The sequence below is a fragment of the Myodes glareolus genome, chromosome X (genome assembly GCF_982192425.1).
Source record: "Myodes glareolus chromosome X, mMyoGla1.1, whole genome shotgun sequence".
Lineage (NCBI taxonomy): Eukaryota > Metazoa > Chordata > Mammalia > Rodentia > Cricetidae > Myodes > Myodes glareolus.
The window spans coordinates 147121796-147193884 of record NC_142053.1 but is presented as its reverse complement, the minus strand read 5'-3'; the positions used below and the strand labels follow the sequence as shown (position 1 = coordinate 147193884).

General features: G+C 40.9%; 2 protein-coding genes across 6 annotated transcripts; one reads left to right on the top strand and one right to left on the bottom strand.

Moving 5' to 3' along the window:
• The first annotated feature begins 29802 nt into the window (after positions 1 to 29802).
• LOC148117536 (uncharacterized) lies at positions 29803 to 45431 on the top strand. Of its 5 annotated transcripts, XM_087902861.1 has the most exons (9): positions 29803 to 36678; positions 37054 to 37127; positions 39018 to 39088; positions 39522 to 39622; positions 40686 to 40895; positions 42127 to 42231; positions 43552 to 43688; positions 44214 to 44407; positions 45253 to 45431. In XM_087902861.1, exon 1 carries the CDS (start codon positions 29817 to 29819, stop codon positions 34383 to 34385), a length of 4569 nt encoding a protein of 1522 aa, XP_087758987.1. In that variant the 5' UTR covers positions 29803 to 29816; the 3' UTR covers positions 34386 to 36678; positions 37054 to 37127; positions 39018 to 39088; positions 39522 to 39622; positions 40686 to 40895; positions 42127 to 42231; positions 43552 to 43688; positions 44214 to 44407; positions 45253 to 45431. The 5 variants fall into 5 exon arrangements, with proteins under 5 accessions (XP_087758987.1, XP_087758986.1, XP_087758984.1 ...); XM_087902860.1 differs by lacking the exon at positions 37054 to 37127; XM_087902858.1 differs by lacking the exon at positions 37054 to 37127 and having other exon boundaries at positions 39018 to 39622.
• A 6899-nt stretch (positions 45432 to 52330) lies between these two features.
• On the bottom strand, positions 52331 to 52830 carry LOC148117535 (ubiquitin-like FUBI-ribosomal protein eS30 fusion protein). The gene has a single exon (XM_087902835.1). The coding sequence runs from the start codon at positions 52787 to 52789 to the stop codon at positions 52388 to 52390; it is 402 nt and encodes a 133-aa protein (XP_087758961.1). The 5' UTR covers positions 52790 to 52830; the 3' UTR covers positions 52331 to 52387.
• Between the last annotated feature and the right edge of the window lie 19259 nt (positions 52831 to 72089).

The following is a 72089-nucleotide window of genomic DNA, read 5'->3' as shown; positions in this document are numbered from 1 at the left end:
GTGAGAATGGGGTGCTAAGGTCTCCCACTATTAATGTTTAAGGTTTGATGTGTGATTTAACATTTAGTTTGTTTCTTTTACAAAAGTAGATGTTCTTGTATTAGGGGAATAGATGTTCAGAATTGAGACTTCATCTTGATTGATGTTTCCTATTATGAATATAAAATGTCCTTATCCATTTCTTTTAATTAATTTTAGGTTGAAGTCTATTTTGTTAGGTTTTGGAATAGCTACGCCAGCATGCCTGTTACTTCCATTTGATTGGAAAATCTTTTTCCATCCCTTTACTCTGAGGCAAGGTTTGTCTTTGAAGTGTGTTTCTTATATGCTGCAGAAGGATGGATCCTGTTTTTGTATCTATTATTTTAGCCTGTGTCTTTTTATAGGTAATTGAGTCTATTGATATTAGGGATATTAATGCACAGTAAGTGCTAACTCATGTTATATTTGGTTTACTGTTGGTAGTGGTAGTGTGTGTGTTTCCCTTCTTTGGGTTTGCTGGTGTGAGATTTTCTATTGCCTGTTTTTGTGGATGCAGCTAATTTCCTTGGGTTGTAGTTTTCCTTCTAATACTTTTTGTAGGGCTGGTTTTGTGGATAGGTATTGTTCAAATCTGGTTTTGTCATAGAATATCTTGCTTTCTTCAGCTATGGCAGTTGAAAACTTTGCTGGGTATAGTAGCCTGGGTTGTCATCCATGATCTCTTAGTATCTACAGCACATTTGTCCAGCAACTTTTGGTTTTAAGAATTTCCATTGAGAAGTTGGGTGTAGATAGATCTGCCTTTATATGTTGTTTGGCCTTTTTCCTTTGCAGCTCTTAATTCTCTTTCTTTATTTTACATGTTTAGTGCTTTGATTATTACGTGGTGAGGAACTTTTTTAGTTTTGGTCCAGTCTATTTGATGTTCTGTAACCTCTTATACCTTCATATGCACATCAATCTTTAGGTTTGAAAAGTTTTCACGTATGACTTTATTGAATATATTTTCTCTGCTCTTAAATTGGAAATGCTTTCCTTCTTCTATCCCTATTATTCTTGGTTTAGTCTTTTCATGGTGTACCAGATTTCCTAGATGTTTTGTGTTAAGAATGTTTAGGATTTACCATTTTTTTTGACCAGTGAATCTATTTCTTCATTGTTTCTTCAACACCTGAGATTCTCTCTTCCATCTCTTGTGTTCTACTAGAGATATTTGCATCTACAGTTTCTGTTGATTTACTCAGATTTTCATTTTCCACACTTCCTTTGGTTTGTGTTTTTTAAATTACCTATATTTTAGTTTTCAAGTCTTGAACTGCTTTCTTCACCTGTTTGATTATTTTTCCTTCTTGACTTTCTTGGTGATCTTTAAAGGATTTATTTATTTCTTCCAACATTTTGTTTGTCTTTTCCTCAATTTCTTAAAGAGAATTTTTTATTTTCTTTGTAAGGGCCTCTATCATCTTTATAAAGTTATTTTTAATGTCATTTTCTTCTGCTTCATCTGCATCGGGGTGTTCAGGTCTTGCTGTTGTAGGAATACTGGGTTCCAGTTGGTGCCATTTTGCCGTTTATGTTGTTGCATGTACTCTTAAACTGGTGTTTATCCATTTACCCATCTGTTCTTCCAACTAGTGTAGTTGGCATTTGTGCCTATAGGGGCTGCTGCTGATACAGGAGATGGTTGACCAAGGGGAGGATGATGGGGTGGGTGGGGGTGGGCAGTGGAGTGGGTTCTGTGGAAACAGAGTCCAGTGAGTGGCAGTGGTGGTGGTGTGGCCTGCCTGCATGTCTATCCATAATTTTTAGAGAAATGTAAATGTTCTATCAAAGTAGAGAAATACTTTCCTTTTTGCTATTAGGAAGATTCCATGATGTTAAAATGCATAATTTTACATAATTAGTGAATTGATTTAATGCAATAGCAACTGAGATTTCAGAAGGATGTTTGTGCACAGGTAGGCATTGGACAGTTATATCTGAAGTTAATACAGAAGGGCAGAAAGCAAACAACAGATGTGGTGATGTGGAGGGAAAGAACACAGTCATGTGCTTTGCTCACAGTATAAGAAGTTCTGAGACAGAACTATTCATTGAATAATATAGTAGTGGGATGATGAACAAAGAGTTCACAGTCTAGAGGTCTCACAACTTTGTTTTCAGCTAACTAACACCATGGTACTAGCATTTTTTATTGTATGGAATTTTATGCACAAATATATTTTTAAAGACTTGTTTTAAAAATGTGGTTATTGAACCAGACCCAGGACCTCTGCAGGAACAGTAAATGCTATTAGCCACTGATTCATTTCTCTTTCTTTATATAGAATATGTTTTAATCAAATCTGTACCCATTCCATCCTCTCTGATTCCTTACATCACCCCTGTCACTACCCCCCAAACCTCTCTCATGCTCTCTTTCTTTTTAAACACACAAAGTTCATTTAGTGCTGCCTGCATTTGTATGGGATTAGGGCCATCTCTCAGAGCATGAGTAGCCTTTCAAGGTATCACTGGTCAAGTGGAAACCATGGGGAATAAGAGCTAGGTGTTAACTCACCATGAGAGCACATCAGCTAAGTATGGAGTCAACAATAAACAATACAAGAGACATGACATGTCACAGGAAGCACAGGAGGGGATGCACTCGGCCTCAGAGTACTTTGGCTTCTAAACTTCGGAGGTAGAAACAAGAGGATAAGGAGTTCAAGATCTGTAAGGAGCTTAAATCCAGTGTGAGCTATCATAAAACACTGTCCTAACTAAAGAAAACAAAATCAAAATGAAGGGAGAGTAAAATGAGTTATTAAAAGGAGGAAACAGACTCTTTATTGGGAGCATTGTCTGTAATCTATCAATCATATTTTAAATAAATGCTGATTGGCCAGGCAGGAAGTATAGGCGGGAAAACAAGACAGGAAGTAGAGGTGATGCAATGAGAACAGGAGAATTCTGGGAAGCAGGAAGCTCCCTCTGCCACTCCTGCCCAGACCACCAAAGAGGCAACATGTGAGCTGCCCAGGTAGAAAACGTACTGAGCCATGTGGCTAACATAGATAAGGATAGTGAGGTAATATGTGTTATAAGAGCTAATAAGTAGCCAGAGCTAAAGGCCAATCAGTTTATAATGTTATGGAACCTGTGTGTGATTTTCTTTGGGGCTTGCCGGTTGTGGGGTACCGGGCGGGACAGAAACCCCAACAAGCTGGCCCCTAATGCTACATATTTTTCTCCCATTTTATTTATGATTTTATTATGAGTGTTTGAGGGCTAAAAATAGAGTAAATGAACAGATAAAAAATTTCAAAGATTCTTACATGCTCTATGTAAGAATTCACTTTATGGGGCTGGAGAGATGGCTCAGAAGTTAAGAGCACTGGGTGTTCTTCCATAGGACCCTGGTTCAATTTCCAGCAATAACATGGCAGCTCACAACCATCTGGAACTTCAGTTCCAGGGGATGCGGCATTCTCACACAGACATACATGTAGCCAAAACACCAATGCACATAAAATGCAAACAAATTATTTGAAAAAGAATTCACTTTATGTTGGACACGATGGCACCTGCTGTAATTCCAGCACAGAGGAAGCAGAGAAAGTAGAGAAAGTATCACTGAAAGTTGGTTTTAAAAGCAGATAAATAAAGCTTAGCAGTGGTGGCTCATGCTTCTTAATCCCAACATTTTGGAGGGAGACGCAGGCAGATCTCTGTGAGTTCAAGGCCAACCTGGTCTTCAGAGTGAGTTCTAGGACAACTAGGAGGGTTACACAGAGAAAACTTGTCTCAAAAACCCAAAACAGCAGCAAGAAAAAAACCAAACAAACAAAAATTTAAATCATGGGGGACGATTTTGTGAGAGGGGAATGAATGAATAAGGAAAACTTGTGACATGTCTAAATAGAATATGATAATAAAGTAAATTACATTGTATGTTAACATAAAATAAATTTTTAAAAAAATCGTAAATCAATTTAGCTAATCAAACCATTAAAAGGAATACTCAATTACTCCTTTAAGGAAATAAGTAAGAATAATGGGTCCTGTGAGATGACTCAGCAGGTAGAGAGATTTCCTCAAGATCCTGGCTAATTTGAGTTCAATTTCTGGAAGCCATGTAAAAGTGAAAAGAGACGACTCATGCAGCAAATATGACTCTGACCTTCAAATGAGACTTGCATGTATCCCATTCCACATCAGCTCACACACACACACACACACACACACACACACACACACACACAGAGAGAGAGAGAGAGAGACAGAGACAGAGACAGAGACAGAGACAGAGACAGAGACAGAGACAGAGACAGAGAATAAGATGGAAAAGGAGAAATTATAGTATGTGTGTTAGTAATAAAAAAGGAACATAAAGACCTATCATTAAGAAATTGGAAAAGTGAAAAGAAACCAATACATCCTAGAAACATACAATTTACTGGGGCAAATGGACCAGTGATTCAACTCTATTAATGAATTCTATTGCATGCTCAAATAAAATTTAAGGGCTGAGAGAGATGGTTCAGTAAGTAGGAGCACTTGTTGCTCAAACATGAGGACCTGAGTTTAGATCACAGAAATCTGACATTTCTGACTGCAGTGTGGCTGCAGTCAGACCTGCAACCCTACTGCTGTATGGGTGGAGATGAGAGGACCACTGTGGCTTTCTAGCCATAATTTCAACCTGCAGGTTCAGTGAGAGAGCTTGCCTCAGTGGAATAAAGCTAAGGAACAAAGAGATAGAGACATCAACCTCTGGCCTTCAGGACTATACACACATGTAGATATACCAAACATACATGCACCACACTTACATATGCACAATTGCACATGCACTAGCATACCCACATAAAAAATTAAAAGAGAATCAGGTCCAGTTCTTAAACTCTGTCTCTAAATGTCAGTAGAGGGAATCTATGTAAACTCATTTTATGATGTTGGCATAATGCTGGTACCAAAGAAAATGCTCTGATTAGCTTGACACAAACCATAAGAAAAATACCTAGAACTGGTGAGATGGCTCAACAGGTGGAGAAGGCTGCCACCAAGTCCTAGGACCTTGCTTAGATTTCTGGAGTATACATAGTAGAAGAGAATTGACTCCTGTAGCTGCCCTTTGATCTTCATGTGTGTGTGTGTGTATCACTCCACCACAAAATAAGTAACTAAGTGAACAGGATTTAAAAAGAACACTAGAGTCCAATAACACTAATGATGTAGATGCAAAAGTCCTCAATAAAATACTAATAGACGGAATTCCACAGCCCATCCTAAAGATTACACACTATGGTGGGGTGCGATTTATTTTAGGGATGAAATGTTACATGTTCATCAGTCAATTTGACACACCAAATGAACAGAATGAAAGAAAAAATGACACAGTCATCTCAAGATGCTTGACAACTTTCAGTTCCCATTCATGATAAAAATTCTCAACAAAGGAAAGTTGCTCATCATAAATACCGTTTGTAGAAAGGGCACCACTAACATCATATTCAGTAACAAAAGGAAGTTTGACCTCTAAGGTCTGGTATATAGCAAGAATGTCAACTTTAAGCACCTTTATTTTGAATTTAAAGTTGTCTGCTCATTTGAGGTTATGGTTACTGATAGTTTTTCAGTGCTTCAGTGGATAGTCACACACCCTGTAAGGGTTATCACATGTACACAAATGATATGAAGTAAGTGGGAACCATGTTGTGTGAGACATGGAGAGAGTTAGAGGAAGAAAATGGGGGACAGATAACAATAATATTTTATTTTATACATGTATGAAATTCTCAATAATGAAGAAAACTTAAAAAAATTTTTACCTTTTTCAAATCAGTTCTAAAAATGTTAGCACAAGCAATGAGATAAGAGAAATACATAAAATGCATTCATTTTTTGAAAGAAGCAGATGAGCTGTCTATGTTGTCAGATAATATACTGCAATATGTAGAAAATATGAAAAGACTCCATCGAAAAATTTATAACCAAAAAATATTTTGTAGCATTTTAGGACACAAAATTAACAGATATCATTCAGTTGCATTTCATTTTCGTCTACTGTGTGCTACCATCCACAGTGCTGAAAAGCAGACTCAAAGTTTCATGCATGGTAGGCAAGCAAAGAACCAGGTGAGCTACAGCCCCAGCAGACATGATGAAAATGTCAAAATCCTGTTTTCTAGCATTATAAAATGCACAGAATCTTATTTTTACACTTAATCGTTCACTGAACACTGTGATGTCTTACTCCTACCATAAGATACTAACCACTAGATGAGTAAAACATTTCAACATTCACTCAAAAATATAGACTGCTTTAAAAGACATTAAAAAGATACAAATAAAAAGTATAATTTTAGGACCATTTTCACTTTGAATTATTATTTAAACTCAAAATTGTGTATGCATGTCACAAGTATACTTTTCATTATCTTAGAGATTCATTATTTTCACGTGTTTGGGTATTTTGCCTGTATGTATTGTTTGGTTGGAAGTGTCACCCCAGCCACTGGCATCCATATATCCAAAGAGTCTGGAATGTTTGAGTGGAAGTTTCATCCCAAGCTCCCTCCCCTGGGACTTGCCTCAAGTCCAGACTCCACCTCTGAGAAAGCCCACCAAATGATGACCCAGAGATGCTGAAGACCACTCCCACAGGGTATTTAAAGTGTACACCAGAGACCAAACGTGGTTTTCTTCCTGTCCTGTCAGCTCACTGGGTGGCTAGAAGGCTACCCAGGAGCATTGGTATTCATTAAACCTGTTCCTTTTCTAATTAAGATTGATTTGGATTATTGCATCAGTGCAAAGGTTTATCGGGGTGCAGAAACTTCATGTATGTCTGTACACAGTGCCTTCAGAGGCCAGAAGACAATGTTGGAACCCTGGGAAATGAAGTTATGGATGGTTAGGAATCAACATTTATGTTCTGAGATTCAAACCTGGGTCTTCTGGAACAGCAGTCGGTGCCCTTTATTCCTGAACCATCTCTCCAACCCCTCTTTTCATTTTTTTATTTGCACATATTAATATTGCTCAAAGTTAATTCATAATAGCACTTCCATACCGTGGGGGCCAGCTAAGTATGGGCAGGTCACCAAAAGGAAGTTCTTTACTTCCAGCTATTATCACCTGCCAGAGCAGAACTCAGCCATCCATAAACTTAGTAAGAGGCCTGAGTCTCAGTAGTTTACCCTGAGGCAATACCTGGTTGCAGGAGGAATCACAAACTGAGATTACCTGACCACTGCCCAAAAACAGACCACTCATAGGAAATGCCTAACATTCCAATCACTGTAGATAGGATCACCTATGGGTACACATTCACCAGGACAGCCCTTAGGCAAATGTCAGCCAATCAGAGGTCTTGAACTTCAGAAGCCCCTCACCCCCACCTTTACTACTATAAAAACCCAATTCTAATTGAGGTCTGAGCTCTTTAGTTATTCAAATACGTTGGACAGGCAGAGATACCAAGTTTGCAAACTTGAAAAAAATAACGGCTTTTTTAAAAAACAAACAAACAACAAAAATCATACAGGACACAGGACTCAGTCTCCTTGTTTGCTAGAGTCCCCCATTACTTTTTTATTTCGTCCAATCTTCCCTTCCTGCAATGGTCCCCCTTTTAATTTCATATGCTTTTGTTAGACTCAGATTCCAGAGAAGACAGAAAAGGGATGCTATCTGTTTTTATGGAAATGGCTTATTTTACTTAGCATCTATTTTCCTGAAAATGATATAATTTCATTCTTTATGGCACACATTAATTGAATACTTGTTAATTAAAAGCTCTTGTTAATTACCCAGACTTAAACAGGGGGATGCAGGAGAATGCAGATGCCTTGCAAATCCGCAGGGAGTCTAACTTCTAGACAAGTTCTAACTTCACAGACCAAGCCTTCCAGGGAAGTAGGTGGACTCTCTCTGTTCTTCCAGATCCAATCCCCAGTCTTATCCCTAGCTCTGCTACAGAAAACCTGCTGAAGCCTTCCCTGCCCCAATGCCCTCATTCCTTGGGGCTCCCACAGACCTTTCCTTTCTAACAACCCTCCCAGCCCCCAACTCCAGCAAGTACACCCTGATAATCCACAGGCTAGGACTGCCAGGAAAGCAGGTTGGCTGACTGCAGCTATTCACCTCTCCTGTTCTTCCATGTCTGTCAGTCTCATTCCCTGCTCTGTAGACCACCTGTTGGGCTCTCCCTTTCTTCTCTGACCCCATCTCCAAAGAACCACAAAGTTCCTTCAACCTTCCATTCACCAATTTATCCCATTATCCCAGTCTCCAAAACCAGCAGGGATTCCTTGTGAACACACCAGCTAAGAAGATCACGGAAACAGGTAAACTGACTACAGATCCTTACCTTTCTCTCAATCCCCAGTCTCATTCCCAGTTTTGCAGGAGAACACATTCCTCCATGTTCAATCCTCTAGTCTCAGCCTTGTCTCTATAGGAGACCTTCCAGCATGACCTCTCTCCACTCTCTGCTCCAATTCCAAGGAGCCTAGATAAGCAGATCCTTTTGGAACACTCTGATTTCCTCAACCCCTAGCCTATCCCCTTTCCTAAATGTCAGTTGCTAATGTCCAAAAACTCATTTTACCTGGGACACCCAGAGACTATGAGATGAAGAAAAAAGTTCCTACGAAGCAAGACACAGGTACCACACTCTGAAACAAGAGAGGAAAAGGAATACAAGGGGGGAAAAACACTCACCCATCAAAATCAACCAGATTATATCAGCATCTACAATTATATTCTTACCAATCTCTGATGTCTAGATGCCAGTATACAAACACAATAATCCCTAGGAAAATATGTTTCCACTAGAGTCCAGCAATGCTACCAGAGCAGGCCTTTAATATCTTAATACAGCTGAAGCACAACAAAGACCTTAAAACAACCTGTGTGAAAATGATAGAGATCACTGAAGAAGAAACTGTTATCATTCATAACACAGGTGACCCAAGGCCAGTCCCATAAGGAGTGGTGTTAGGTGACCCGAGGCCTCAGGACCCCTAGTAGGAGGGAGACCATGGCAGGTGACAGACAGATGAGAGCTTGGATATTGAGGTTATAGTGGGTTATGGAGGGAGAGGAGAAAACACAGAAGTTGCCTCTCCAGAAGACAGAGTAAGAAGAGAGAGAGAGAGAGAGAGATGGAGATAAGGCCTGAGATCCACTTTTTTGGAGGCAGGAAGGAGGAGATTGGAGTGGACAGGGTTTGTCTTTTAAAAGGACAGGGTACCCAGGTGATAGGCCAGGCCAGCATATTTACTTTTATGACAGAAATGAATAAACACCTTAAGTAATGCAGGAAAACACGAACAACAGAAATGAATAAATAAATCCCATTTTAAAAATATAGGAAAATACAAACAGTGGAAAGAAATGAATAAAACTATCCAAGTTCTGAAAATAAAAATAAAAACAATAAAGAAAACCTAAACTGAAGCAATTCTGGCAATGAAGAAAATCAGGAATTCAAACAGGAACTACAGAGACAGGCTACACAAATAGATTACAAGAGATAGAAATAAAGTATTAGAAATTGAAGATACATAGAGGAAATAAATACATTTGTTAAAGAAAATGTTAAATCTAAAAAACTCCCAACACAAACATCCAGAAAATCTGGGACACTGAAAAAATTAAATGTAACAATAATAGGAACAGAGAAAAGAGAAGAAACGCATGACCTAGCACAGAAAATATTTTCAGCAAAATCATAGAATAAAATTTTCCTAACCTAAAGAAGGACATCCCGTTCAAGGTACAAGAAATTAATGTACAGAACACCAAATAGATTGGATCAGAAAAGGAAGTCCCCTCACCACACAATAATCAAAACACTAAATATACAGAACAAAGAAAGAATATTAGGAGTTACAAGGGAAAAAGATCAAGTAATATATATATATATATGGAGACCTATTAGAATTGCGCCTGACTTCTCTAAAATCTAGAAGGGCCTGGAAAGAAGTGCTTCAGACTCTAAGAGACCACAGATGCCAGCTCAGACCTAGGAATACTTTCAATCACCATTGAAGAAAATAACACATTCCATGGTAAAATATTTTTAAGCAGTATCTATCTGCAAATCCATCCATAAAGAAGATACTAGAAAAAAACTCCTACCTAAAGAAGTTAACTAAAATCATGAAAATACAGGGAATAAATAATCTCAGACCAGCAAAATCAGAATGGAAGCAAGAACACACATGCACACACACACACACACACACACACACACGAAAGCCACGACCACCACCCAAAACAACAATATCACCAACAAAATAATGAGAATCAACCATCATTGGTGATTGATACCTCTCAAAATCAATGGTCTCAATTTCCCAAAATTAAAAATAATAAAAATCATGAACTAACAGAATGGATGTGAAAACAGGATCTAACTTTCTGCTGCATTCAAGAAAAAAAAATATCAACATAAGGATAGACATTACCTCAGGGTAAAAGTTTGAAAAAAGATACTCCAAGTGAATGAACTGAAGAAACAAGCTAGTATAGCCATTTTATTATCTAACAAAATGGACTTCAAAACAAAACTAATTAGAAGAGATTGGGAAGGATACCTCATACTTATCAAAAAAAAATTCATCAAGATTATATTTTAGTTCTTAGCATCACATACCCCAAACATAAAGGAACTCAAGTTCATAAAAAAAAACATGAATTCAGCTTTAATCACATATTGCCTCTCACATATGTAGACTGGGAGACATCAATATCTCACTCTCATTAATGGACAGGTAATCTGGACAAAAGCTAAATAGTGAAATACTAGAGCCAATAGATACTTAAATCTATTAGTGGACCCAATATATATTCACAGAACATTTTACCTAAATACAAAAGAATTTATCTCCTTCTCAGCACCTCATAGAACGTTCTCCAAAATTGACCACATACTAGGACACAAATAAAATCTTGACAGATATAAGATTTTTGAGAGAATACCCTGTATCTTATCAAATCACCACAGATTAAAGTTGGATATCAACAACAACAGAAACAATAGAAACTCATGAAAACTGAACAACACTCTACTGAATGAAAATTCGATCAAGACAGAAATAAAGAAATTAAGGAATTTATAGGATTCAGCTTCTGAGTGGCTTTAGACAGGAACCTTGACTTGTTTGTCTGTTCATTTTTGCTGACTATACTATCCCAACCCAATCCTTGTTAAATGAGTATGAAATAAAGAAAAAAATGAGCTACTCAATGAGTAATGTGCAAAGTTTCTTTTTCTCACTGTTAAATCCAAATGGTTTCCTATAAGACACAGAAGGCAGCCTTAAATAGAGAAGCTTAATACAACTTAGGGGGTAAAAGAATTGTTTTCAATAACTACCTGTCCTCTAAAAACATATTCAAGAAATGAATTTGTGTCCTATGGAGTGTCATGACTACTGTCAAGTACCCACAGGTACACTTTTGTGAAGATTTGATGATGTAGACTTTCCACATTTTCTACCTTAAACTTTAAGTAGGTAATGTGAAATATTATCAGGAACAATAGTCAAGAGACACACAAACCCTCTGAAAGTTCTCCATCTTTTTTTTAAGTTATTCTTTATAGAAATCAGTTACATAGTGGTAGTTTCTAACTGTATTTGGTTACAACATAAGAACCTTATGCATTCAGTCTATGGGATCAAGAAAAACATTTACAGAAAGCATGAGGAAGTGGAATCCACAGGAGCAGGACTGAGACAGCAACCTGGGCTTGAGCAGGCCTGGGACGGTAAAACTTCACAGGGGCAGGACTGAGTCAGTAACCTAGGTCAGAGTTGGCCTGGGACAGTGAATTCCACAGGAGAAGGAACGGATCGATACTAGGAACATCTCTAGAAGCAGGACTGGGCCAGCGACCTAGGCTGGAACAGACCTGAGGCAGTGACCTAGGCCAGAGCAGGCTTGAGACATCAAACTCCATAGGAACAACCACTGAGGGAGAAGACCAGAGCCAGAGACCTCTGTGGGTTCAGTCATGAGTCTGGGACCTATTAGGGTTTAGGCAAGAACCAGAGACTTCTGAGGGTCCAGATGTGAGTCTGGGAACTTCGAGAGCATAGACCTGAGCCAGTACCCCTGCAGGACCAGGCATGAGCCTGGAATCTCCAGGAGTGGGCAGGATCCAGAGACCTCTGCAGGTATAGGCATCAGTATGGGACCTCTGAGAAAGTAGGCCTGAGCCAGGATCTCTGCAGGACCAATCCCAAGACAGGGCCCTTCACAGGGACATTTAAAGAAACAATTCTGAGCCAGCAATCTAGGTCATGGCAGGCCTGAGACAGTAAACTTTATGGTAGCATAGCTAACCATGGGAGCGCTGAACAACCCCCAGGAACATAGAGTGACCAACGGGGTAACTGAAATCATGTCACTGACTGAAACACAAGGAGCAACCATCTGAGCCTTGAATCCTCTGACACCTGGAAGATTGATCACCAGAGTCACAGACAGTCCCAACTGCACCAATTAGAGAAAAAGATGAGTAGACAAGGTAAGATCATATGTAACTCCCCAAGGAATACCACAACACTGGTAAAATTTACTGACCCTATAACATCAAGACTTGAACAACCAAACAAAGATGAAGCAGAGGAAAATGACCTAAAAAATAACTTTAGGAGAATGTTTGAGGCCCTTAAAGAGGAAATGCAAAAATTCCTCAAAGAAATGGCTTAAAGGACAAACTAAAATTCAGACGACATCAGAAAAGCCAATAAGAAGTTAGAGCTAATGGGCCAAACAGTGATTTAATTAATACAATTTCTGTGTGATTATTTTGGGTGTAATCTAACTGGGCTGCTGGGAAAAAGAAGCGGCTCATACCGGAGCTGTGGAAATGCCACCAAGTCCTTCTGAGGAATATTAATCTTTGTAAAGGAGGAGGAAGGATGTGTGGAGAACATTAAAGAAGGATTAGGGAATAGCTAGTCACATAATTGAAGCTAGAATCACCTCGGGAGAAGACACTACCGCTGGAGAAACCAGCACCTCAAAAGACAAAGAAACATGCCAAAGTGCCTGTAGACAAATTATATTTTGGGAAGCTGAACAAGATATCTTTTTGTTTAAGAAAAAACTGAGGAGCAAGGCAGACAACACTTCCAAAATTAAAACTATGAAGAACAACAGCAGACAGTAGATGAACTGAGTTCTGGACAAGGTTATAATAAAAGGTGGCCAAATAGTGGTGAGGTGCACCTTTAATCCCAGTGGGAGGTAGGCAGATCTCTGTGAGATCGAGGACAGCCTGTTTTACAGAGCAAGTTTCATGACAGGATGCAAAGCTACAGAGAAACCCTATATCAAAAAACAAACAAACAAACAAACAAAAAACAAACACAAACAAAAAACAGAAAGAAAAATAAAAAATAAAAAAGGGTAAAAGCAAACTTAAAATGGTATTCTGATCTCTCTGTAGAGAAATTCTATTATTTATTCTTAAAATTCAAGAAGGATAGAATAATCACTCATCTTAGAATATTCCTGTCAATAGAGACGATAGCTCCTGTGGTGATTTGAGTAGAAATTGTCCCCAAAGATTCAGGTGTATGAATGTTCGGCCCCTAGAGTATGGCCCAATTTATAGGTGTGGTGTGACCTTATTGGAGGAAGTGTGTCATTATGGAGGCAAGCTTTGAGGTCTCTTCTGCTCAAACTAAGTCTAGTAACACAATCTGCTGCCTGCAGATCAAGATGTAGAACTCTCAGCTCTTTCTCCAGCACCATGTCTGCCTGAGCACTGCTATGCTTCCTACCATGATTATAATGAACAAAACCTCAGAAACTATAAGCCAGCCCCAATAAAATATCTTCCTTTCTTTGTAAGTGTCTTAATTAGGGTTTCTATTGCTGTGAAAAGGCACAATGACCACAGAGGCTCTATAAAGAAAAATACTTAATTGAGATGTTTGCTTCCAATTTCAGAGGTTCAATCCATTATCACCATGGCAGGGAGCATAGCAGTGCTCAGGTAGACATGGTGCTGGAGAAGAAGCTGCTTCATATTATTATGTAGGCAACAGGAAGTAGAATGTCTCACTGGTACAGTAGCTTTAGCTTAGGAGACCTAAAAGCCCACTCCCACAGTGACATGTTTCCTACTTTCTCCAGCATAGCCACACCTCCTCAAACAAAACCACACCTCCTAATAATGTCACTCCCTTTGAGACCATTAAGGAGGGTTGATGGAAGGGGAGAGGGTTAGAGAGAAGGGAGTAGGGGAGGAATGGGGAAAGCTTGGTGGCCTGGGATGGGGGGGGAGGGAGGAAGGATGAATATGGGATCAGGGAAGAATATATTTCAACTAAGGGAGTCATTTTAGGGTTTACAGGAGACTTGATTATATATGGGATCCCTTTGAGATCATTTACTTTTTTTAGTTTAATTTTATTTTACTCACATTTTTATTTATTTTAAATACTTATTGTAATTTCCCTTCCTCCTCTCCTACTATATCCTCCCCCAACTCACATTTACCCCCCTCCCAATTCACTCTTCCTCCCTCTCCACTTAGAAAGAGGCAGCTCTCCTTTGGGCTTGAACAAAGCATGGCATATTAAGTTGTGTTAGGACTGAGCTCCTCCACCTGCAGTAACATACCACTGTACCACGCTGGGCAAGGTAATCCATTATGGGAAATAGGTTTACAGAAGCCAGTTCAGTACCAGTATCAGGTCTGATCTCACTGCTAGGAGTCTTACACTAAGCCACACAATTTTTACATGTATGCAGACTCCCTAATTGTTGGTCCAGAGTTCATGTGCTCCCAGGAGCTCAGGTTAATGGTTTCTTTGGGTTTCCCCCATTAGGATCTAGACCCCCTGGCTCATACAATCCTCCTTGCTTTCTTCAGGAAAACTTCCAGAGCTAGGTCCTGTGCTTGGTTATGAATCTCTGCATCTGCCTCCATCAGTTACTGGATAAAAACATTCTGATGATAATTAGTTGAGTCTCCAATCTGATAACAGCAGTAATTCTCAGGATATTACTAAGAGGTATTATGTGGGGAGGGATGTGAAAAGCTCCGATAGATAAGAGCTAGTTCAGAGTTTATTTATTCAGGTTTATTGCCGGCCCAATTACCAGTTATCTGGTGAGCCAAGGCTATTTTCTGGCCTTGGTAAGTGAAGGCCATCCCTCCCAAAAGAATCTTTATGGCATTCTGCATGTTAGAAATCACGAATTGCCACATAGTTTTTCCTGAACTTGTGCTTCCTTGAGTGATTCTGTTTGAAAGAAACAACATACTGATTTGACATATCATGAGACACATCATGCTCTTAATTCCTTCATTACCCATATTCTCCCCTTTCCTATAAAATGGCTGGAATAAGACATAGCAGTGCCAATAGCCAGCAGAACTGAGTACATCACATCACACCTCACACTTAGACAGCCAGGTTCTCGATACCAAGACTCAATAGGATACCAAATTTATAAATCCCAAAATGAAAGATAAATCTCTGTCAAACTTGAGTCCTCACCACTGCTGATACATGGATAAAATGGAATGTCAGCATGGCAAACAATTTGTCATCTCGACAAAGCATTAAACAGAAAATTACCAGATGACCTAGCAATTCCATTCATAGATATGCACCCAAAAGAACTGAAGGCACTTTTTTTGTTTTTTGTTTTTTGTTTTTCCAAGATAGGATCCCTCTCTGTAACCCTGGCTGTCCTGGAACTCACTCTGTAGATCAGACTGGCCTCAAACTCACAGAGATCCTCCTGCCTCTGCCTCCCAAGTGCTGGTATTAGAGGTGTGCACAGCCACCGCCTGGCCTGAAAACACATTTGCATGCAAAAATGTGCATAGCAAGGTTCATAGCAATAGCTAGCATATTACTGAAAAGCACAAAATAATTCAAATTTTCATTAGCTAATGAAAAGATAAATGAAAAATATACCATATTCCCAAAATGGAATTGTTATTAGACCATAAAAAGTCATGATATTCTGGGACTCGGGGCTTAGCTCAGTGACAGAGTATTTGCTTAGAAAGAGAGGAGGGAAGGAAGGAGAGGGAAGGAGAGTGTGCATATCTACTCCCTGAAGATTAACATAATACAATTCCACTTGGATGAAATATGTGAAGTAAGCAATGCTATATGGATGAAAAGAACTGTAGCGGCTCTATGGAGTTCTGAGGATTGACGCTGACGGGAATGCTATTAAATGGTAGGGAGTTTATTTCTGGTAGTGAAATTTTCTCAACTTAGACAATAGTGATGGTGGCATAAATCTATGTAATCACTTGATAGAACCATATATGTTAAAAATAAAAATTTTTAGAATATGTGAATTTCCCTAAGAAAGCAGTTAGGAGAAAATACAACCATAAAGGAAAAGTCACTGAAGAGGGCAGAGTTCGGTAGTAAGGCAGCAAGTCATTTCCTTCCTTTGGACTCCCAAAATAAGAAGTTGGGGCAACAGTAGGGAGCCTGTATGATGAGGACAGAAAGAGAACATGAGGAATCAAGAAAGAGGTGAAAAGACATCCAGAAAGAGGCAGAAATACAGAGACGTGAGGCAAAGAGACCTAAGGAACAGTTTACAGATGCAGCCCCAACAAGAGGGTGGGAAATTGACAAGCAGCAGCAACCAAGCATAAGCAGTAGAGTCCAGGCAGCCCAAGTAGCAGCTAAGTAACAGTCCTGTGAGCCTTAAATCAAACATGGAGATCTGGTGTGGCACTAAGTGTTCCTGGATTGCAGGCTAACATGGGAGAAGCAGTTCACTGCATCACTCCCTGAATGTTGGGGTGTAATAATCAGGTACCATCTTGAGAGGGGGCTCGTTGTTTGGCTGAGCTATTCTACAGAACTGAAAAAAATGGAAAATCACAAGTTCAGGAGTAGGGATCCCTAAGACACCTAGAGATAGCCTGGCACAGTGTCTGGATGGAAGATGCCCATCAGAAGAAGCCACATAGAGAGAGCAAATTAGACACAGTCCTACTGAATTTTAGTGGAAGGAAGTGTGAGGCATGGAGGATGAGGACGGAATTTGCTCCCATCCTCCACAGTGAGCAGCGATTCCTGTTACCCATGGATTACATCAGAGTCTGAGAACTCTAAGCTCTTACAGAGGACCTGAGTTCAGTTCCTAGTACCTACATCAGGTAGATCACAACTGCCTGTCTTCCAATTCCAGAGGGATCCCCTACCTCTCTTTGATGTGGAGAGTCCCCTCTGTGTGCTGTGATTGCCATTGATGAATAAAGAGGCTGCCTTGACCTGTTGATAGGGCAGAACTTAGGTAGGCATGGAAGACAGAACTGAATGCTGGGAGAGAGAAGGGCAGAATCAGGGAGATGCCATGGATCTGCCACCGGAGATAGATGAGCTTTGCCAGTAAGCCACTACCACATGGCGATACACAGATTAATAGAAATGGGTTAAATTAAGATGTAAGAGTTAGCTAATAAGAAGCTAGACCTATTGTGCCAAGCAGTGATTTAATTAATATAGTTTCTGTGTGGTTATTTTGGGGGTAAGCTAGGCAGGCGGCCGGGACGAACAAGCGGGCCCTCCTCCTACACTACTTTAACTTCCAAAGGCATCTGCACTCAGGAACACATACCCATACATAAATATATACAAGTATACATAATTAAAATAATAGAAATTTTTTAAAAATAATCATGAATCCTTAAGAAAGAATAAATTTTGATAGAGCAGGTAAATAAGAATTAGGAAGAAGAATCAAACACTATTAACTTTTTAAATGAGGCAATAACTAAGATTAAGAAGGTACAGAATAGTATGTATCTTTGCAATAACAACATTTTTTTTTCTTTTTGAGACAAGGCTTCTCTGTGGCTTTGCTGCCTGTTCTGGAACTAGCTCACCTCACAGAGATCCACCTGTCTCTGCCTCCCGAGTGCTGGGATTAAAAGCATGTGCCACCACCACCCGGCTGCAATAACAATCTTAAATGCAAATTGTATTAAGTCACTACTTTAAATGCCACAGATTGGCTATAAGAAATTAAAAGAATAAAAACACTCAATGCCTAATTACTTGTATCTGTAAATGACTTGCCTCATTAACAAAGACATACTGAGACTAAATGGAAAGTAACAAAAACTGATAGTCAAAGTAAAGAGAATCTGAAAGCGAAAAGAATTAGGTACTCCCATAGGTGACAAAGCTCATTACAAAACAAAATTATTAAGAAAAACTAAAGATGGTCCCTTGATGCAAGGAGAGCAGGAGAATTCTGGGGAGGAGGAAGTTGATTCCTCCCACTCCTGCCCAGATCACCGAAGCAGCAGGATGTGATCTGCCCCACTGAAAAAGGTACTGAGCCACATGGATCAGAAAAATGGGTTAATCAAGATGTGAGAGTTAGCTAATAAGTAGCTTGACCTAATGGGCCAATCAGCTTTATAACTTATTGAGATCTCTGAGTGATTTTCTTGGGGCTTGCCGGCTGTGGGTAACTGGACAGGACAGAAAACCCCAACAAGCGGCCCCCTCATATTATAGTCCTTGAATGGGGTTATGACTTAATAGTACACTACTTGTCTGGCATATACAAGGACCAGAGTTCAATCTCTAACAAACAAAAGAAAAAAAAAACGGTTATCACATATCAATAAATAGAATTTATTTATTTCTATTCTATTATTTCCAAGAAAGTATAACAATTGTAGATATACATGCACCAAATATTGGTACAGACGCTTTCATAAAGCAAACATGGCCAACATAAAGTTACAAGTAGGTACAGATACAATCATAGTGAGCGACTTCAGTAACCCATTGCTACCACCAGATTTCATCTGTGCAAAAATATTAACAAACCAGTTAAACAACAATAAATACAGATAAATTTGACAAGATAGACATACACATCTATAGAATATTCTTCCCAATGGCTGTATAATACTAACTCTTCTCAGTAGACCAGAGAACTTTCTACGAAATACATCATATTTTAGGGCATATAAAATGTTTAAGGGGGCCAGACATGATAACATCACCTTTAAATTGCAGCACTCAGGAGGCAGAGGGAGGCAGATCTCTTAAATTTAAAGACCAACCTAGTCTACATAGCAGGTTGCAAACCAGCCAGGGTTATATAGTCAGACCCCCATCAAGATTACAAACAAACAAACATACAAACAAACAAAATATCCTGTGGAGCTAAACATGGCTCAGCAGTTCAGAATACTAGCTGCTCTCAACAGGATTAGGTTCAATTCTATCACCTATGTGGCAATTCACAAGAATGTGTAACTCCAATTCCAAGTATCCAATACCCTTGCCTAGTGTCTGCAGGCACCAGGCACTATGTGGCAAATAGACATACATGCAGGGAAAATATCCATACAAATAAATATAGTTTTTTTTTTATTTGAGTAGGGAGCTGGAGAGATGGTTCAGTGGCTAAGAGCGTGCACTGTTGTTGAAGAGGACCTGAGTTCGATTCCCAGCACCAATGTCAGGTGGGTCAAAACAGCTTGTAGCTCTAGTTCCAGGGCATCCACTGGCACAGCTTCAAAGAGCATCTGCAAACACACACAGATACAAACAATACAAAATTAATAAAAATAATTTTTAAGTCTTAGGAGGCTGGGTAAATGGCTCAATCAGTGAATTGTTTGCTATACAAGCATGAGGACCTGAATTCAACTCTCAAAATCCACATTTTTTTAATAGGGGAGTGATGATGCATACTTGTATTCTCAGTATTGAAGAGGAAGAGAGAAGACTCCCTCCAGTCAGGGGCTTTTGTCAAAATAATGAAGTAGACAGCAAAGTGATTATTCTCGGTCACCCACACAAATGCCTACACACACACACACACAAACACACACACACACAGAGAATATTAAAGCAGAAAGGGGATAATCCATGACAATCAAAGGAATTAGAGCACAAGTACATATAGTAAGGGTGAAAATAATCAAAGTATGCCATATGCATGTATGAAAATGTCAGCAAAAAACACCTTTTCAATAATATTCACTGACAGTTTTTTAAATGATAGGCCTGGTGATGTAGTCTTGGCAATTAATCCCAGCTGTTCATGATGCTGAGGCAGAAGAATCCTAAATTCAAGGCCAGTGTTGACTACAGAAAGAGTTCATGGCTAGTCTTACCAATTGAGTGAGACCCTATCTCTCAAACTTGTTTGCATAGAACATACAAGGCTCTAAACTCAATCTGCAGTACTAGAAGAAGATTTTCTCTAAGCAGGGTGAGATATAAGTCCACATTCATTACTTTGAACCTGATAGAAGAGAAAGTCGGAAGTAGTCTGCAAGATATAGGCACAGGAGGCCACTTCTTAGGTAGAACCCCATAGCACAGACAATAAGAGAATCAATGAATAAATGGGACCTTCTGAAGCTGAGAAGCTTCTGTAAAGCAAAGGACACCATCAGAAAGACAAATAGGCTACCTTCCGACTGGGAGAAGATCTTCACCAACCCCTCATCATACAAAGGTCTGATCTCCAAAATATACAAAGAACTCAAGAAACTAGACACTAAAACTCTAGTTAACCCAATTAAAAAAAGGGGTGCTGAACTGAACAGAGAATTCTCAACAGAAGAAATTTGAATGGCCAGAAGACACTTAAGGTCATGCTCAACATCCTTAGTGATCAGGGAAATGCAAATCAAAACAATTTTGAGATACCATCTTACACCTGTCAGAATAGCAAAACTCAAAAACACCAATGATAGCCTATGCTGGAGAGGATGTGGAATGAGGGGAACACTCATCCATTGTTGGTGGGAATGCAAACTTGTGCAGCCACTGTAGAAATCAGTGTGGCGGTTTCTCAGGAAACTGGGAGTCAACCTCCCTCAGGACCCAGCAATTCCACTCTTGGGAATATACCCAAGAGAGGCCCTATCATACTACAAAAGAATTTGTTCAACTATGTTCATAGCTGCACTATTTGTAATAACCAGAATATGGAAACAACCTAGGTGCCCCTCAATAGAAGAATGATTAAAAAAGGTGTGGAACATATACACAATAGAGTTTTACTCAGCGGTAAAAAACAATGACATCTTGAATTTTGCATGCAAATGGATGGAAATAGAAAATGCTTTACTGAGTGAGGTAACCCAGACCCAAAAAGAGGAATATGGTATGTATTCACTCATAAGTGGATTCTAGCCATAGTTAAAGGTCTTTGAGCCTATAATTCATGATCATAGAGAAGCTAAATAAGAAGGTGAACCTGAAGAAAATCATGTAGTTATCCTCCTGGATATTGGAAGTAGTCAAGATTGCAAGACAAACTTGGGTGCACGGGGGTGTTTATGGGGGGATGGAAGTAAGGGGAGATGGTTAGAGAGAAGGGAGTGGGGGAGGATTGGGGATGGTGTGGGGGAATGAGATGGGGAGAGGACGGATGGATATGGGAGCAGGGAAGTATATATCTCAACTAAGGGAGCCATTTTAGGGTTGGCAAGAGACTTGTTTCTGGAGGGGTTCTCAGGCCCAAGGAGAGATCCCCAGATTGTTCACTGGACAGAGGAGACGGTGCCTGAACTGGCCTTGGCCCATAACCATACTGATGAATATTTTGCATGTTACCATAGAACCTTCATCTGGTGATGGGTGGAGATAGAGACAGAGACACATATCAGAACACTGGAGTTAACTCCCTAGGTCCAAACGAGAAGCAGAAGGAAAGAGAATGTGAGCAAGGAAGGCAGAACCAGAGGGAACCTTCATCCGATGATGGATGGAGATAGAAATGGAGACCCACATTGGAGCACTGGACTGAGCCCCCAAGTTCCAAATGAGAAGGAGAAGGAGAGAGAACATGAAAAAGAAAGTCAGGACCATGAAGAGTGCATTCATCCTCTGATACAAGGGGACTGATCTACTGAGAGCTCACCAAGGCCAGCTGGACTGGGACTGAACGAGCATGTGATCAAATCAGTTTCTCTGAATGTGGCTGACATGGGGGCTGACTGAGAAGGCATTGATAATGGCACTGGGTCATGTTTCGTCTGCATGTACTGGCTGTTTGGGATCCTAATCTGTTTGGATGCTCACCTTCCTAGACCTGGAGGGAGGGGGGAGGAACTTGAACTTCCCACAGGGCAGGAAACCATGACTGCTCTTTGGACTGGAGAGGGAGGAGGAGAGGGAGTGGGGGGCAGGAGAGGAAGTGGGGGGAATGGCAGGGTATGGGGAGGAGGGGAGGAAGTGGAAATTTTTGTAAACAAACAAATTAATTAATTAAAAAAACTTGTATGTCACAAAATTGGAAAATCTGAAAGAAATAGACACTTTTTAAGTTAAATAGCACACACCATAATTAAATCAAGAACAGGTGAACAGTTTAAATAGACTTGTAATTCGTGAGAAAATAGAAGCTGTCTTCAGAAACATCCTTACCAAAAAAAAGTCCTGGAACAAATGGTTTCAACGCAGAATTCTACCAGAACTTCCAAGAAGAACTAATACCTATACTTTTTAATTTGTTTCACAAAACAGAAAGAGAGGAGTCATTGCTAAACTCCTTTTATGAACATACAGTCACCCTGATACCAAAACCACACAAAGACTTAACCAATAAAGTAAATTACAGACAAATATCACTAAAGAACATCAATGCAAAAGTTCTCAATAAAATACTGGCAAACCGCATCCAAGAACACATTAGAAAAATTATTCATTATGATCAAGGAGGCTTCATCCCAGAGAGGCAGGGCTGGTTCAACATATGAAAATCTTTCAATGTTATCCATCATATCAATAAACTGTAGGAAAAAAACCCATATGATCATTTCATTAGATGCTGAAAAATTATTTGACAAAATTCAACACCCCATTATGAAAAAGGTCTTGGAGAGATTAGGGATAAAATGTTCATTCCTTAATATAATAAAAAGCAATACACAGCAAGCTGACAGCTAACATTAAATAAATGTAGAGAAACACAAAACCATCCCACTAAAATCAGGAACAAGACAAGGCTGTCCACTCTCTCCATACCTCTTCAATATAGTGCTTAAAGTTCTAGCAATACCAATAAGACAACATAAGGGGATCAAGGGGACTCAAAGTGGAAATGAAGAAGTCAAACATTCATTATTTGCAGACGATATAATAGTGTATATAAGCGACCCTCAAAACTCTATCAAAGAACTCCTACAGCTGATATACTCCTTTAGTAATGTGGCAGGATACAAGATAACTCCAAAAAATCAGTTGCCCTCCTATATACAAAGAACAAGGAAATAAACAGGAAACCAGAGAAACATCACCTTTCACGATAGCCACAAATAGCATAAAATATCTTTGAGTAACTCTAAACAAAGAAGTGAAAGATCAATTTGACAAGAACTTTAAGTCTTTGAAGAAAGAAATTGAGGAGGATACCAGAAAATGGGAGGATCTCTTTTGCTCTTGGATAGGGAGGATCAACACAGTAAAAATGACAATTCTACCAAAAGCACCCTATAGATTCAATGCAATTTCCTTCAAAATCCCAACAAAATTTCTCTCAGAACTTGAGAGAACAATAATCGATTTTATATGGAAAAACAAAAAGCCAAGTATAACCAAAACCATCCTGTACAATAAAAGTACTTCTGGAAGCATTACCATCCGTGACTTCAAACTCTATTACAGAGCTACAGTAATGAAAACAGCTTGGTATTGACATAAGAACAGAGAAGTCGACCTATGGAATCGAAGCAAAGTCCCAAATATTAATCCACAAACCTATGAACACCTGATTTTCAACAAAGGAGCTAAAATTATACAATGGAAGAAAGAAAGCATCTTCATCAAATTGTGTTGGCATAACTGGCTGTCGCCCTGAAGAATAATGAAAATAGATCCATATCTATCACCATGCACAAAACTCAAGTCCTAATGGATTAAAAACCTCAATATTATTCTGAACACACTTAACCTGATAGAAAAGAAAGTGAGAAGTAGTCTACAAGACATGGGCACAGGAGAGCAATTCCTACGCAGGACCCAAGTAGCACAGTTCGTAAGAGCAACAATGAATAAATGGGTCCTCCTGAAACTGAGAGCTTCTGTAAAGCAAAGGACACTGTCATTAAGTCAAAAAGGCAACTTACTGATTGGGAGAAGATCATCAGCAACCCCACATTAGACAAAGGTCTGATCTCCAAAATATATAAAGATTTCAAGAAACTAGACAGTAAAACTCTAATTAACCTAATTAAACAATGGGGTACTGAAATGTACAGAGAATTCTCAAAATATTCAATCACTACACTTATTCTTTCCCTAGCTCAACCAGTGATTGTCTGGCCCCCGCAGTCTCTGAGAAGCAAACATCTGGATCACTCTTTCTCATTCAGTTATGAGGCTCAAACAGACCTAACTGCAGCACTGACGACGTCATGACAGCGGGTCCAGACTGGTGTAAGAGGAACCCGAAAGCAAAGTCTCCCGATCACCCTTTGCCTTCCCAATCATGTTGCCTCTTCAATAGTCCATGTACCGGTCACTGACAGTGGGCACCAGACCACCTAGCACTCTCGACCCTAATGAAGAAGAGAGGGTCCAAGGTGCCCTCCTCATTCAGAAAGCTCGGATGTTTGCCTGGCTAGTGCATGCAGAACCACCAGCTGAGACAGCTCGGGATTGGCCCGTGCAGGTCTGAGGTCATCCATTCCAAGTGGCGTTCTCGAGCTTTCCTCGAATTCTGAGGACAACTGTCACTCGAGTTCTGTGCGCTTCGTCTACCAGACGTGTCCACGGTTCTCGGGAAGGAGAGCCTCTCTCTCTGAGGATATTGCTCAGCTGCTGCTTGTCGAGAGTCACCATCGGCAAGTACATTCGCTGACCCTTGTGAGGGGTCATTTCCCTTTTTACTTTTCAACTATCTTATTGGCTAAATGGCCAAACCTGTGGAGAGAGGCCAGTGGGCCTCAGCTGGTCCATCACATTCTGACCAGAGACCACAGATTTCCCAGACTCCCCGGCCGGGGACCCCCTTCAGTGGACCCCGTCCTGGGTCCCCCTTCTGGGTCCCCCAATGGGATAATGGCATCCTATCCCAACGGGGTAAGTGCTGGCCTCATAGGCCTGGGACCCCTTTCCGATGCCCCCGGCCTGGGACCCCCGTTCAGTGTCCCCCAAGGGATTGATGACAGAGCATCCCAATGGGAGACATACTTGACCAGCACCAAATTCCCGAGGGACTTTGCACCTCTGGGGGTGCTTCGACTGGCTCGGCACAAGTTCAGGTGCCAAAAGCCTTATGAGGACAAAACATTCAAAATCCGCAACACTGGCACTGCAGATAGACTGCGGAGTCTTAGAGCTCTGATAAAGACTAAATCCAGTAAAAAGACCCTGGACCCCTTAAAGGAGCTGAAAGAGATCAAGGAAGGACAAAATCCACTTCCTCCAGAGGTTCCTGGCTGCAGGAGTAACCCACTGAGCAGGGAACCCAGACCATCTGTATTACCTCCTGCCACCAGAAAAAGAGTGGCCCCAACTTCTGTGCACAGACCTGGGAAGGTGCAACGACGCCTGGATATGTCTACTGTGTTTGAAGAGCCTATGGACTTCGACCATTCGGGCACCAGAGTGTCTGCAACATCTCCAAGACACTGCACTGGAGACACCAGTGAAAATGTCAACGAGGATGACACAGAGCCTGGGCCGTCTACTGATGACTCTTCCACTGACCAACGTAGACTGGTAATTTCCCCACCATGTCAAGATTCCCTGAATCCGTCTTCCCCTATCCAAGGAGCTCTGGGATCTTTCACTTCTTCCCAAGATGCTCAGGTACTATCCCTATCCACGGGAGAGGTTCTGGGAGGAACCCAATGTGATCAAGGGTCTATGGGGCATTCCATGTCTTCCCAGGCATCAAAGAAACCTCCCCCTTGTGCTGAAAGGAAAATCAAACATGTCTCCCTTTCCAGAAGGGGTTTCAAAAGTCCATCCTCCAGCCAAGGGGTCACCAATCATTTCGATTCTCCACCAAAGAGTTTTAGACAAGCCCCTTCTGATCAAGGGGACCTAGAGCAGGCCCCATTAGACAAAGAGAGCTGCAGATGTTTTTCTCCAAAAGGGGTGCTCACTGATTTCTCAATTTCCCAAACTGGACTGAGTCCTACCCCCTCTCCCCAGGGAAGTTTAACACCTATGACAGCTGCCAAAGATGAATGGAGATCTACACCCTCTCATGAAGAGAGCCAAGTCTGTTTTCCCTCTCCCCCGAATGACCCTAAGCCGTCCATATCTGCTGAAGTGAGCTTGAGTCCTGTCTCCTCTGACCAAGGGAATTTTATAACTTCCCCATCAAAGCAAGAGGGCTTTAAATGTCTGCCACCAGAAAGTGGGCTTGAATCTTCCCTTACAGCACAGGGGGGACCAAGCCCCATCACTACTCCCCAAGTGAGCCTCACACCACTCATACCTACCCAAGCAGAAACAAAACTATCTACATCTACATCAGGGATTCCAGAACCTTTGCCATCTTCAGAAGGGGCCCTAGAGAATTCCACATATCTACAAGACATGCTAGGAACTCCCAAGTCTACCCAAGTGACCCTTGTTCCTTCTCAACATACACAGAGTACTCTAGCACACACTTCAACTTCCCTACGGGTTCTGAGTCCTTCAGTATCTGTCAAGAGGACTCCAGAATTGTCTACATCTAGAGAACTGGGTCAAACACCTATTCTCTCTCACAAAGGGAAGTTCAAACCTTATCCAGATATGAAAATGGACAATGGATATGTCTACTATTGCAAAAAGAGAAGGCTAGATCCTCCTTCTGAGCAAGGTGGATTTGCAATGTCCCTATCAGACCAAAAGGGCTCTAAATATACCCTGCCAATCAAAAAGGCCCTTCTGATTCGTCATCGGAAACAAAAAGGACAAAGATATGCCAAGAGTGTTCAAATGAGCCAAGCATGCTCCACAACTATACAGGGTGCTAAGACAATACAGCCTTCCCTTCTTCCTCAGAAGTCTCTGGGATTTTCTACATGTGTAGGAGAGGCTCATGAAATTTCTACATACTCAGAAGAATTACCTGGTCATTTACAACCTGTCCAGCACTTTTTGTGTTCTACCATATGTGATAAAGGGACTGTGGGACAGAATACATCTGCAGATGGGGTTCCAGACACATCCCCATCATTAGAAATGGCTCATGGATGTGACACATGTACACAAGAATTTGTAGCAAATTTCACATCGAGAGAAGGGAATTCTTCAGATTCTACCTGCCCACAAACACCCACAGGACCTCTCCACTCTTCACAGGAGGCTGTGGAAATTTCTCCATCTCCTCAAGGGTATCAGCAATCTGTTACAGCTACACAAGAGGCTATAGGCCATTCTCCACCTGCACAAAGGGATGTTAGTCTTTCTACATGCCCACAAGTGACTCCAGAACATCCAACCAATACCCCAAAGGCTCTGAATTCCGCCTTATCTTCCCAAGGGTCCTTGAAACCTGTTTTGTCTACCTTATCTTCCCAAGGGTCCTTGGAAGCTGTTTTGTCCACCAAACTGTCTCTAGAACCTAACATCTCTATACAAAAGGTTTCATTACATTCTTCACCTGAAGAAAGTGTTCCTAAAACTTCCACATTTACACAAGGAGCTCCAGGAACTTCCTTAGCTGCCCATGAGGATTTTAGACCTACTACACATGCACAGGAAACTTTAGAGGATACCACACCTACACAGGTTCTAGAAATTTCCCCTCATTCTGAAGCTGTAGTAAAAATACGCACATGTACACCTGACACAGTAGCACATTCCCCTTCTGAGCAAGAGGCCCTAGGATCTACCATATCTCATGAAAACACTTTACCATCTTCCCCATCTGCACAAGAGAGTTTCATGCATAGCTCTTCTCAGGAGGGAAATATTAAACATGCTCCCTCTACCCAAGTGGACCCTGGTTGTTCCATTTCTACCAAAAAGAGGTTGAGAGATGATCCTTCTGACGAAGGGGACTTTGGAACTTCCTCATGTGAGGAAGGAAGTTTCATACTCCTGCCTTTCTCAAAAAGGATATGTGCATCTTCTACTGCTCTTAAAGAAGCATCAACCACTACAAGTATTCCTCAGATAAGTCCGTCACCTTCTATATCTATCCAAAAGGCCCAGCAATGTTCCAGATCTAAACAAAGGATTGTGGAACCTTGCCATTCTAACCAAGGGCCTTGTGAACATTACAAATCTTCCCAAGAGATTCAAGGGCCTTCTCTTTCTGTCCCAAAGGGTGTATGTCATTTACCATCTGTTCCAGGCCTTCAGGGATATTCTCCTTCTCTGTCAAAGTCTCCAGAAAATTTTACCTATACCCAAGGGGATCTGTCAATTTCTAAATCTGACGTGGAAGCCTTGAAACCTTCTTTATCTGCCAAAGGATTTAAGGGAAAGGCCAAATGTAAACAAAAACATCTTGAATCTTTACCATTAGCACAAGAGGACCAGTGTGCCCAATATGCTTTAGGACATTTACCACCTAGAGAAGGAGCTCTTACACATTTTTCAACCCACCAGAGGACTCAGGAAAGTTTGAAATCTTCCCAAGAGTCTCTTGAAATTTTGTCATCTAACTCTGAACTTGTCAAAAATTCTCTTTCTGCCACAGGCAGCCTGACATCCTCTATATCTGGTCCAAGGGTTCTTGGACATATGCTAGCTGGCAAACAGCCTGAACAACTTTCTATATATGAACAGGGGTCTCTGGGTAATTCGCTGTCTACCCAAGAGGCTCAAGAACACTTAGCACCTTTAATAGGGAATTTGAAACCTTTACAATCTGTCAAGGAGGGACTCAAAACTTTGATATCACCACAAATTGTTTTGGAATGTGCTCCAAGTAGTTCAGATGATCTAGAAGCTTTATCATCTGCTCTGGAACAAATGAAAATTTCCTCATTAGCAAATGAGTCACTAGAGAACTCACAATATGCTGGAAGTGTTGGGGAATCTTCTTCTGCCACAGGAGCTTTAAGACCTACATTATTTGCCCAAAGGTCTTTGGAAAATTCTTTTCCTGGAAAAGGGATTAGGGAAACATTGTCATCTTCCCAAGGGGCTTTGAAAATATTATCATCTACAAAAGGGAGAGTTGGAAATGTGTCATCTTCTGAAAGGTCAATGAAATCCACATCTTCCCACAAAGCACAGGACTCTTCTTATAATCATGGGTCTGTAGCACAATCCCCATCTGTCCCAGGAGATACCCATTATCTCTCTGCCCAAGGAATATTGAAAAAATTGTCATCTTCCCAAGTTACTCTAGAAACGTCATCTTCTCTCCAGAGAGATAGAGAAGGTTCATTAGATGTGCATGGTGCTCAGCAACTTCAACCTCATTCCTCCGGGTATCTGGGACATTCCCAATGTACTCCTAATTCATCAGAAACTTTGACATCTCCCCAAATGGTTTTGAAATGTTCAGAATCTTCATCCATGACTCTAGAAACTTTGCCACCTCTCCTAGAAACTCTACGCCATTCAATATCTGCCCATAGTGTTCTGTTCCCTTCTGATTCTGACCAACTGATTCAGGAATCACCATCATCTCTCCAAAAATTTGTTCATTTTTCTCCACCTTCTAATGGCTCACTGAGACCTACTCCATCTGTACTAGGTACCACCCAATCTTTATTATCAGCCCAATTGTGCCCAAAATTGTCTATATCTTCCCAAGTGTTTCTAGAATCTTCCCCACCACAGCAAGAGTATTTAGGAGATTCATTATCTGTGCAAAGGGCTCTTGGAACTTCCATATCAGCACAAAATTTTGTAGGACATTCAAAATCTGAGCAAAAGTCTCCAGGAATGTTCACATCTTCTGAAGAGAATCCAGGCACTTCTTTAGCCCAAGAGGTTTTAGAGAATTCATCATCTACTCCACAAGATTTTGGACTTTCTCGACCTTCAAAAGATACTATAGGAACATCACTATCACTATCTACAAAAGGGGCTAGGAAAACTCAAACATCTGCCCAAGGGTCTATAGTAAGTTTACCATCAGCTCAAAGCTTTCTAGAAATTCAGACTTCTTTGGAGCAGCCTCTGGGTACTTCCCAATTTGCTTCACAGACAAAAGAACCTTTGCCAACTTCTGAAGAGATTTATAGTACTTTGAAATCTCTCTCAAGGTGTCTAGAAACTTTGACATCTATTATAAAGACACTGAGTTTTTCAACATTTGCCAAAGGCACAGCAGGCCCTTCTATAACTGACCAAGGGATACTGAGATCACCAACAGTTTCCCACAAAGCTCTGAAATTTTCTCAATCTGAACAACAGTCTATGAAAACTGCCTCATCTCAAATGGGACCTGATAGAACTTCACTAACAGAAAAAGGTTTACAAGAAATATATTCATGTGAAAAAGTGACTTTACAAGATTCACCCCTGCAGCAAATCTGTTCAGGAAATGCATTGTCTACACAAGGGACTCTAGGACTGTCCATATCAGCACAAGAATCTCTGGGACATTCACCCTCTGCTCAAGGGTCTCCAGATACTTCCTTTTCACCTGAAGAAGCTTCAGGCACTTGTTTGGACCAAGGGATTTCAGGGCAGTCATTATCATTATCATTACCTAATCTAGGAGATCTTGGACTATCTGAATATTCACCGGGGCCTCTAGAAATATCACCATCTAACCATAGCACTGTAGGAATGCTGTCTTCTACTCATCGGATTATAGAAACTTCACCACCTGCCCAAGATTCTCTAGGACATCTGCTTCCTTCAGTGCAGATTCTACAACAGGCTTCCCTTATGACAGAGATATCAGAACCATCGTCATCTACCAAAGAGGCTTGTAATGTAACAGACTCTTCCCCAGGAAGTTCAGAAACTTTTCAATCTACCCCAGGATCTCTGGAAATTTCATTCTCTAACCAAACTACTATAGCTATAGCACCATCTGTATTTGAAAAAGAAATTTTAGGATCATCAGTATCTCTGGAGGAATCCTTGGAACATTCCCCTCCTGAGCAAGGGTCTCTGATACCCACTCCACCTGCATCTGGGACTGGGTCATTCTCCCCCTCAGAACAAGATTGTCAGGAAATATCTTCAGGTGTACAAGGAGATTCACCCTCTCAGCAAGTCTATACAGAAAATTCATTGCATTCACAAGAGGCTCTGGGACTGTCCATGCCTTCAGATGGACATTCACCCTCTGCTCAAGAGTCTCCAGATACTTCCTTGTCATCTGAAGAGTCTTCAGGCACTTGTTTGGACCAAGGGCTTTCAGGGAAGTTATTATCATTATCATTATCTGATCTAGGAGATCTTGGAGTATCTGAATATTTACAGGGACCTCCAGAAACACCACCTTCTACCCATAACATTCTAGAAATACCATCTTCTACCCATGGTATTATACACACTTCATTACCAGCCCAAGATTCTCTAGGACATCTGCCTCCTTCAGTGCAGATTCTACAACAGGCTCCCCTTATGACAGAGACATCAGAACCTTTGCTATCTACCAAAAAGGCTTATAATGTATCAGACTCTTCCCCAGGAACTTCAGATACTTTGCCATCTACCCCAGGATGTCTGGAAATTTTGTTCTGTGACCAAAGTACCATAGGACTGTCTGTATCTGAAAAAGTAATTTTAGGACCATCAGTATCTCTGGAGGAATCCCTGGGGCATTCTCCTTCTGAACAATGGTCTCTGAGACCCACTCCACCTGCATCTGGGACTGGGTCACTCTCCCCCTCAGAACAAGGTTGTCTGGAAATATCTTCAAGTATACAAGGAGATTCACCCTCTCAGCAAGGCTATACAGGAAATTCATTATATTCACAAGAGGCCCTCAGACTGCCCAAATCAGCAAAGGAATCATTCGGACATTCATCATCTGCTCAAGGCTCTCCAGATACGTCTTTGTCATCCCAAGAGGCTTCAGGCCCTTCTTTGGACCATGCGTCTTTAGGAAAGTCATCATCTGAAGCAGGAAATCTTGGACTTTCTGACTCAGATCAGGAGATACTAGAAGCTCCACTATTTACCCAAAGTATTTTAGAAATGCCATCTTCTAACAAAGGGATTACAAAAACTTCAACAATTTCCCAAGATTATTTAGAACATCTGCCTCCTTCAGTGAAGACTCTGCAACCTTCTGTTATATCAGAAACCTCAGAACCTTTGCCAACAGTCAAAGTGGTTTGTAAGACTTCAGAATCTGAGTCAGGTGCTCTGAAATCTTTACCATCTTTTTTAGAGGCTCTGAGACATTTGACCTCTGACCAATGTACTCTATTGGTACATCTGGAGCCATCAACACCTCTCCATGAGACTCTTGGAAACCTCAAACCATCCCAAGGGGTTCTAGAACCTATGCCATCTACCCAAGAAGGTGTAGGAACTTCTTTTTCAACGGAGGTTTGGGGATTGTCCACTTGTGCACATGACGACTTTATTCCAATTCCTTCTCATGGTGACTGCCTGAGATATTCCTCTTATCCTAATAAAAGCCATAGACATTTCAATTCTACCAAAAAAATACCAAGGCATGCTCCATTTCCTGAAGGAGATATCAGATATTCACTTTCAGAACTAGATGTCTTAAGATCATCTTCTGCCAAAAGTAGGCTCACATCTTCCATATATGTCAGAAAGAACTCAAGTTCTACCTCTACTCCTCCAAGGAGTGTCTCACCCCCAGAATCATCAGAATTGAACTTCAGATCTAGTTCCCCTTCTAGAAAATATTTCAGATGTTCTCCCTCTCCACAAGGTGGCTCCAGACATTCGAAGTCAAAGAAAACAAAATCAAAACATGATTCTAAAGAATCATGCCTCAAATCTGTCCCATCAGAAGAAAAAGGGTTGAAATTTCACCATTCTCCCAAAAAGGAGGGCAGAGATACAGTTTCTAACAAAGTTAATGCAAGGCCTAAAAGTGATCCCAAAAAGAGCCCCACTACTACTTCTGCTAAGGGAGGTTGTAGATCCTCCCGATCTCATGAGGAGGTCCTCAAATGTTCTCCATCTTCCCAAGGCAGCCCTAGATGTTCCAGATCTTCCAAAATCAAATTGGAACAGGTTCCCTCTAACAAAACAGATGTTCATGTTTCCCATTCAGAACATGAGGTCTGCAAACTACACTTTTTGTCCAAAACAGAGTCCAAAAATTCATCCTCCAAAAGGGACCAGAAACCAAAAGCTACTCCTCAAGAATGCATAGAATCTTCCCTCTCTATGGCAGGCTGCAGATTCTCACAGTCTCATGAGGAGGGCAGCAGAAGTTCTGCATCACCCCAAGGCAATCATAAACATTCCAGGTCTATCAAAACTAAATTGGAACAGGCCCCCTCTAACAAAGCAGATGTGCATGCTTCCCATACAGAACATAAGGGCTGTAAGAATCTCCCATTGTCACAAAGAGGATTTAGATATGCTTCATCTGTCAAAAGGGACAAGGAACCAAACGCTACTCCCCAAGAGAGCATAGAAGCTTCCACGTCTGCAGAAGAGGACATAGGAACTACTCCCTCTCATGAAGAGACTCTCAGACATTCTATCTCTCCTCATGAGACTTCCAGCCTTACTTCTTCTTCTACCAAAACAAGACTCTGGCATTCCCCTTATACTCAAGAAGTCATCAAAACTCCCAGTGAGGCCCAAGAAAGCTTCAGGTCATCTCCAGATGGAGACAGTCCCACTGGGAGAGTCAAGTCTTTCTCATCACCCAAATGCAATGATGTCAGACATCCTGTTTCTACAAAGAAGGACTTTAAACACACTCTTTCTGTTCAAGAGGGACAGAAACCTTCCACTGGTGCCAGAGAGGGGAGTGGGGCATGGATTCCTGTACAGTGGGGACTCATATATTCACCAATTCCAAAAGCGAGTGCCACATCATTCCCTGTTGTCCAAGGAAATTTCAGACATAGTCGACCTCAACTAGCAGACCTGAGATCTTCCCTTTCTTACCAAGGAAGAGACACAGGCTTCCAATATGAACATGGGACCCCCATATGTAACCCTTCTCTCCTAGGAGGCCACAGATATTCACGTTCATTCCCATGCAATCTCCGAAGGATCCCATTGCAAAAAAAGAGCCTTAGCTCTTACCTCTTCCCTCAAGAAGGCACCAGGTCTTCTCAGTGTGACCAAAGGGGCCTCAGACTTTCCTGTGGCCACCCCATCCAAGGCAGCTTTAGAATGTTTCAATCTGAAAGAGAGAGCCTCAAGAATAGCCCATCTAAAACACTGAGCCTCAGATTTCCTCCTTGTCACCAAAGGGAATACAGAAATGTGCCCTCTAATGTAGAGTGGGTTAAAACTTCAATTTCTGCCCCAGGAAGCCCACAATACAATCCTTCTGCCCATGGAGGCTTCAAACCTTTCACGCCTGTCAAACTGAAGTTCTAAAAATGCTCATCTCAAGAGGGAATACTCTCTGTTATCATGCCATCTTTATATCATCTTATGCACAGGCCAGCCTCATATTTTTCTACTCTGTGTCTCACATAAACCACAGGAGTTTATAACTTTTCCTACTCATCAAAAACCCGTTAAACCTTGAATTTCCATTCCCGGCTATTCCAGATGTACATTGAGGCATCAGATTGGTTCATTTGACTATAAAGAAGGCAGGCATTTTCCATCTGATTATTAATAGGTCACAGTTTCTACACAGAACATGATAAACAATCTATTACCCACTGAGAATAGCATGTGCTTATTCTGACTAATGTTGCCCAAGATTTACTTCATATGGTTTAGCGGGTGACAGATTAACTCCCTCTGTCTAAGAAGTTCTGAGTGTTTCTTATTCTAATCATCTGACTTCAAAGCCTCTGTCCAAAAATAAAACTACCCTGGTGCCTGAAGTTTTAGAGTGTTAGAACATCCAGCAGTGCCCTAAACCCAGTATATATGCCTTAACTTGATCAGGAGAAATAAAAAAATGAATAAATCACAGGAACAGAAGTAGTTAACTGATTTGGTCCAGAGACATTGCCTCCTAGCATGTTGAAGACTGATCACACTGCTGCCTGCACTGCAAGAAATGGATATTCTACATTCCCATGAAGATTGATCAGGAAATGTTCAGACTTCTTTAATTCCCAAATTGACTCTTGATATTCCATGCTTCCCACAAGAGTCTTTGACCTTTCTGCATTCCCCAAAATAGCATAAGGCTTTCTGTCTCTAAAAACAGAAAATTTTGTACTCAAAATTCCGTTTCTCTGGATGCTTCATTCTCATTCTGTACAGAGGTTCTCCAATATTATTTTCTGACAAAGGGGCCTCAGACTTATTCCTTCAGGCCCAGGAGGACTCATCCTTTGCCCCAGTGACTGAAGTGGAGCTCAAATTATTTTCCAGGACTCACTGGGTGCTCAGGCACAACTCTTCTGAACCAGGATGCAGAATTCACTCCACCAATTCTCAAGAAGGCTATAGCCCCACCGCAACAGAACCAAAGCTCTTCAAAACAGATGTATGAATGAAAGGAGCTTCTGACCTCTCCTTCAGCACTGGGGGGTCTCAGATCTTTTCCAATGGCCAAAGTGGCCTCAGTCTTTTTGTCTATATTGAAAGTAACTCATAACTTTTATCAGTAAACTTATTACCTGTCAAAAGCAAAAGCTTCAGTCTGCTCCACTTCAGGGTTCAAGGGAAGATTGACACACCTTTCCTTTGAGAACCAGGAGACCTCAAACATTCTCTAATTGCCCAAATGGACCTCATATTTATAACTTCATAACAAGGGTTTTGTGCACATCCTCAATGCTGAAGGGAGCCTGAGATGTAATGTGAGAAGCAAAGATGTCTCAGACTTCCCCAATGCTCCAAGAAGACCAGAAATACAAACCCTTTAGAATTAATGAGCCATAGAATTTCTTCTAAATTACACTGGAGAGTAAGATTCATTCCCAAACCAGGACAGTTCAGACCTCCAGCTACCAACTCCATCATGTCTTAGATATACCCCTCAAAATTAAATTAATTCACTAATTGAGGAAGCTTACACCTTGATGCACTATCTTCTCAAGAGGGTTATAAATTTATTTCCTTCAACCACAGTAAACCCTGATTTTTCATACTTTGTCAAAGGAGGGTTTCTCTAACATGCTGTCTTTGAACAAGAAAATATAGCTTCCTTTGTCTCTACTGGAGGAGTCTGAGACAAACCCGTTTGATGAAGTAAGCTACAGAACCGGCCCTGTGACTGAAAAAGGTCTCAAAAATTCAGACTTGGTTGACAGGTACTTCAGATTGACTCCCTATTATCAGGAAAACATAGGAACTTCTCTTTGTGTTCATGGCCTACTCAGGTCTACCAAATAACTAATAGAGACTACAGCTTGTCATTCAGAACTGAATGGCCAGTAAATACACTTCTGACCACCAAAAGAACCTCATGGAACTCTACATTGAAGTTGCATGGCAGAAGAATAAAAAGTACCCTGGATCTAAGATCATCTGTTTTCATGCTGCACACCAGATATATGCCTGTCCTCCATGTCTACACCTGTGCAGCCTATCCACAGTTTAAGTAGGGAACAGACCTAGGGACTATAATTCAACTTGTAAGAAGAACCATCTGACTGTCATTATGCCTCAAAAGGAGTCCTCAGAGAAAAGAATTTTCTAGAGTTCACTGAAGAATTGGAGCAGGACTAGCAAGTTCCATGGATCTCCTCCTCTACAGCAGGTAAGCAGTGGCATTCCCATTTGTCCAACAAGGTTTGGGAACTCTCTCCTTTCCAAAACCTTAATATTTTCTTTCTGTGATAACTTACTCCGTAAAATACCCTTTTGGCCCAAATGGCCTTCATAAATTTCCCTCTGAAGAAGTAAGTGCATCATTGACAAATGAGCATTTTTCCCTGTGGTTAGTTCATAGAAGTCAAGATAAGTAGACAAATCCAGGAACTCATGACACTTCCTTAAGTAAAGTAGCCATGGTATAGATTTCTCAGTGACACCAAGTTCCGTTTGCCTGCACAGAATTCTTAGGAGTAAACCACACTGTGCCTCCTCCTGAGTATCTTAATGAATCCTGATATTGATGCTTGGTCTCTTGCAGATTCAGCTAAAGATATGGATATTCTAAACTATGAAGAAGAGTTATAAGGTTAAGCAATTCTAGGAGCTTATGAGGTATAGAAATCAATTGAATTTTTATCATGGTTCTATGGGATTTTCAAATCCTGATCATATCTCCCTTGCCTCATGGGTCTCAGAAACTCCTTTCTTCACAAGGGTACTTACTCCTCCCTTTGATCAAGGAGATATCTGATCTTCATCCTGGAAAACGGGAGTCCTACATCTTTCCACTTTTTTCAAAGGCTTAGATCTTCCTTTTGTGTGAGGGGCCCATATAATTTCTGATATTATGAAGTGGACCTCAGACATTATTCTTAATTAATGGGTCTCAGATTTGCACTTCAGTAAACTGTAGGCACAATATTGATCCAATGAGAGCCTCTGACAATAAATACCCTGTCAAGGACGATGGTTATATTCTACTTTCCTTGAAAGGGGGGACTTAAGACACACCATTTCCTTTCAAGGGTACTGATAGAAACTCACCTGATTAAGGGGATACAGACCAGGCCAGTGACATGAAGACTCACTCAAATGTTCATCTTTTAGTCATGTAAACTCCAAATAAGAACTCTCTGACATTGACATTTCAGAAAAACCACTTTTATCTGCAGAAACCTCAGTTCTATTTCTCTAACTGTGAAGATGTTAATCTTTCCCCTCTGATCTGGGTGTCCAGGCATGCCCAAATGAACAAAGGGATGTCAGACCACTCTGAACTGATATCCTGGGACAAAACAGTAAAAATCTGATCCCTGATTAAACCCTTTTACTTTTAAGATTCTCACCAGAAATGGAGTGGTCCCACTTTGTCTCCTATGCCTGTGCTACTGATCAAAGGCATATGGAGGACACAGGGCTAGCAACTACCAACCAATCAGTATAGAAACACTCTGCTTCCCTTGCAGATCTCCTGAGGAAATTGGTAGCATGGGGAAATAGGGAGAGGATTGAAGGGGAAGGGAGATGCAGAGAGGGAAGCAGAGAAAAATGTAGAGCTCAATAAAAATCAATTATAAAAGGAAAAAAAGCACTCTGCTTGAAATCAATCTTCAGAGCCCCCAAGCACATGGGTATTCCATAGTGTGAGGACATTTGGACCTAATAAGATATTGGCTTATCCTTCTAGTTCCCAAAGTAACCTTGGAGCTTCATCTTCTGCTTGAGGGTTTCTGGACCTTTGGTCTCTTTCCTAACTTCCCAAAACATTCTCCCTTTCAAACATGGAGCCTGAAACCTTCCATGAATGGCCTAATAGGTCTTCCATCAAGCTGTTCAGGCATAGGTCCATGGGAGACTCTCTCTATAAACAAAGGACACTACTCCACTCTGGTTTGAGGTTCCATAGGCATGTTTGACCATCAGAGCATAGAACCCCATGACATCTGCCTTACGATCAGTCAATATAATTGGAAAGACTTCAACATTTCTGTCTAGAAAAGGACTGCTGAACACAAACTACAGGACATAAACTAGCCAGGAACAATCATCCAGGCCTTTGGAAGAAGACCTAGATAGTTGCTGCCTTGTCTCTCCTAGAAGGAACACAAACTATGAATAAGAGTTGGAAGGTTATGATCAGTACTGGGAACTTTCTCCACTGTATAAGTTGCCAAGGATATTCACCTTCAACAGAATTGTGTTTGACATTTTCACACTCTGCCCAAAGGTGATTCTGTCCCCATTTTTCAATAGTGTCTCAGAGGTTTTCTCTCTTACTTTGGGCTCAGAATTTTTACTATTCCTATTATTATTATTATTATTAATCAGTCACCTATTCCTTCTCAGTACATGGAACAAGATGTCATAATTCTTCTAAGACTTAGATTTCCCTAAACCCCATTTTCTAATGAGCCCTACCCTAAAATATTTGTTTGGTGTTCCGTGATCCTTATATATTCTTATTCCTCCCAAGTGACTCTGTCTTTTTTCTTCTCATTGCAGTGGTGTCAGACCAAGAGTGCATTATACTACCAAGTCAAGCAAGTATCAGACATTCATGGTCTTCCCTGAAGGTTTGTGAACCAATTATCTATTTTCTTCCAGGAAGAGGATTGCAGAAGTTCAGTTTGCACAAAAGGAAATCTGAAATATCAACCTCTATTGAAAGGTCACTCAAAACTGACCCCTGAATAGAAGGGATGTCTAAGACCTCCACCCTCTGACCTTCAGCTCTTTAGTCTACCCTAAGACTAAAGAACCATCAAGCTTCCCTTCTAAAGTTGGTGACCTCACACATTCCTCTACTAACTAGGATTGCTTTAGAGCTGGCTCCTCTGATCAAGGGTCATAAGCATATAAACACATATGTGATCAATGGGATCTCACAACTTTCTGCTTTAAGATCACAGGACAGAAGGTAGAAAGAGAAAATTGGCTATCAAGCCATGTGTTTCCAAGTTTGGTAATCAAAAATGCACTGTTTCTTTTATTCACAAATATGCACAGCTGAACACAACCTTGAGGAAACATCAATGCTTGCATAACCACTTAGCCTGTTGGAAGATTGTTATGAGATTTGCCTTAGACTCTCAAAGATTTCACACTGGGTATGTATGTTTGCTTTGGGGAAAATAGCTGGATGCTAGTTCAGTGCCAGAATCTTATTCCATTGCCCAAGATGCCATGGAACCCTCCCCTTCTGATCATGGGTGAACTGCATATTCTATCAAATATGACTGGAACCCTCCTCCCTGTGAATAAAGACATTCGGGATTTCTCATTTTCTCAAGGTAGTCTCATAACTTCCCATTCTGAGAAGAGGTTCTCCCCTGTTTTCAAGAGACCTCATATATACTTTTTTATTGAAGTTTTCATGAGAACTACCCTGAGTCAGACTGGGCCATCATCCTTCCCTTTATTAAAAATGTGTACTTACACCTTATCCACCTGTACAAGGGAGACTAGGAAGCATTGTCTTTGACCCTAGGACACTCATGCATTCTTTTCTTCCACAAGGTTGTAACATGAGAGCCGACTATTGGAGTTTATGTCCCACCTGCTACCCCACAGCCAACAAGCCCCAAAGAATATCACACAGAGAACTCCATAAGATTATAAACTGATTGGTCCATTAGGTCAAGCTTCCTATTAGCTCTTGTAACTTATATTAACTCATTCTTCTTATCTATATTAGCCACATGGCTTAGTACCTTTCTCATCAGGGCAGGTCACATCTCACCTCTTTGGAGTCTGGGCAGGAGTGTGGGGGGAGCTTCCTGCTTCACAGAATACTCCTGTTCTCATTTCCAAGCCTCTACTTCCTGTCTGGTTGACCCACCTATACTTCATGCATGGCCAATCAGAGTTTATTTAAAACATGATTGACAGAATACAGACAATTCTTCCCCACCACAAGGTGACATTAGAGATATTATTTTGAATAATATTGCATCCTACCTTGTAGGATTCTATCAAAAATTCTCAAGCATTCCATTCTGTCTTTGACTTACCTTGAAAATATGCTATTCTAAATAAAAATGATTTAAACCATTTATATTTGGCACTGGTGGCTAGGGAAATGCATTGATCCACTCTAGGTTGTGATCCCCAGTCCTAAATGTAGAAAAGGAAACTGAATTCTAAGCTATGTTTTTTCAATCCAATGACTAGAAATCAACTGACCCCATCACTGCTGCCCATACACGGATTATGAAAACAACCTCAAAAAAGAGGAAACCTAGCTGTTGATAGCCATCCAGGCACACTGAAAAATGGTCTTGCTGCTGCCTGAACTCTCCAAGACTCAACACAAGATGAGCAAGCTCTAAAGAAGAGTTGGAAGCTGAAGTGCAGTAAAGGGACCTTCCTTCACTGAATAAGGTAGTAAGGACATTCACCTTCAACAGGATGGTGCATAACATTTCTCCCCTCTGTGCAAGCATTTTCCAACTCATACCCTTGCCCTAAACAGGTCACAAAATTTTCCCTTTCTCACTGCTTCCACTCTCAATGCTTCCACTCTCTTCAGACTAGCATACTCCTTTTACTTCACTGATGAAAATGTCAGACCTCCCTCCTAGGACAAAGTCTACTGCAGATCTTCCCCATTTGCCTAAGGTGGTTTCAAGTAATCATTTTGTGGCAAAGACCCACATACTTTACCTTTGAATAAATAGGTCCCAGCTTAAATATTCCTACACCACTTACACTGTAAAAGTGAGAATCAGATTTGCTTTTACAGTGAAAGGGGGAGCTATGGTTACAAACTTCAACCACAAAAACTATAAAAATCCCATTTTAGCCAAAAGGTGCCTGGAATATTCCACAGTGATAAACAAGGTGTCAAAATTGGTTTCCATGACCAAAGGTGTTGCAAATCATTCACTCTGTATTTAATTGAGCTTCAGGTCTAGCCACTGACCCTGGGACGCCCTAGAGCATCCCCTTTCTTTCATGGACACATTTCACTTGACCCTTGGACTCATATTACCTTAGTACCAATCCCAGGGGCTAAGATTGCTATGAAAACACTTTTATAACCATGGGATCTCATGAGATTCTAGGTAGAGGAAAAAAGATAAAAACTAAAACTAATAATCATGCCATCTGCCTAGAATGTAGCTGTCAAAAATGTAAAATGTTCCCATATTTCATGTAAATGAAGACTGTGCTTAAAATCCAACTGTTAAAACCCAAATAATTACACAGAAAATATATTAATTACAACACCGCTTGGCCTATTAGCCCAGGCTTCTTTTTAACTAACTCTTACATCTTAAATTAGCCAATTTCTATTCATCTATGTATCACTATACGGCTGTGGCCTACTGGAAAAACTCTGCTGTACTTCTCCTTCAGTAGCTACATGGCCTGTCCTGGACTCCACCTAATCTCTTTCTATATCTCTTTCAGCCTGGCTATATTCTGCCCTGCCATAGGTCAAAGCAGATTTATTTATTAACCAAAAAAACATATAGAGAAGGACATCCCACATCACTTACATTGATGATTAAGCACAGATCAATACAACCCTGAGGAAGCATTGAAGTTTGCACAACCACTTATCATGTTGAAAGAGTGTTGTAATTGCTTCTTGTACTCTTCCCAACAGTTGATGCAATACATGGATCATGGAAGTTGGAAACACAGTAGGAAGCAAATGATGCTGAACCATACCACTCAAGTTAAACTAGCATTTTCTCTTCTGCACAATGGGGTGAGTGGATCTCGCTATTTGGTCAAACATAGTCAGGCACTTTTTCTATAAGAAACACAGTTCAGATTTACCTCAGAAGTTTCCCATCTGAATATGGGTTTCCCAAACTGTTCCTATTTTCAAGGCATCTCACACTGTACCTTTTTGATGACTAATTATCAGAAGACCGCTTTGATTAAAGTAGCTGTCAGGCCCTTCCGCTATAACAAATAATACCCAAGGCAGTCCCTCTCAGTTTAAGGAAATTCATAAGAATACCTGGATTTTATAAAAGTCATCTCAGAATTTCCATTTTTCTCAAGGTGACCAGGATCAATGGATCCTCAGATCACCCCCTATATGCATGTGGGCTTCTGAATTATTCCCACAATGAAGATCTTTCCCCTCTAACTACATCCACTTCAAAAATACTTGTGTGACTGAAGGGACTTCATCTTGCTCTGCTTTGAGGTAACAGAGCCTGAGACTTAGGTCATCTTTGTTTCATTAAAGTCACCAGAATGAGGAGGTCTCCTCCTTCATGCACACACCAATGTGGGTGATAAGAACTGGACCCTGTCAATCATGACTGATAAATGATGCTAAATTTGCTGCCAGGACTGCCACAGTGTTCCTGGATATGTGAATTTTCAAAACTCTGATGAAGTCCTTCCTCCACTGCACAAGGTAGACTACGATACTCCCTTTTGCCTAAGTGGTTTGTGACTTTGCTTCTCTCTTTAAGTCTGCCAAAGTCTTCCATTCCTAACCACCATCTATTTCTGTCAATTAGACCTCAAATGCACACTCTGTAATCAAGAGGGCCTGATATCTATCCTGCATGACTGACGGGGCCAGGGAAGATGTATACCTGTCCAAGGCCCCAAAACTTTCAAATTCCACTCAAAATGGCCTTCAAAACTTACCCTCACTTAGCAAGGATCCAATCATTCCCTTTTGATGAAGGAAGGCTCAGATCTTCTGCTCTTCTACTTACATATGTTTCACCTCCAATACATCATCTGAAAGGGTCATCATTATCCTCTTTTTTTCCAGGACCCTCAAATTCCTGCCATCTAATCAAGAGGTCCGAAAATATCTTTCTTTCATAGAGGAGATTCAGAGTATCTAACTCCGCATATTATAGCATCAGACACTATTTGGAAATACTTGGTTTTCCCCCTCAATCTACGGGGAAATAAAACTTTCTCCCAAAGCCAAAGATGGCTTGAAATATATCCTCTTTTGCCCAAGGATGGTGCAGGCCTACCATCTCTAATATGGGGCCTATAGATCTTGTTCTCTTGACTATGTATGTCTGTTATATTCCCAACTGTCTAGGATTGCTTCAAACTTTCTTCGTGCTACATATATGGGATTATCTTATCTGACCAGTGGCTTCTTAGACTGAAAATAACCATCCAACCACTTTGAAAACATGCAATGATTACTTCTCAGCATTTCACAAGCCCACAAAGGTATGGATATTCTCAATACTGAAAAAGATTTGGAAGCTGATTAGGCCAGATGGGACTTTCTATTGCTCCAGAATGCTTATGCTTAATGGAAAATTGTCTTTCCTATTTCATTAAATATTGCCATAGATTACACCTCTGACAAATAGGTGTAGACTATCACCTGTGCACAAAATGTCTCAGAAACTCCAGTTATGACCAGAGTGCATTAATATTTCTCATCATTCCCATGAATTCTGCCACATTATATTTTTGATGAAGGGTGTAATAGCCCTTTTTATTTCTGTCCAAAATACCAAGGCCCTACCCCATCTTATATAGTGAGATTTAGACCTTCACATCAATGAAGAGTGTCTCAGGCCTGCCTTGTGTGATCAAGGACATTTCACCATTGATTCACTTATAACTTCTAATTTGCATGGCTTGGAAAGTACTGTTCTGACTAAAGAGATCTCAGAGCTCTCTGGACCAAGGTCCTTGAACACAACAGCAAGATGAGGGTAACACAGACTAATGTCTTCACTCTAGTCCCTTAGACATAAAATTCCTGTCCCACATGAAGAGGAATTTGTGGATTGACCTATACCAGACGAAGAAACTGAGTCACAGACTTCTGTCGTGCAGCCTCTTAGAAGACTTCTAAGACTGCTGACATGCCTGACATGGACATTCATAAAATGTGTATTCTAGATTGTGATTTCAAGTTTGGTGCCGAGGAAGAAGTGAGTGCCTGGGTTTTCTCTATTTCTCAGGGTATCATTCATGTTTAAGCTTCTCCCCAATAGGGTCACAGACATATGACCAAGGGAGGCTGAGATTATTCCACCCTGTCCTAGGGAGCTTCTGACTCCTCCTTCTAAGTAAGAGGGTCTTAGATCTTTCACTTGCTCCCAAATTGATAGCAGGAATTCTTCTTCTGCACACTTAGGCTTTTTCTGCCTACTTAAGTTCTGCCTTGCTGTAGGTCCAAAACAGTTTATTTATTAATGGTAATCACAGCACACAGAGGGGACTCCCACATTATGGATATGCTCCACCTATGCAGAGTAGCCTGAGAGTATCCTTTTTTACTGTTGTGGCTTTTAGACTATCCCCTCTCCCAAGTATACCTCCAAGTTTTGTCTTCTGACCAAAGGGTTTCAGACCTGCCTGCTCTAATAGAGAGGTACAGTCTACCAACCTGCATAGGGTCTTAGAGCTTCTGAATATGCCCTTGTGGGATTAAACTTACTAGGTCCATATTATTGGGCCACCTACCATTCTGATGTGACCAAAGGAGTTTAAGTCTACTGCCTATGATTTGCCAGACAGCCTCAAATCTTCTCATTATGCAAGTTGTCTTCAAATAGGCCCCTCTATTCAAGGAGAGCTCACAGTCTTCTCCTCTGATTCAGTGGCCTCAGGCATTCCCCCACCCAAACATGAGACCATAGACTATTTTTCTTCACACAATGACTTCTCCAGACATCCCAGGCTTAAAGTCTCCAAGTCTATCTGTTGCAAGTAGAGTCAAGAACTGCCTCAAAGTCAAAATTAATAGAATGTGGTCCCCATCATTCAAACCTAGATCTGAGCAGCTGAACATATGCTTGAGAAGGAGAGCCAGCTTGGGACTCTCATGCAGACTTTTGGAAAATACTCAGATTGCTGCCTCACCTACCACACATTCACTACAGTGGACAGATGTTCGAGTCTCCGATGAAGAGCTGGACGATGATAAGGAAGTTCCTGGAATGTATTCCACTGTATGAGGTGGGCCGAGACCTTGATCTCATGTCAAGCAGTGCGTATGCTGATTTCCAGCTTTACCCAATTCAACATGTTAGTCTATATCTACAATAGCCCCAGATTTCCACACACCTCACAAGACGCCCTCAAACATTTCCCAACTGACCCTGGGGTCCTTGTATTTTCTCCATGGCACTTGTTTCCCCCCTTCTTCACCATGCACCTTGGCAAGCCTCCGACCTCTCACCTCTGATCCTTTGATCCCTATTTGTACATTTCTGACTTATGTGGGAGACATTTAATGTCTGAATATGAGGCCTTCAATAGTGTTCCCATTGACCAAGGGTGTCTCATACATACTCTTTTCCTTTAATGAAGTATTCAAACTCCACATCTAGCCAAGAGAAATTCAGATCTTCCTTTTCTGTTATGTATGGTGTCTATACTAACATCCTTATCCAAAGGGCCTCTGGTTTTATCTTCTGACCAAGCAACTGTCTGATATTCCCTCTCTGCTTGAAGACACAGGCACATGAGGTGGACAGAAGTCTTGGGCACACTTCTAATCAATATAACATTCTTCCCTTCAAGTTTGAGGCCTCAGAGTTAAGGAATAGCAAAGAGAGTCTGGAAAACAGCCATCAGTCTTGAGGGCATTCATCAGAACATCAGAAGTGGACTGCTCCTAACCTTAATGCCCTGAACAGGATGACTGAACACCAAACTGTGAGGTGGAAAAAGTGACAGACACCAGCCTCGCTCTTGCAATAATGTTCAGATTACTGCATATCCTTCTTTCTGAAGATGCCCTAGATGATATTGTTACTTTGTTGTTGTTTTGATTGTTGTTCTCTTTTTGGTATTATTGTTTGCTTTTAAGTTTAGAAGAGGACACCTTGATTTTTTTGGTATGTTAATTATCTACTGGCATTAAACTCTGGCAACCAAATGAATAAATGTTTCACATGTTCTACTCTATTTGGAAATCACAACATATGCATATCTTCCACCTTCTTGTATCAAAGACATACCGTAATTCTATTTTACAAATGTAGTCATTTTACCAACATATGTTGTGTGTGTATATGTGTGTGTGTTCAAAACTGTTTCCTGTGATATGTTAAATTTTTACACCTAATGATTTATTTTCATAAAAATTCAATTCATTTATGTATTTACTTTACATCCCAGACACAACCTCCACCCTCCCCATCCCCCTCTGATCCCACCCCCAATCCACTCCCCTTCTATTTCTGCTCAGGAAAGATTGGGTCTCCTATGGAAATCAACAAAACATAGCAAGCAAAGTTGCAGTAAGATTAAGCACCTCTCATGCACCAAGGCATGGCAAGGTGACCCAGAATGAGGAGTAGGTTTCCAAAAGTCTGTAAAAATGTTGGAGACAGTACCTGCTCCCATAGACAGCAGTCCCACAGTAGGATCAAACCACACAACCATAACACATATGCAGAGAAAATGTCATTTGGAAGATCCTTTCTTACTGATGTGTCTTAAAATAATAGATCTTAGAGCTTGGGGTGTATGACTTAATTTCTTCAGCAACATAAATACATTCAGTGTCATTGCTATTAGTTGATAATAAATATCAATTAAAAATACACACTAATAATTGAAACAATAATAAAATGTAAGGAAGAATTTCAGGATAAAAATACCGCAAAATAGCCAGAAACAAAGCAAATTCCAGTTTCTAATAAAATCTATGTATATCAAATAGACATTGAACAAGAAATTTTGTGATTTGTATGTGTATTTTGAATTGTAGTTTGAATGTCCAATCTTTAATAAATCTTTTTTTGTTGAACAGTTTCCTTTAATTTTTATTAATTAGTTTTTTCATCCTGATCACAGTTTCCCCTCCCTCCTGCCTCTCCTTGTAGTCCCTCACCCCAATCCCTCCAGAATTGGAGGTGGTAAACTGAGCACAGTTTGGGCATGTGAAGGACAGCAAGATTTGGTGTTGATCATTACAACTGTCTCTGTGTTTATCATGAATGTATGTATGTATGTCTTTATGTATGTCTGTATGCTTCTATCTGTCTATCTATCATCTATCTATCTATCTATCATCTATCTACCCATCTATCTATATGTCTAGTGTGTTGGCAAAGTGTGCATGTGCTATGAAATAAATTTGAAATGATAAGTACAAACTGTGATTTTTTTTTTCATTCTACCATGTGAATCTTGGGGGCCTAACACAATTTATCTGGAGTAGCTGCAATTGCCTCTAAGCCAAATCAACAATACTAAGTGTGTGTTTAAAATTTAAAGGATTATTTAAGCCATTATTGTCAAATGTACTTGATACCAAAAGTATTGACCCTGTTATTAGTTGCACATAATGCTTAAATTCTTATGTAAGTATTTTGATCCAAAATGCTGTAGAATGCGAATTAGGGCCTAATTGGAGGAGTGAATATTTTGAAGACTCATTCTCTGGAGTGAATTATTACTGTCATCAATGGAATAAGTTCTGCTGCAATGCAGGTCCCTCTGGATTTCACCTTCACTCTTTTGTCTTTCTGGTTTCTACAAAAGTTTTTGACAGGATGCTGGATTCTAGTTCTGGTTTTGAATATTTTTATTAAGTTTGTTTCCAGACAGTTTTTCATCTGTAAACAATCCATACTGGCCACTCCCACCCTCCAGCTCCCTTTGATACCTGGTGCATCAAGCCTTCAGATAATATTATAACACATTTATGATTACCATTGTTCTGTGACTCACTCTAATTAACCAGGGTTTTCTGTGTGACCATCTGTCAGAGCCTGGTTGACTCAGCAGTGGGTACACAACTGAAGAAAGAGAATGTAATGAAGCCAGAGAATGCTTTACTTTTCAGAACATTTTACCTTATCTTCTAGATTTTACATGTGTTGGACCCTCCTCCTGCAATTTCTCAGAGATTAGAAGAATGTTATAAGGGCTGTTTTCAGAAATAAGCCCAATACAACCCAGACAGAATTATCTGACTAAGAAAATCTTTCTGATAAATGTCAGTCCTTTCTTATGAAAGGTGAGAGCAGCTTTCCTCTCTGGATTCAAGCATGGCTTTGTGCAAGGAAATTTGCTTTATGGTGAAACTTCTTTAAGCCTTCATGGAGGGGGGGGCAAAATGATCATGTCAGCTCTAAGATCAAGTGGAACAATAGTGACATAGAAACAATGAGAAGAACCAAAAGAGAGAGAGGGTGAGCAGGAGGAGCATTGCATGGAGTAGAAAACGCTCAGATGACAGAAAGCAGGTTTGACCAGGGTCTCAGAATGGATAAACAGAACTTGCTGGGGCAAAGATACTGTGTGTATCTATCATGAGGAGGAACCAAAGTATGATTTGATAATGAAGGTCATGGGAGGAGAGGGGTGAAGTAGTTCTCCATGGCTGAGGGACTACTGCATGCTGTCCAGAAGAAAGGCTAGGAAGACATTATACCTATGGTGCCTCATTTGCATCCTGTCCTACAAAGTGGTCTATTGAAGTAGCCCTTTTTAAGAAGTAACCCTAAGAACTTGAATTCCTGATAAAGGTGGGCTTAGAACCAATGGAATCTCAAACTTTCCCATGTTAATAAAGGGTGATACAGAAATTCCACCTCTGTGCTATATGGTCCCTTCTGTTATCTCTGTGGCCATAAGAGCTCCATATATCCTCCTAGGAGGTGATGATCCCCAGGCATCCCATTCTGCCTTAGGAAGCTTATTTTTTTGCCAAGAGAATTTCAAACATGACCCTGATAGCCTAGGTTCCACAGATATTTTCCAGCTTTGCCTGAAGTTTTGTATATAATCCCTATGGCCAAGGAGGTCTATGATTTCCTCCCTGTAACCATCGATTTGGAATATTCTCATTGGACAAACAAATATTGGACCACACTGGTTAGAGGTCTTGGGTGTCAAGCTTACTTTCTGTGAATAATGAGAAATATAATCACATAATGAATTTTTCAAGCGAGTTCTAATTTCTGATTAGTCCATTCTATGACCCCAGAAGGCAATTGACAGCACAGGTTTGAACCCTATTAGACACAATCCTCCAATACTTACATCCTGATGATAAACTTTAACTAATCATGTTGGTGCAATAGATGATTAGCAGACACTAACAATCCATAGAAGAATTATATTGTAAAAACATAAAATAAACCAGTTCTATATCACCTACCAAGTATTCATTTTAATACAGTTAATATTATCTTTTTTGCTTCAAATAAACTGAAGCATGAAATGCTTTTTCCAGAATAATGGAGAAGGAAGAAACCTTATTATGGATCCTTGTATATTTTCTGTATGCTGCTTTTCCCCATAAAATATCTCTAAATATGGCTTAATAAAGAGAAGTGGCCTTCCAGATGCAGGATGACATTAAAAGGAGATCCTGGAGTGACACTCTAAACGTGTAGGTTTATCTTAAAAAAATCCATGCACCCTGGTAACCACCTTTGACTTGTTTCTCCATTCCTTTTGATTGATATTCAATAAGTTTTTTAAGGTAGTTAAGTGGAATTCTTTCCATGATAAAACAGAAAACTGTCTCTGCTCAAGTGAGATGCATTTAGACGGGTGAGAGCAGCAGAGGAACATGAATGTGTCCTCCTCGGCAGCACACTAATAATGCTGCTGCCACAGACAGGAGCTTTCTGATTTGTTGAGCATATTTCTCAAGGAGGCAATGGCAAAGTAAGGAACTATAGATATTGGGGAATTGGAAGGAAGTCAAAATGGATAAGGAACTGTTGATTTTTGATCTGCTTGGCTCCCATTTCCAGTCCCCATATCCATCATCACTACTTTCTGGAGAGCTCCCATCAGCATTTTGATACTTTAAATTTGCACGTTTCCCAATGCCTCCACTATTAGTACAGTCCAAAGGCTATGGAAAGTGGATCTCAGTACACATGAATTAACCCTTGTCCCTAGACCAGCACATCAAGCACAAAGACCAGTGTTTTGGTCAGTGTTTCACTGCTGTGAAGAGACACCATGACCATAGCAGCTCTTAGAAAGCATATAATTGTGGGTTGACTATAGCTTCAGAGATTTAGTCCATTGTCATCATGGCAAAGAAGTAGTATGTGATACATAGGCAGACATGATAGCTGAGAGTTCTACATCCAGATCCAAAGGCAGTACGAAGATAGAAACTCCGGGCTTGGAATGGTATCGAAAGTCAGCAGAGTTCAGGTCTGCTGACTTCCTCCCAGGGTTCTGTCAGGTTGCCTCAGCATAGCGAAAAGTATCCTAGAATAGCTCTAGTCTGAGGGAAAAGACTCATATGCTTTCAGCTCCAGTCATGTCTCTTTATTGTTCAGTATTAATTCTAATATTCTTGTTCTAATTGTCAATAATTTCTTAGCTCCAATTCTCTCTCAATACTAATTCCAATTCTCTATTACAAATTTCTGTTCTAATTCATTATTGTTCTAATTACTCGACATTTTTTATTCTTCTTTTTTCTTCATTTTCCTACATTCTTTACTCTCTTAATCTTATTTCTTCTGTTGCTGCAAATCCCCAAATATGTGTGTGTGTCCACTCATTAGCAACTTGTTAGTAATAAAAAAATCTACAAGGAAAATTCTCAGGGACACAGGCATTCTTTGAAGATATGTAACAAAACTTATCAGCTAGTTTGCAGCTAACTGCTGCTGCAGCAGTGTGGAGATCTCTGTCCTCTCTTAAAAGGAGCCTCTACAGGTTACAAAGAAAGAAAACTAAACCACTGAGAGATCTAAGAAAGAGTTAGAGTACGTGTACTATTTTACATTTCTTTTTTTTATTGAGCTGCACATTTTTCTGTTTCCCTTTATTCACCCTTTTCTTCTACCCTCTCCCATTATCCCCATGATCCCAATTTACTCAGATGATCTTGTATTTTCCTACTTTCCATGTAGATTAGTTCTACATATATCTCTCTTAGGGTCCTCTTTGTTGTCTATGTTCTCTGGGACTGTGAATTGTAGGCTGTATTTCATTTGCCTTATTTCTAAAAGTCACTTATGTGTGAAAATATATGATATTTGTCTTTCTGGGTCTGGGTTACCTCACTCACTATGGTGTTTCCTAGATCTATCTATTTGTCCACAAATTTCAAGATGTCAGTATTTTTTCCACTCTGTAGTACAGCATTGTGTAAATGTACCACATCTTTTTTATCCATTCTTCAGTCAAAGGGCATTTAGGTTGTTTCCAGGTTCTGGCTATGACAAATAATGCTGCTATTAACATAGTTGAGCCCATGTCCTTGTGGTACAATTGAGCATCCTTTGGGTTTATACCCAAAAGTAGCATTGTTGGGTATTGAGGTAGGTTGTTTCCTAATTTTCTGAGAAATCATCATCCAGATTTCCAATGCGAATATACCAGCTTGCACTCCCATCAGCAGTGGAGAGGTATTTTTTTTTTACCCCATGACTTCTCCAGCATAAGTTGTCATCAGTATTTTTGATCTTGTCCATTCTGACAGGTTTAAGATGGAATCTTATAGTTGTTTGATTTTCATTTCTCTGATGGCTAAGGATGTTAGCACTTCCTTAAGTATCTTTCAGCCATTTAAGATGTATCTGTTATGAATTCTGTGTTTAGGTCTATACCCCATTTTATCACATTATTTGTTCTTTTCTTGACCATTTTTTTTAGTTCTTTATATATTTTGGAGTTCAGTCCTTGTCTATCATGGGTTGGGTGATGATCTTTTTCCATTCATCATAAATCTTTGAAGAACATAGATCTATCAAGGCCAAACACCTGCAATATCTCTTTGTGAAATTTCTTCCTGTAATCATTCCACAAGGACTTCTGTCTGGTCAAAACAAATCATACTGTCAGGGAGTTAATTAGAGAGAACAGGCTTCTAAGGCTTTTTTTCTTTTGCTTCCTTTCTTTCATTCTTTAACTTTTTCTTTTTTTTTTGACAAAGGGGCTTTATTAGACTGCCAGAATCACAATAGGACTTAGGAATTAGCATTGGGACCCTTCTTCTTGCCAAAGGTGGGCACAACATTGACAAAGCGACGGTTGTACTGCATCCGTCGCTTGGCCCGGCCTGTCTTCTTCTTCTTCTTCTCCTGCTTGGCCACCTTGGGAGTTTGACCTCTCACTTTTCCAGCACGGGCCAGGGAACCATGAACTTTACCTCCCAGCATGCGGCCAGCTACTTCCAAAGTGGTCAGAGCTTCCACGCCACACTGGACTAGGGTGGCTTCATCCTCCAGCGGCGAGCCAGCCAGAAGCACGACTTGATCCTCCGGGGCAATGCCTTCCAGTGAAGTCACATGAGCTTTGATCTGGGCGACCGTTTCTTGGCCGGTCACCTCGAGGGTGTGTAGTTCCTGGGCGCGTACAAAGAGCTGCATGTTGGCGACTGAAAAAAGAAAGGTTTCTAATCCGCGGACGCCGAGGCTTCCGCCGCGAAGATGGAGTCAAGAAAGAGGAAGAAGCGGGGGCGCGCACGTCCTCACCGCCTGCTGCGTGGCACGTCACTGGTAAACTTTTTCTTTTTTCTTTCTTTTTTTTTTTTTTTTTTGCAGTTTACGACTAAAGGTTTGGCTGTCTTGTTTTATTTGCCAGAATACCAGTTTGGGGAAAAAGTTATCCTACTACTAGAACACAGGAAGACTGTGCCTGACATATGTCGAATACAATGCTTAAGAGTCCCAAAGCTAAGTTAGAATGGGAGCGTATTATCTATCACACAAGAGAATTTGTAGTTAGAGACAGTATTCATGGACCATGCCTAGGTGAATTTAACCTCCACCAGATATGTCAATCTCTGAGGGAATGGTCTTCTAAATGCCAGCTGATCTACTGTGTAACCTTGCAGATCCCATGAGAATGGCCTCTTTGAAACTTCAAAGCACACCCCAATGGCACATTTCTCCAATAAAGCTTCACCTTGTTATAATTTTGATAGTGTCATTCCCTGGTGACCAAAGATTCAAATCTATAAGCATATGGGGAATATTCTCATTCCAACCACCATTACCAGCATGTCTTGAACACCAAAGTTTCATTCCTCTAACACGGTCTATGACCTCCCCTTAAGTGGGAAACTCTACTGCCTCAATAAATGTAGGACACATGGGTCTACCCCGGCTCCTGGGATGCATCTTGATGACAGTTTTAGGTCAGCCAGTTAAAACATCCTGTTTGTTCCTGTGCTCCTTCTGTCCAGCCTGCTGATTAGCTGTAGGACATTGTTTACTCCATCTTGGGTGTGGCATTTTCCCACCTGTCTGGGGGGAATTACTTGTACAACAGCTAGGTGTAGAAGGATCTCCCCAAGGTAGAATAAATGGCAGTCAGCTTAACTCCATTCGAATGACCCAGCTCTCTTGTGTGTTCTTCCCATCTCCAGGCCCATCTCCAGGCCCTTACCAGGCTCGAGGTAACACAGAATTAGGTGTTACAATTGGAGGCACTACTGGGATGATCCGGAATTACAAATAAGGCTACCCCCACTCAAGTGGTACTGAGCATTTGCAGCAGCAGACTGTCCTTGGGCAGTGGCAATCTTGCTAGTGGACCAGCTCCTGCAACTGCCCAGCAGGTTTCCCATTAGTACTAGGCTCCTGCGTTACTTTGTGTCTTAGTCTGCATACTTGCAGGATCACTTCAGTAACCAGCTGGGCTTCCATGAGACCCATTGTATACCCTATGCAGGTGTAGAGTCCACTGAACCCAGCAGGGTGTGAGGGCACAACTTAACTGCTAACTTTTCAGGTCTAAAGTGAGCCTATGTGGTAGGATAGTGATGAGGGTAATAGCCACCTCTAATTCTAGCAGGGCATAAAAACACACCTCACCTGTTATTTTCTCATGTTGTATAGTGCCTGCTGGTTTGCTCAGTGACATAAGCTGTAACAGTCCTTTTCCAATCCTTACTCCCAATCTATCTCAGACCAAGAAGGGAACAGCAGGGAATGAAGGTACATGGTGGAATACTCCAGATTCATTACAAGGGTTCACAGTTTATGGGTGTTGCTCACAAATTGGTATTCACCATGAGCTAATGTGAATGGCCAAAGGTCTGGAACATGCTCGGTGAGGAGGATTTACTCTCTGTCAGGAAGGAATCAAGTCGGATTACAAGATGTTGTGAGGGTCTATGGTGAAATATTACTGGCAACTGATTCACAAGGTGGCCCCAACTGGTTGACATCCACTCTGAGACAATATATGTAACCACAGTACTGATGTGTGCTCAGCCACCTCACCAGAGAGTTTCCTGTTGCATTGGCTCCTGTCTGCACTTCTAAAATGGAAGAAAAGATGTCTGAGTCCATTTACTTCTTTGGAAACTGTTAAGGACTAAAAGTTTGTCAAATGAAAGACAAACATATTGAAATTTGCAGACAAATGAATAGAACTAGGGGAAATCACCCTTAGTGAGCTAACCTGGACCCAGATAGACAAACATGCTATGTTCTGACTAATAAGTGGATATTAGACATAAAACGAAGGATAACCAGCCTATAGTCCATGATCCCAGAGAAGCTAGGTAACAAGCAGAATCCTAACAGATATTACATGGATCCTCCTGGGAAAGGGAAAGAGACAAGATCGAAAAATTGGGAGTATAGAAGAAGAGAAGGAAGGGGAGGGGATAAGGGGAGAAAGGAGGAAAACATGAGGAAACAGAATGCTCAAGAGGGGGAAGGACAGAGAGCAAGAACAAGGAAAGAGTTATCTTGATTGAGGGAACTATCAAAGTGTTAGCAAGAAACTTGGCACTAGGTAAATTCCCAGGAATCTACAAGAATGACTCCAGTGAAGACTCTAATCAACAGTGGAAAGAACACCTAAACTGGCCTTCCCCCTGTTATCAGGCTGATGACTACCTTAATTGTCCATCCAGCAACTGATGGAAATAAATACAGGGATCTACAGCAAAACACTGGGCCGAGCTACCTGAGACTAATCCAAGAGAGGGAGGAGTGATGATGTGAGCAAAGGGGTCAAGACCATGATGGTGATACCCACAGAAACAAATGACCTGAGCTAGTGAGAGCTCAGTCTCTGGACTGGTAAGTGGGGGAACCTGCATAGGACTAAGCTAGGACCACTGAATGTGGCGGACAGTTATGAGGCTTAGGAAGTCTATAGGGCCACTGGCAATGGGACCAGGAGTAGTTACTCCTAGTGTTTGAATTGGCATCTTGGAGCACATTCTGGCTGGAGGGATACCTTGCTTAGCCTAGATATAGCAGGGTGGACTTTGGTCTTGCATCAAATTGCAGTGTCAGACATTTTGACTCCCCGTGAGAAACTTTACCCTCTCTGAGAAGTGTATGGGGGGTGGGAGGAGAAGGGTGGGTCAAGGTGAAGGAAAAAAGTGGAAATGGGGATAGCTATGAAAAATGAGAAAGATTGTATTAAACATATATTGTTTTTTCTTAATATACATATACATGTGTTTAACACATGTATGTGGAGGCTTGCTTGCCACTGCTGGTGGATGAAATTCAATAGAAAATTGTATTGCATGCATTCTCTCCTTTTACTTCTTTTTAGAATCTACAGGTTGGATTTGGGTCCCAGGACTAAATTGATTTTACATACTTGAGAGTCAAGCACCATTCTCTACCCCGCCATCTTACAGAACTTGGCCTCTTGGTTTAAAGAAACAATAATTACTCTTTCATTTTTTAATGGTTATTAAGATTTATATTTTCATAATAATGACCAGTATGGTGGATGTCCTTGATTTTCAACTTAACAATATCCTGAATTTACTACAACTGAAGTGGCTGTGTACACCTGTGAGGAATTTTCCTTAATATCATTTGAAATGGGAAGACATACCATAAATACAGATTTTTTTGAGATGGAAATATATACCTTATTTCTAGGCCACACCTTCCGGTGACAATCTCTGTGAAGGAAATGGAAGAAAGGCACTCTTGTCTCATTTATATGTAGAAAGTCACTCTGACTAATACACTCAGTGTAGACTTTTAAAACAAATGCCTGTATTATTATAGTATGAAATAAAAATACAACTCAAGTGATGAAGTAAATGAGGTAATTCACCTGATTTGTAATACAAATTAATTTGTTCAACTATAATTTACAACAATATCCTAGAAGAACGCTAAATGTTGATTTGTGAAGACTTGGAAATACAGAAATTAGTATGACACCAAGGAATTTGCCAGGAAGCAGTAAAAAGTAATTGGAGGATTTGATAATACGGGATTTCCTGTCAGTTTTTTATCTTACATTTTGTACAGTGGCTTGAAAGATCATTTGGTGATTGAAGTGCTCTGCACAAGCTTGAGGATCTGAGTTCAGATCCCCATCCATGTAAAATCCAGGTATGATGACATACACATATGTTTTCTTAGGGTTGGGACAAGAAATGTGCAGACCACAAGATTCTGGAGTTCCCTGGCCAGTCTGCCAGCCTAAATGAATCAGTGAGCTCCTCTCCACCTCAGTGACGTCCTCATGCATAGGCAGGGACCAACCCTGCCCCCAAATAGACCCCCAGCCGAGTTACCCCCTGAGTCTCTGTCAGGCCTATCTAGGCCTGACTAGGCCCAGGCTCCTCCCAGGCCCTAATGTACATGCAGAGGCTAGTCCTGCCCCCTCATTGATGTCCTCATGCATATGCAGAGTCAACCCCGCCCGCAAACAGACCCCCTTATCTCTAAACCTATCTTTCCCTGTAGACCTGGCCTGATGTCCCCCTGACTCGACCAGGCCTGCTCTGCCTGCCTGACCCCGTCCAGCCATGGCCCCGCCCCCAGCCTGTCCCCAGCCCCTTTCCCACCCCCATTCCCAGCTCAAACCCGAATTCTGCTTGGTTGTCTCCACAGAGTCTGACTTGGGTGGCCAAGCTTACACCACTCCGGTACCAGCACTGCCCCAGCCTTAGTCCTGCCCAACCCTACTCAGCCCTAACTCACCATGAACCTTAACAGCCTCTCAACCCTACCTAAGTCTGAACTAGGCAGACTGGCCAGGGCCTTGACTCCTTCCAGGCCCTCATGAATATGCACAGACTGGACCCACCCCCTCACTGACGTCCTCAGGCATATGCAGAGGTCAACCCCGCCCCCACACAGACCCCCAGTCCACCTTCCCCCTGAGTCTGTGTCAGGCCTGACTTGGCCTGAGTATGTCCAGGGTCCTCCCAGGCCCTCATGAATATGCAGAGCTAGTCCCGCCCCCTCAGTGACGTCCTCATGCATAGGCAGGGGTCAACCCCGCCGCCAAACAGACCCCCCAGCCTAATGACCCCCTGAGTCTGTGTCAGGCCTGACTAGGCCTCAGGCCTGACTAGGCCCAGGCTCCTCTCAGGACCTTATAAATATGCAGAGGCTAACCCTGCCCACTCAGTGACATCCTCAGGCATATACAGAGGTCAAATCTGTCCCCAAACAGAACCACAGTCTCATGACCCCCTGAGTCTGTGTCAGGCCTATCTAGGCCTAAATAGGCCCAGGCTCCTACCAGGCCCTCATGAATATGCAGAGGCTAGCCCAACCCCCTCTGTGAAGTCCTCATGCATAGGCAGGGGTCAACCCCGACCCCAAACAGACTCCCAGCCTCATGATCCCCTGAGTCTGTGTCAGGCCTTGGTAGGTAGTAGGCTTGACTAGGGCCAGGCTCCTCCCAGGCCCTCATAAGTATGCAGAGGCTAGCCCCACCCCATCAGTGACATCTTCATGCATATGCAGGATCAACCCCGCCCCTAAACAGAACCCCCTGAGTCTGTGTCAGGCCTGGCTAGGCCTAAGGCCTCAGGCTCCTCCCATGCCCTCAAGAATGTGCAGAGGCTAGCCCTGCCTCCTAGGTGATGTCCAGAGCATAGACAGGGGTCAATCATGCACCCAAACAGACCCCCCCATCTCTAACCCTATCTTTCCCTGTAGACATGGCCCTAGGTCCCCCTGACTCAACCAGGCCTGACTTGCCTGCTTGAGCCAGCCCAGTCCCGATTCCGGCCCCATCCTCTGCTCAAACCCAAACCCTGCCCAGCTGTTGCCCCAGAGTCTGACTCAGGGCCAGTCAGACCACGGCCCCGGTCCCGGCCCCGTCCAAGCACTAGCCCCTCGCCAGCACTAGCACAGCCCAACCATACCTCGCCCTAACCGTACCCCGCCCCACCCCTACCTCATCGTGAACCCTAACGGCCTCTCAAACCTACCTAACTCTGAACTAGGTAGGCCGGACCAGGCCCTGGCTCCTCACAGACCCTCATGAATATGCAGAGTTAGCCCTGCCTCCTCAGTGACATGCTCATGCTTACACAGGGGTCAACTCCACACCCACACAGACCCCCAGCAGACTTAACCCCTGAGTTTGTGTCAGGCCTATCTAGGCCAGTCTAGGCCCAGGCTCCTTCCAGGCCCTCATGAATATGCAGAGGCAAGCCCGGCCTCCTCAGTGACGTCCTCATGCATATTCAGAAGTCAACACGGCCCCCAAACAGAACCCCAGCCTCATGACCCCCTGAGTCTGTGTCAGGCCTGGCTAGGCCTAAAGCCTGACTAGGTCCACGCTCCTCCCAGGCCCTCATGATATGCAGCGGCTAGCCGCACCCCCTCAGTGACATCCTCAGGACTATGCAGGGGTCAACCCCGCCCCAAAGAGACCCCCAGTCAAGCTACCCCCTGAGTCTGTGTCAGGCCTATCAAGGTCTGACTAGGCCCAGGCTCCTCCCAGGCCCTCATCAATATGCTGAGGCCAGCCCAACCCCCTCTGTGACGTCCTCATGCATAGGCAGAGGTCAACCCTGCCACCAAACAGAACCCCAGCCTCATGATCCCCTGAGTCTGTGTCAGGCCTTGGTAGGCCGTAGGCCTGACTAGATCCAGGCTCCTGTAATTATGCAGAGGATAGCCCCGCCCCCTCACTGACATCTTCATGCATATGCAGGGTCAACCCCAACCTCAAACAGACCCCAAGCCTCATGACACCTTGAGTCTGTGTCAGGACTAGCAAAGCCTTAGGCCTGACGTGGCCCAGGCTCCCTCCAGGCCCTCATGAATGTGCAGAGGCTAGCCCTGCACACTCAGTGATGTCCTCAGGCATAGGCAGGGGTCAACTCCGCCCCCAAATAGACCCCCCTGAGTCTGTGTCAGGTCTGGCTAGGCCTTAGGCCTGACTAGGCCCAGGCTCCTTCGAGGCCCTCATGAATATGCAGAGACTAGCAAGGCCCCTTCAGTGACGTCCTCATGCATAGGCAGGGGTCAACCTCGAACAAAAACAGAACATCAGCCTCATGAACCCCTGAGTCTATGTCAGACCTGCCTAGGCCTTAGGCCTGACTATGCCCAGGCTCCTCCCAGTCTCTTATGAATATGCAGAGGCTAGCCCTGCCCTCTAAGTGACTTTCTCATGCCCTCAAACAGATACCCAATGTCAAGAGCCCTTGAGTCTGTGTCAGTCCTGACTAGGCCCAGGCTCATCCTAGGCCCTCATGAATATGCAGAGGCTAGCCCCGCCCCCTCTGTGATGTCCTCACACATAAGCAGGGATCAACCTGGCATCCAAACATTCCCCCTTCCTCTTGATCCCCTGAGTCTGTGTCAGACCTGGGTAGGCCGTAGGCCTGACTAGACCCAGGCTTCTACCAGGCCCTTATAAGTATGCAGAGGCTACCCCAGCCCCCTCAGAGATGTGCTCATGCATATGCAGGGGTCAAACCCACCCACAAACAGACCCCCATCATCATGATACCCTGAGTCTCTGTCAGGACTGACTATGCCTTAGGCCTGACTAGGCCCTGGCTCTACCTGGGAACTCATGAATATGCAGAGGCTAGTCCCGTCCCTCAGTGATGTCCTCAGGCCTATGCAGGCTTCCACCCTGCCCCCAAACATACCCTGAGTCAATTTACTGCCTGAGTCTGTGTCAGGCCTATGTAGGCCTGACTAGTACTAGGCTTTAACCCTATCTTTCCCTGTAGACCTGGCCCTAGGTCCCACTTACTCGAGTGGGCCTGCCCTGCCTGCCTGACCCCGCCCCGCCCCGGCCCTTCCCTTGCCTTAGACCCGCTCCCCAAAACCCAGCCTTGCCCCCATCCCCAGCTCAAACCCGAACCCCAATGGCTGTCACCACAGAGCCTGACTGGTGGGGGAGGTAAGGCTGACCCTGCCCCATCCCGGCCCCACCCAAGAACTAGCTCCGCCCCAGCCCTAGCCTTGCCCAACCCTACCCTGCCCCAGCCCTAGCTCAACGTGAACCCTAACGACTTCTCAACCCTACATAAGTCTGAACTAGGTAGGCTAGACCGGGCCCTGGCTTCTCCCAGGCCCTCATGAATAAGCACAGTCTAGACCCATCCCCTCAGTGACGCCCTCAGGCATATTCAATGGTCAACCACGCTCCCAAACAGACCCCCAGTGGAACTACCCCATGAGTGTCTGTCAGGCCTGCCTTGGCCTGCCTAGGCCCAGGCTCATCCCAGCCCCTCATGAATTTGCAGAGGTTAGTCCTGCCCCTTCAGTGACATCCTCAGGCATAGGAAGGGGTCAACCCCACCCCCAAACAGACCCCCAGCCTCTTGACACCCTGAGTCTTTGTCAGGCCTATCTAGGCCTGTCTAGGCCCAGACTCCTCCCAGCCCCTCATGAATATGCAGAGGCTAGCCCCGCCCCCTCAGTGACATCCCCAGGCCTATGCAGGGGTCAACCCCGCCCCCAAACAGACCCCCAGCTGACTTGGTTCTTACAGCATAGGATCAATGGGATTTGGATTTTGGAACAGCTGACCTACAGGAAGCTTGATGATGGCTGGTTGTGACATTGAGGCATATGAGGGAGGAGATTTTGATCTATTACCAATGACATAGATAGTGGGGTGCCAGTCTGGGTGGATGAACACCCACCTCTATGTCTGCTCTGTGAAGTTGCAGCCTGTGCTTCAGAGTGTTTCAGAGGTCACTGGGAATTGCTGAGATGAGAGGTGTAAATGTTCTAGTATCTCACAGGGTCTGATCAATGCGGTGTGGGTGTTGGAGCAGTCAACCTGTAGGAATCTCGACTGCAAGTTTCCTTGTGAAGCTGAGGCAGGTGAGGGGGTATCTTGGGTTTTGCAGCTTTACCCAGGGCTTAGAGAGTGGGGTGAATGGTTAGGTGGATGATCACTCACTGCTTGGTCTGCTCTGCGCATTTGCAGCGTGTGCTTCAGTGTCCCTCTGAGGTTGTGCTTCTCTCCCAAACTCACCTGTTCCCCATGAACTCAGAGGAACCCTGAAGCACAGACTGAAACTGCACAGAGTGGAACAGGAAAGTGGACCCAAAAAGACCTCAGTGGCTTCCTGAGGCACAGACAGAAATGGCACAGAGCAGACCAAGAACATCTCCCTAAGACACAGAGAGCAACTTCACGGAGCGGGCCAAGAGACATAGGCACTGCAAGGAAGAGATGGGTAAGCACCAATGCAGGAATTCATTGAAAAATCTTTAAAAAATATGGTTAAACCAGAACCAAGTGGCCAAACAATAGGAAAGCTTGAACATCCTAACCCAGAAGATGATTTAAAACAAGGATTAAAAAAAAATTATAAGAATGATAAAGAGACTGAAAGAGGAAATTTAAAATTCCCTTAAATAATGGAAAAGGGACAAACAAAAATGGGAAGAAATCAATGAATCTCTTACAGGAAACATGGAAAAAGCAGTCAATAGGGTGAAGAAAACATTACAAATAGTTCAAGACTTGAAAATGGAAATAGAGGCAAAAAGGAAAACAGAAACTGAGGAAATTCTGAAAATCGAAAACCTGGGAAAATTAATGGCAACTACAAATTAAAGTATTCTTTGAGTTCAACAAAATTTTTTCAAATGAGTAAAACATAAAGATACTTCTTCCTAAACCTTTTAAACTTTTGCTTTCAAAACAGAAAACATCATACTTACAAGAACTTTAATTGAAGTTACGAAAGCAGGATTCTATAACAAAATGTAACTAGTACTTAAAAATATCTTTGAAAACAAATATTGTGAAATAAAATGCAACTGTCCTCCAACTTAGAAATGCTACTTAGGAAAATAAAATGGAAACAAAGTAATGAAGCACTTCCTAACCTGGGAACAACTATAATCATCTATTTTTATGTGGGCACTGAGGGCCAGATCCATGATATGTATAGGCACATCATCACGTTAGGCTACATTCCACAGAAGAGTCAATGTTTTGTGTGCCATTGCATGACTGTTGTCATCTTCCGCAAGATGACACATAATTTCAAGAAGTTTTTTACATTGTTTTCTACTTGCATTTGTCCAACTTGGCAACTGAAGTATTTAAATATTCATATATTAAATATTTATTTGCATTAAGCTATCATTTTTGAAGGTATTTCTTAACTACATGTATTTTAATACCCCCTTCTGCTCTCTCCCTACAAGAAAAACCATAATTCAACAGTAAATATTTGAAGGTTAATAAGTAAGAGAAGTGCCCCAGAAAGACTGCGGAACTCTGAAAAACAGCCTGCTTCTACACAGAGAGGACCATGAGAGGAATGCTGAAACAAAATTTGCAACTACACAGAGAGGACAAAGGGAGGAACTTTGAAGTACAGCCATGACTGTGCAGAGTGGAACAAAAGAGCAAAGACACTGCAGTTCCAACTGGAGTAAGAGATGGGTAGGTTTGAATGCAAGAATTCACTCAACAATGTAAAAAACAGCCTGGTAACACCAGACACTAATCGTCTTGAGCATCCTAACTCATAGGAAGCAAAAGGAAATGATTTTAAGTGTCACTTTGTGAGGACTATGGAGAAATCTTTAAAAGAAAATAAAAACATCCCTTAAACAGATTGAGGAAATGATTTTAAGTGTCACTTTGCGAGGACTATGGAGAAATCTTTAAAAGGAAATAAAAACATTCCTTAAACAGGTTGAGGAAAAAGACAAGAAATCAATAAATCTCTCAATAAAACACAAGAAATCAAGAAAAAATAAACAGGTGAAACAAACAATTCAAGACTCAAAGACTGAAATAAGAGGCAATAAAGAAAAACCCAAGGGAATTCTGGATATGGAATATCTGAATAAATGGAAAGAAAATACAGTCGCAAACATAATAAACAGACTACAAGAGATAGAAAGGAGTATATCCAAGATTAGATATATTATAGAGGAAATAGATTCAGTCATCAAAGAAAAAAATTAAATCCAAGAAATTGTGAACCAAAATCATGAACGAAATCTGGAACAGCATAGAAAGACCAAACCTAAGAATAATAGGAAAAGAAGAACTTCAACTCAAAGGCATAGAAAATATATTCAAAAGTGGAAGTGCACTTCTTCACTGTCGCTTGCAAATTTTCCAAGAACTTATATAGCTAATTATGGTGATAGAATAGAGGTATACTATACCTATGAGTTTGTCAAGAGTCCTTTATCGAAATAATTTGCAAAAAGTAGATCCAAATGTGGCCGAAGTTTATATGTATATGAATATGCAATCTAAAATAGTTTACGACACAGTTAGATTGCACTTAAAGGAATATGAACAAAAGTGGTAAAATGCAACTGTCCTCTAACTAAGACATGCTAATTAAGAAAATAAAATGTAAACAAAGTAGTGGAGCACTTCCTAACCTGGGAACAACTATAATCATGTCTTTTTATGTGGGCACTGAGGGCCAGATCCATGATATGTACAGGCACATCATCACTTTGGGCTAGATTCCACAGAAGAGTCAATGTTTTGTGTGCCACTGCATGACTGTTGTCATCTTCTGCAAGATGACATATAATTTCAAGAAGCTTTTTACATTGTTTTCTACTTGCATTTGTCCAACTTGACTACTGAAATATTTAAATATTCATACATTAAATATTTATTTGCATTAAGCTATCATGTTTAAAGGTATTTTTAACTACATATATTTTAATACCCCCTTCTGCTCTCTCCCTACAAGAAAAACCATAATTCAACAGTAAATATTTGAAGGTTAATGAGTAAGAGAAGTGCCCTTGAATGACAGTGGAGCTCTGAAACACAGCCTGCTTCAACACAGAGAGGACCACGAGAGGAATGTGGAAACAAAATTTGCAATTTCACAGAGAAGACAAAGGTAAGAACTCTGAAGTACAGCCATGACTGTGCAGAGTGGACCAAAAGAGCAAGCCAAAAGAGGAGACCAAGAGGGCAGTCTAAGAGAAAGGGCCAAGAGAGCCCTCAGTGGTTCCCTGATTCACAGAGAGTGATAGTACAGAAGAGACCAAGAACAGTTCCTAAAGACAGACAGTCTCTGGAAAAATAGGACCAAGAGGCAAAGACACTGCAGCTCCAACTGGAGTAAGAGATGGGTAGGTTTGAATGCAAGAATTCACTAACAATGTAAAAAACAGAATGGTAACACTAGACACCAATCGTTTTGAGCATCCTAAATCATAGGAAGCAAAAGGAAATGATTTTAAGTGTAACTTTGTGAGGACTATGGAGAAATCTTTAAAAGAAAATAAAAACATCCCTTAAACAGATCGAGGAAAAAAACAAGAAATCAATAAATCTCTCAAAGAAACACAAGAAACCAAAAAAAAGCACTCAAACAGGTGAAACAAACAATTCAAGACTCAAAGACTGAAATAAGAGGCAATAAAAAAAACCCAAGGGAATTCTGGATATGGAATATCTGAATAAATGAAAAGAAAATACAGTTGCAAACATAATAAACGGACTACAAGAGATAGAAAGAAGTATATACAAGATTAAATATATTATAGAGGAAATAGATTCAGTGGTCAAAGAAAAAATTAAATCCAACAAATTGTGAACACAAAACATGCAGGAAACCTGGGACAACATAGAAAGACCAAACCTAAGAATAAGAGGAAAAGAAGAACTTCAACTCAAAAGACAGAAAATATATTCAAAAATTACAGAAGGAAACTCTCGCAACCTAAAAATGGGTATCCTTCTGAAGGTTCCAGAAAATTATAGAATACCAAATAGACTGGATCAAAAAAAACCCCTCAGTACATAATAGTCAAAATGAAAAACATATAGAAAAAAGAATATTAAGAGAAAGACAAAAAATTCCCTTGCTATATAATAATCAAAACACAAAACATACTGAATAAAAATAGAATATTAAGAATTACAAAGAAAAAATGTCAAGTGACATATAAAGGTAAACCTATCAGAATTACACCTGACTTCTCAATGGAAACGATCAGAGCCAGAAGATCCTGGATGGATGTGCTTCAGACATTGTAAGAGACCATGGATGTAAGCCATGCAAAGCTTTCATACACATTGAAGAAGAAAACAAGATACTCCAAGAAAAAAAACAGATTTTACACAGCACATATGAAGAAATTCACCATATGAAAAGTACTAGAAGAAAATCCTCAGTACAAGAAAGCTAACTATACCCATAAAAACACAGACATCTCTCAACTCCCCATAAGGTTAACAAAAAGAAGGGAAACACATAAACACTACTATCAATAAATAACTGGCATTCACAACCACTGGTCATTAATATCACTTAATATCAAAGGACTCAATTCACATATAAAAAAACATAGGCTAATAACCTATAAAAAGACACAGCCTAAAAGAATAGACACAAAACAAATTCCAGCCTTCTGCTGTTTACAAGAAACACACTTCAACTTCAAAGAAAGTCACTACCTCATAGTAAAGGTTTGGGGAAGGGTTGTCCAATATCATGGACCTAAGAAACAAGCAGGTGTGGCTATCCTAATATTTTTCAAAATTGATTTCAAACTAAAATACATCAGAGGAAATGAAGAAAGACACTTTGTACTCATAACAGGAACAATTTGTCAAGATAAAGACTCAATACTGAATATCTATGCTCCTAATGTAAGACACCCACATATGTAAAGAAGTATTACTAAAACTTAAATCACACATCAAACCCTACCCATTAACAGTAGGAGATTTCAACACTCACTTTTCACCAATGGTCAACCAGAGAGAAACTTAACAGAAAATAAGAGAACTAACAGAGGCAATGAATCAAATGGAGGATGTATCAATCATCTACTGAACATTTCACCCAAACACAAAAGATATACCTTCTTCTCAACACCACAAGAAACTTTCTTTAAAATTGATCACATACTCGGTAACAGAACAAACATCTACAGATACAAAAGAAATTGGAGTAACCCACCTTGTATTATCAGATCACCATGGAGTAAAATTAGCATTTAACAACAATACTACTCCCAGAAAGCCTACATACCCATGGAAACAAAACTGTCAATATTGAACCATCTCTGGGTTAAATAAGAATTAAAGAAATTAAAGTCTTCCTTCAATTCAACAAAAAGGAATGCACAAAAAATCCAAACTTTGAGGACAATATGACCTAGCTAAATTGTTTGTAAATATGAATTCCATTAATGCAAAGCAAACAGAAGAATGATCTAAATTTTACATAATCATAATACATAGACATTGCCTTATAAATCAATTAGTTTTCATTCATGTTTTACATCTTTTATCCATTAATGTCTTTTAACTTATTTTTTACCTCTTCTGGAAACTGGTCACAGGTTTTTGCAAGTATCATCATTGCACTATGGAATCTCTCCAAAACATAGCCATTTGATGTCTCATTGCTTTGCATTGGAGGAGACAAATTGCTGTAAATGCAGTGAGATTATAAGAATATGGTCTTTCAAGTTTGTCTTTGAGTCATTCTACTGCCCAATTGATTTCTTTTTAAGATCACCATTACCCTTAAAAAAACATATATATATATATAGAACTAAAATAGTAGCTGTGTCGTGGTGGTGTTCACCTTTTAATCCTAGAACTTGTAAAGCAGAGGCAGGCAGATCTTGAGGATTCAAGGCCAATCTGATCTACTGAGTGAGTTCCAGGACAGCTAAGCCTTTGACAATGAGAAGCCCTATATCAAAAAACCAAAATTCATTAGGAAATTAAATCTAATATTTTTACCTAAAATAGGTACTCACAAACTGTGTTTTCTTTGAAAGTTTTGTGTCAGAACTTCATAAAGCAATTTTAAAAAAGGCTTTTACCTGTAAGATTTGGTAGGCAACAGGACAATAATTAAAGAGAGTTTTTATGCATTTAATACACTGATAAGTTCTTTTTTGATAGTGATTCTTACAACTCCGAATTGTATCCAACAACACATCTCGATCATTTTGAATTCCTTTAAGTGCATTATGAATTCTGAAAAGATCCCCAAAAAAGAAAAAATTGTGACACCTAGAAGAAATGAACTTTTCTTTTCTCCTTCTGTCTATCTTACTATCAGATCAGGATGGCATTGAACTCAAATAGAACTCTCTGCCACTGTTTCCCAAATCAGCACAACATCTGTTTGAAGCCAATATTTTAAAATGATTTCTGTGTGTAGATCAATACTTTGAGGTAAATGTAGTTACTTTTTTAAATACGTAGCATTAGTAAAATCCATTAATGATAATCAAATGAAGCAAAAATAGTAATACCAACTCAAATAAACAGTGAAAAGTTACTAAAAAGATTTTCACAACTTTTGTTTCATGGTAACTCATTTTTTTGGCTCTTAAGATTTCTATAACATTAGTCAATTTGTTGAATGTTTTTGTTATTAATACTAGATAATGTTCTGAAAACAGTTGATAATCACATTGAAACATGATAAACTAAGTGACTATTTTAAACTACTAATAATTTATGAAATCTAATATTTTTAATCTAAAAACAAGATTGCAATAGAATATTTAATAACTAAAACATAAATAAAATTTAATAACCAGTTTACTGAACATGAAAAAAGTGGAAGTACACTTCTTCCCTGTCGCTTGTAATTTTTCCAAGAACTTGAAAAGTTAATTATGGTGTTAGAATAGAGGTATACTATACCTATGAGTTTATCAAGAATACTTTATAGGAATAATTTGCAAAATTAGATCCAAATGTGGCCGAAGTTCATATGTATATGAATATGCAATCTAAAAATAGTTTAAGGCACAGTTAGATTGCACTTAAAGGAATATGTATAAAGGTGGTATTTTTTATACTTTACATGACAGAGCAGTTCACTGTGTACAGAAGATGAGAACTGAGGATTCTCCCAGCAGCAGAATCAAAGTAACTTGACTGTTTCTTCTGAGTTGTTGTAGTCTTCCATAATTTTCTTCACATAAGTGGTTCTTACAAATAAAATGCCTGCCACTGCTGAACTGGCATTATGGGCTGTGGCAAATATGGGTCACCAAAAGCATTTGGAAGAGGGGAATTTCTTGCAACAAATTTGTCATTAATGAAAAGCTACACAATTATGAGGAATGATTATTTCAAACAATGAAGTCTAATCTTTACACTCTGTAAAAATCACATTAGTATACATTCAGAAAAATGATCAAAGAATAGATCATAAAAAGGTAATTTTTGAAAGTGAGAAAAATGAATCTATTGATTGATTTTAATTTTTAAAAGCATGGAATACTTTAGAAATTTGTATGTACTTCTTGAGCAGGGGCCATGTTAATCTTCTAATTTTAGGCCATTGTGAATTATGTGAGAGAAAACATCCTGGTGATTTTTTTCATGCATATGATATAACACATATTTGAACACATATAGTAAACTAAAAACTATATATTAGTAGCTTATTAAAAGAAATCAATTTAGAAGATAAATAATCTAACATTTTTGGGTGGCAATACCATTTAAAACTTGTAGTACCAACATGTGGGAAGCTGAATCAGATGAATTGTTGTGTGTCACACCTCAGTTAAGACTACATAGTGAGTTTTGGATAGTTCTGAGTCACTGGGTAAATGATAGGTAGTAATCCTGGATTCTATGAAAAAAACAAGAGCTCTTTTCTACTGAGTCTTATCTCTGGTCGCTTAACACATTTTAATAAATTAGTAAATGGAAACAGAGTTGCATTAACAAGTGAATCACAGATTTTTAATTTATAACTTTGTAATAAATTTGCTCTTCTTACATAAACATTAACCCCTCACCTCACAGTCTTCCATAAAGAACAATGTCTGAAATTATAACCGCTAACTTTTAGTTACAGTTCTTATAATATGTCCACAAAGTTAATGGTAACACTTATGAATTCTTTAATCTTGCTGGAAAACAAGATAGGAAATTTAAAAACTATAAAATCACAATAGAATAATCAACTGTCTACCTACCTATGTACCTATCTAGCTATCTAGCTCTTTTTAACATGGGATCACTGATAGAAGTAATGAACTTGGATGTGATAAGTAGGCTAGAAATAGTACTAATGCCTCCATTAAGAGAACAATGTAAGTGGATTATTTACCTATATTATTAATAACTGCAAGTTAAATTCTTTCAATCGATTATTTTTACTACTTAATTTCTTCAAGGAATGATGCCTAAACGTAAAAAATACCAAGCCTATCACCTATATTATCTAGCAAATAGTAATTACTTAACCCAGTCATAAAAGTTTGAGTAAAATAATATGTGGCCTGTGATTTATCATCATTCAAATGGCAACATGAATCAGTTATAGAATCTAATATAAATTCTATCACAAGATAGTTTTTTAATTTAAAGTGTTAAACACAAGTTACATTATGGTATAAGATGAAAAGTATCGCTGGTCAGCTCAGCAACATTCCTGACCAGCAAGGAGCCCTGACTTATAGCAGACATACATCGAAGGGGTGAGTTTGCTTCTGACCGGGGCAGAAGCCCGGCGAGGAAGAGTTCAGACTTTCCCTAACCCCAAAGACTCCCAGGTCACCCTGCAGTGGTGGCTCCACCCTGCTAAGCTCTCCCGCCTGCCATCCCAGCTCCCATCCAGGTATACCTTCCTATATTTCTCCCATCCCCCTGGGGCCATAAAATTTTCCCAGCTCAGCTGCCTTGCGTGCTGGGCCTGGACTGTAGGAACGACTCGGAAGGAGGGAGTGCCTGTGTTTCAATAGCCTGCCTGAGGAAAGGTAGACCTTCTGTCAGTGAAGTCCCTGCCCAACAAGGGAACCTGACCTGGTATCAGAAGATCCAATAGAGAGCATTTGAAGGAAGAGATGGGCAGACGCCAAGGCAAGACCTCATCCAACAATCTAAAAAACAACATGAAATCACCAGATCCCAAGGACCCTACAATAGAAGGACTTGAACACCTTAATCCAGAAGAAGTGGAAAAAAGTGCCATTATGAAAGCAATAGAGTCCCTTAAACAGGATATGAATAACTCCCTTAAAGAATTGAATATTTATAACAAAAAGTTTGAAGAAATGAGTAAAGAAATGGATGAGAAGTAGAACAAAAAGTTTGAAGAAATGAGTAAATCCGTGAATAAGACCCTGGGAAACCAAGAAAAAACAATCAAACAGGTAAAGGAAACAGTTCAAGAATTGAAAACAGAAATGGAGACAATGAAGAAAACACAAACTGAGAACCAGCTGGATATGGAAAACCTAGGTAAATGAACAGAGACTACAGAATCAAGCATAACCAATAGAATACAAGAGATAAAAGAATGAATCTCAGAGTCTGAATACACCATAGAGAAAATAAACGCTCTGATCAAAGAAAACAGCAAATCCAACAAGTTCTCTTCACAAAACATTCAAGAAATCTGGGACACAATAAAAAAAAACAAATCTAAGAATAATAGGGATTGAAGAAGGAGAAGAATTGCCTATCAAAGGCCCAGAAAATATATTCATCAAAATTATAGAAGAAACCTTTCCCAACCTAAAGAACGATATTTCTATGAAGGTTCAGGAAGTATACAGAACACTGAATAGACTGGATAAAAAAAATCCCCTTGCCATATAATAATCAAAACATAAAACATTCAGATTAAAGAGAGAATATTAAGAGCTGCAAAGGAAAAAGATCAAGTAACTTATAAAGGTAAACCTATCAGACTTACACCAGACTTCTCTATGGAAACCATGAAAGCCAGAAGGTCCTGGATAGAGGTACTGCAGAAACTAAGAGACCATAAATGCAAGCCCAGACTACTTTACCTAGCTAAGCTATCATTCACTATCAATGGAGAAAGCAAAATATTCCAGGATAAAAACAAATTTAAACAATACGTCACTACAAATCCAGCCTTACAGAAAGTATTAGAAGGCAAATCACAACCCAAGGAATCCAACATTCCTAACACCGCCAACAATAACTCAGGCATCTAGCGACCCTTCACAAGCAGAACTCAAAGAAGGGAAAAACATACACTCCACTACCCCCCCCCCCAAAAAAAAACGGATTCATCAACCACTGGTCATTAATATCACTTAATATCAATGGACTCAATTCACCTATAAAAAGGCACAGACTTAGAGATTGGATACGAAAACAGGATCCAACATTCTGCTGTTCACAAGAAACACACACCAACCACAAAGACAGACATTTACTCAGAGTAAACGGTTGGGGAAAGGTTTTCCAAGCAAATGGACCCAAGAAACAAGTGGGTGTGACCATTCTAATATCTAACAAAATCGACTTCAAACTAAAATCTATCAGAAGAGATAGAGATGGACATTTCATACTCATAACAGGAAAAATTCATCAGGAGGAAGTCTCAATTCTGAATATCTATGCCCCTAATATAAAGGCACCCACTTATGTAAAAGAAACACTTCTAGAACTCAAGGCAGTCATCAAACCACACACACTAATAGTAGGAGACTTCAACACACCTCTCTCACCAATGGACAGGTCAATCAGAGA

What these genes read in the sequence shown, in the direction of transcription:
- LOC148117536 (XM_087902860.1), top strand. Translation starts at nt 29,817, where the DNA reads ATGTTCACATCTTCTGAAGAGAATCCAGGCACTTCTTTAGCCCAAGAG.
- LOC148117535 (XM_087902835.1), bottom strand. Translation starts at nt 52,789, where the DNA reads ATGCAGCTCTTTGTACGCGCCCAGGAACTACACACCCTCGAGGTGACC.